General features: G+C 48.6%; 3 protein-coding genes and 1 pseudogene across 4 annotated transcripts; 2 read left to right on the forward strand and 2 right to left on the reverse strand.

Moving 5' to 3' along the window:
- Positions 1-3,044: 3,044 nt before the first annotated feature.
- On the reverse strand, positions 3,045-9,699 carry RND1 (Rho family GTPase 1). The gene is made up of 5 exons (XM_059080650.2): positions 9,475-9,699; positions 8,612-8,699; positions 5,882-5,991; positions 4,874-5,008; positions 3,045-4,155 (listed from the first exon to the last, which is right to left on the reverse strand). Exons 1-5 carry the CDS (start codon positions 9,592-9,594, stop codon positions 3,910-3,912), a joined length of 699 nt encoding a protein of 232 aa, XP_058936633.1. The 5' UTR covers positions 9,595-9,699; the 3' UTR covers positions 3,045-3,909.
- Positions 9,700-28,150: 18,451 nt separating this feature from the next.
- On the forward strand, positions 28,151-33,296 carry LOC136792341 (uncharacterized; annotated as a pseudogene).
- A 1,928-nt stretch (positions 33,297-35,224) lies between these two features.
- CCDC65 (coiled-coil domain containing 65) lies at positions 35,225-43,646 on the forward strand. 2 transcript variants are annotated; one of them, XM_059080616.2, is made up of 8 exons: positions 35,225-35,539; positions 36,096-36,263; positions 39,919-40,088; positions 40,491-40,629; positions 41,812-42,009; positions 42,210-42,428; positions 42,798-42,950; positions 43,048-43,646. In XM_059080616.2, the coding sequence occupies exons 1-8, from the start codon at positions 35,408-35,410 to the stop codon at positions 43,363-43,365; spliced, it is 1,497 nt and encodes a 498-aa protein (XP_058936599.1). In that variant the 5' UTR covers positions 35,225-35,407; the 3' UTR covers positions 43,366-43,646. The 2 variants fall into 2 exon arrangements, with proteins under 2 accessions (XP_058936599.1, XP_066865306.1); XM_067009205.1 differs by lacking the exon at positions 42,210-42,428.
- A 394-nt stretch (positions 43,647-44,040) lies between these two features.
- Positions 44,041-47,596, reverse strand: FKBP11 (FKBP prolyl isomerase 11). The gene is made up of 6 exons (XM_059080652.2): positions 47,352-47,596; positions 47,101-47,166; positions 46,642-46,729; positions 46,312-46,345; positions 45,899-45,969; positions 44,041-44,277 (listed from the first exon to the last, which is right to left on the reverse strand). The coding sequence occupies exons 1-6, from the start codon at positions 47,484-47,486 to the stop codon at positions 44,060-44,062; spliced, it is 612 nt and encodes a 203-aa protein (XP_058936635.1). The 5' UTR covers positions 47,487-47,596; the 3' UTR covers positions 44,041-44,059.
- Between the last annotated feature and the right edge of the window lie 4,705 nt (positions 47,597-52,301).

The raw sequence follows: 52,301 nt of genomic DNA on the forward strand, positions 1-52,301 counted from the left end.
TTCTAGGACGGTTTAGATAGATACCAGGAAGTAACTAATGCCTCTTTCCTTCCCTTTTTCCCATCACCAGCTTTTTGGTTTCAATCCCACATAGCTTTAGTTCTGGTTTTTCTCTCTGAATGTGTTCAGTTCTACTGAAGCAGAGCCTGGGATAGGCCGAAATAATCCTAAAGCTCTGAGCCTCAGGCATAAAGGCCCAAAGTAACCCTGGGATAGGCACATTTCTGCTGTTAGAACTCTGCAGCCTTTGAGCTGCCCACTTGGACCTCACAGAGAGAATGGAAAAGTTGTCTGAGGTCTGTTGGGTGTAATTCACCCAGTGAACACGGGAGGGCTATCCACTCACAGAATGGAGCTAACAATCAGACCAAAGGTGTAGAGCTGCAGTTGCTATTTACTAAGTATTGATACCTCCTAGTACCCAACTCTGTGCTGGACACTTAACTTACATTACTTTTTTTTTTTTAAATAAATTTATTTATTTCTATTTTTGGCCGCGTTGAGTCTTCGTTGCTGCACGCGGGCTTCTCTCTAGTTGTGGCGAGTGGGGGCTACTCTTCGTTGCGGTGCGCGGGCTTCTTATTGTGGTGGCTTCTCTGGTTGTGGAGCCTGGGCTCTAGGCACGCGAGCTTCAGTAGTTGTGGCATGCGGGCTCAGTAGTTGCGGCTCATGGGCTGTAGGCACGTGGGCTTCAGTAGTTCTGGCGCACGGGCTTAGCTGCATGTGGGATCTTCCTGGACCAGGGCTCGAACCCGTGTCCCCTGCATTGGCAGGTGGATTCTCAACCACTGCCCCACCTGGGAAGCCCTAACTTTACTTGTTCTTCTAATAGTATAAGATGGGCATTATCTCCATTTTACTGATAAGGAGACTGTGGCCCAGAAAGATTCTAAGTCCACATAGTTAAAAGAATGGAGCCAGTATTCAACTCCAAGTTCATTTAATTTCAGAGTAGATACTCTTTCCCCATTTCCAGGCTACCATTCTCAATCATCTTTGAAGGTCAGTAAATTGAGACCCAGAAAGTTGATGAAGCTCGTCCAAGTTCAGAGTGGCAGAGTTCCCCTAGTACAGGTGCACACTTCTCTCACGGCACATGTAAGACATTGAGCTTAAAGGATACTTGCATGGTTTGTCCTACCCTGCTAGTTCTTTCACAAATATGCATCTTTGGAGATGGAGACAGAGGGACTACATTCTAGTAAGGACCATAGGGAGAGAGTCTCCTATTTAGGTACCACATGGCTAGCAGTAAGGGGCCCATGGAATTACAGTTAACATTGAGACTGGGTTTGAATCCTGACTCTACCACTTAACCAGAGTATGATCTTGTACAAGTTATTTGGAATCTCTGGCTTTTCTATTTCTTCTTTTATAAAAGAAGGATAATAATACCATTTGCCACACAGGATAGGATAGCAGAGCAGTTAAAAGTGCATGTTCTGTAGAGGACAAACTAGTGGTTGCCAGTGGGGAGAGGGAAGGGGCAATATACGGGTAGGGGGAAAAAAGAGTTATTATGGGATTATATGAAATCATGTGTGTGAAACTTTTGAAAATTGTAAAGCACTATAGAATTTGAAGACTCATTCAATTTTTAAAAAGTGAAAAAAAAAATTAAATGGTTAAACTTTTTTAAAAAGTGCATGTTCTGGAGCCAGGTTGCCTGGATTTGTATCCAGGTTCTATCACTTTCTAGCTGTGTGACCTCAGACACATTAATCTCTCTGAACCTCAGTGTCCTTGTCTGTAGAATGACGTCAGTAGTACCCTGTAGCGTTATCACGGGAATAAGTAACATATAAAGAACTTATGAGCAGCCCTGCCCATAGTAAACATTTAACAAATGTTAGCTATTTTCATTTATGAGGTTAAATGTGATAATGTAGAGGGGATCGGGAGTTTGGGATTGGGAGTTTAGGACGAGAATATGAAAAAGAATATATATATATATGTATAGGTATAACTAAATTACTTTGCTGTACAGTAGAAATTAACACATTGTAAATGAACTATACTTCAATAAAATTTTTTAAAAATACTAAATTGAAAAAAATGTGATAATGTAGATAAAGCACTCAGTACAATGCTGAGCACATAGTAAGTACCCAGTACACAGTAACTATTTCCAGTACACTATGAAAGTTGGAAAAAAGAGCTTTAAGCAGCTGAAGAGAAGGGATGTTAAGGCCCCTGAGCTGCCATCAACAGGCCATGGACTTGGAAGTTCCAGAAAGCAGAAGGCATCACCTCGCCTTGAACTCAGAGGAGACCAGAGCCCCTGGAACCTCCCAGCCTTGGCTTCAGTCTGTCTACCTTCTGCAGGGGTTGGGATCTCAGCAGCTTGGATCTCCTTCTGATGATTCCACCGAACCTTGTCTCTCTCCTCTAGACTCTCCAGGGCAATGGTTCTCAACCACGAGGGATTTTGCACTGAGGGACATTTAGCAATATCTGGAGACTTTTTTTTTTTTTTTTCGGTACGTGGGCCTCTCACTGTTGTGGCCTCTCCCGTTGCAGAGCACAGGATCCAGACGCGCAGGCTCAGCGGCCATGGCTCACAGGCCCAGCCGCTCCGCGGCATGTGGGATCTTCCCAGACCGGGGCACGAACCCGTGTCCCCTGTATCGGCAGGCGGACTCTCAACCACTGTACCACCAGGGAAGCCCCTGGAGACGTTTTTGGTTGTGACAACTTAGGGGTGTGACTGACACCTAGCAGGTAGAGGCCAGGGATGCTGTTAAACATCCTCCAGTGCACAAGACAGCCTCCACAACAAAGCATTATCTAGTCCAAAATGTCATTTCTTCTGAGGTTGAGCAACCCTGCTCTAGGGCTAAGGAGATCTTCATTGGCTTAGCAGGACTTGGGTGGGGAAGGGGGTGAGGCAGGGGGTGGGGAAGAGGGAGGAGATCCTTGTTGGAGGTGCCAGAGAACAGTGGAGGCAGCCACTCTGCAACCCACAGAAAGGACCTCAAGACAGCTTTTCCTCATTATCGAAGACCAAAGGAAATAGAGAAAGGAACTAAGATTACGGAGCCAACTTCTTTATATGTGCTATATTGTTCAGTAATAAATAGGTTTTCTTCTTTAAACACAGAACATATAACAGACTGAAACACTCCCCCCTCCCCCCGGTTCCAAAGACAAGAATCTATAAAACAAATACCAGCTATACTGCCCTAAAGGCAGAAAAAGTCTGGTGACCCCCACCCAGCCCTGCATCCTGCAGCACCACCACCCCCATGCTGCAAGAGGAGGGGGTCTGGGGCTTCTCCCTTGGACCCTGGGGACTTAGGTGAGAAGCATGTGAATGTATGATGTCACCTCTCCATGAGGCATGGGCTATGCAAAGATGAGGTTTCCTTCTCATTGGCTCTGACCAGCTCCTGCTCTTCTGACTTCAGTTACCAGTTACGAAGCACCTGGGCTCAGCTCCCAGAGGAGCTGCCTCTTGGCTTCCCCACTCTCCATTCCTCTGTGGCCTCCTCGGAGGGGAAGGGAGGGGCTCAGGGACCCCTCCCATCCCCTGGCCTGCATGGAAACGCTGTGTGGAAGAGGCATGATGCTGAAGGTGAGGCTCCTGTAGGCCCCCAACCAAAGCCATGAGGCCAGCATGCCACCCCAAAGCCCCACACCTTTCCTGCCTCTGGAGCGGAGGGCACTGGGGCAGCCGGCCCCTCCACCACCTAGTGCCTGGCTTGGGGTGTGATGGTTCTTTCGCAGTGTCAGGTCCTCAAGCCGGGCCTGGCTCTTTCGTTGTCCCATTCCTGTCTCCTTCCAAGCCCTCACCGTGGCCGTCTGAAAAACTCACGTCCAGTGTCCTAAATTGTCTCCTCCTCCCTCTCCCCATGCCTCTGCAACCCAAGGGAGGAAGTGGGAGGTTGTCTCCCTTCTCCAACCCCAACTTCACATAATGGAACAGCTTTTGGCCTTTTCCTTCTTGAAGGTGGAAGAGATGAGTTCGGAACGACTGGGGAGGTGGAGCAGTCGCTTGGAGAGGCTTCGGACAGGGCTCTTCGGGGGCACTGGGCTGGGCTTGTTCAGACACACCACGGACGCCATCCGGAAGATGCTGTGGATACTCTTCTCTGAGGTGAAAGCCGAGCCTTCCAGGTAGATTTCTGCACCCAGCTGTTTGGCTATTGCACAGCCCTGCGGGAGGAGTGAGGTCATCAATGCAGTGATGCAAAATGGCTCTGAAACACTGCCTTCTAAGGTTAGTGGTCCTCCCCAGGGCTGCTCCGATGGACCCAACTGCCAGTCTCCCACCACCGCCCTCTGCTGATTATTTTCCGAAGGTGAAGCCTGACTGCACCTAAAGTCAGCTGGTACACTTTTTAAACCATACTGATGCCAGAACAAGTAAATCAGAATTTCTGGGGGTATGCCGAGGTGTTAGGATTTTTAAGAGCTCCCCAGATGATTGTAATGTGAAACACTGGTTGAAAAGAAATGATCCTTATGCTCCCATGTGCCTAAGAAGTTATCCAGGGACTTAATTAACAATGCAAGTCCCATACTTTTCTCCCAGAGTGACTCTACGGATAAGGAGTCAGGAATTCTAACAAGCACCTCTAGTGATTCTAATGCAGGTGGTCCTCAAAAAACAAACCAGCTAAGAAACACTGGCACGCACAGGAATGGCTCACCTGCCAAACTATAGCATGAATCTGGGTAAACTGGTACCCAGCACCTCTATCCAGGTAACTAGTTTCCTGATTATAGATGGCCCCACAGAATACCAATTCTCTCCTGCCATAGTGAGTGAGTGTGAGCAGGGCCCATATTTCAAGCCCTCTCCTGTAGCCTTCCCCAACTCACCCCCCAACACACACGAGAGCTCGCACACACACCACACACACACACGCACCTGCTCGTAAGAGATGGGTGCCTGCTTCTGGTGGGACAGCTCCATCAGAGTGCTCAGGTCTGTTCGCAGGTCTGTCTTACAGCCAATAAGCAAGACACGGGTGCTGGGACAATAATCGAGGATTTCCGTCCTCCACTGAAGAGCCGTGCAAGAAGATGGGAAGGAGCAAGGAAGGAGAGTCAGTGGCTGACGGACACCCGGAGCGACCCAGTTGTCAACATCACACACACCATCCAGGATATCACCAGCTCAGCCCTCCCTCTGAGTCACAGCACCACCACTGCACTAATTACATCATCTTCCTGCCCATGAGGGCTTTGGGGCCACAGGAATGCTGATCCAAGAGTCTGTCCCCAAATTCAACAGCCCAGCCACCAGAGAGAGCACAGAGGCAGATCTCCCACTCTCTGCCAAGCATATGGGGCATGGGTCTGCCCCCTCAACCCAAAGGGCTTCACAAGTCCAGAAAGCCAGGAAGAAGCCAACCAGTGTCTTTCCAAGGGAAGGAGATAATCCCAGATTCTTCTGGGAAACTAGGCTAGTTCCACAAGCTTTCCTGGGACTCCTCAGTATGGCAGACCTTGCTACTCGGACCAAGGCATTTCCTACCAGCAGTTCAGCTCAGGCCTGCCTGGCTTGCCCAGTCCAGAAGGCCTGGGATCAAGGTCTATAAAAGCTGCCACCAAAACGCCCCTTCCCCGACCCTCAAACCGTATCACCAAATGCTTCTCTACTCTCAATCCCTCACTTCCTGAGTCTCAATACTTCCCTCCCTTGCTGGGCCTCTGACAGAGCAGTGCAGGATAGGGGCAAAGGCAGGATGCAGAGGGGACTGGACATCTGGGATCTACTCCCGGAGCTGTAGCTAATGTGGCCTCAGGCAAATCTCTTCCTTCCCTGGCCTCAGTTTCTTTCTGTTACACAAGAGGGGATTAGATGACAAGGTCCCCAAGATTCCTTCTTGTTTTCAGGCTGAGCTAGAGATAGCAGAGTTTAACCCAGCCTTACCTTCTTGAGTGCACTGTCCACTGTCTCTGGACGGCTGATATCAAAGCATAGTAATACTGCATCTGAGTCGCTATAGCAGAGTGGACGGACATTGTCATAGTAGGGAGATCCTGGTAGAGAGGAGAGACAGCTGATGGTGAGCCATGGCATTCTCCCTCCCTACAGGCCTAAACCCAAAGAGCCCTGGGAATACCATGCTTGGGCCCTTAGGTGAGATGGCCCCACCCATCTCCCAGGGGAATGTGCTCCAGTGCAAAGCTTGGGACCTGACCGCCTGCCAGAAGGCGGTACAAGAATATCATCTTCCTTAGTCCTAAAAGAGGGAAAGGGGGCAAAATAAAAGGGAGGTGGAGTATAATTTGGCCCTGTCGGATCTCCTACAGTGGGCTTAATTGAAGGTCCACCAGTTTTCTGAGTCCCAGGGGAAGCTGCTCCTACCCCTACAGAGAGACCAGGCCTTGTTTAAGGTCTCTTTTCTAGAGTCTGCCTGCTGCTCAACCTCTGCTCTAGGGTCTCCCCAGTGAAGGAACAAATCTGCCTGTTACATAACTGGCTGCCCTGCTTCTTTGCCGTGGGGTCAGAACTCTAGGAGGCTGGCAGGGGAGGGAGAGCATCGAGAATTCAGTGTCCCACTCCTCCTCCCACCCAAATCAGCTTACGCTGTAAAGGGCAAAAGGAAAGCTGTAGCCCCTATCCCAAGATCTCAGGGAGGCGTTCTCAGAGACAGCAGTACCAATAGCTGGGATTTAGAGGCTCGAATAAGGGTCCTTCACTGGGAGGGGAGTAGGCAATGCAGGCTCAGGTGGTCCAATACGGGAGAATGCTAGGGGTTGAGCCTGTCCCCCTCCACCCTGGGGAAGGAAGAGTAGCAGATTTGGAACCCAGACAATCCGTGCTCAGAATAGCAAGCAGCCCCTCTCCCTGAACCGCAATCGCCATGGAAACTGGGGGGAATCCAAGCTGAGGCGGGGGGGTTAGTTGTTAAAAAAAAAAGGAGTAAAGGGGAGTTGGGATGGCTGCTTGCTCCTTCAGCAATTGGTCCCCATCCCTCTCTGAGGTGGGGTCTTATCACAGCATCACTGAGCAAAGGGAGCACTGCAGCACTGGGGGAGGGGGAGGGGAGGAGGCCTCCATTCTGGCTCCAAGCGATCCCCCTCCCCTAAGACCAGCAAGTGAATAATGGGAACAGGTTCAACCCTGGCCCCAGTGCTGGGAAGCCCCATCCCACACACCCCTGCCTCTCCTTCTTCCTTGTGGGCACCTCATTTGAAAGAGGGAGTTTGAGGACGACTGATCGCCTGCATCCTTTCAGAACTCGGGGGGCGGGGGACGGGTGGGGGGGATGCGACACAGGGAATAGAGACCACCTTGCTGACTTTCCATTATCTGGACTGGGATTCAAGGGCTGTATTCTGACTGTGGGAGGAGGAGGAGGGGCTCTTTGGGGTGGTGGTAGTGAAAAGAGATGAGCTGCAGTAAGATTCTAGGGAGATTGAGAGGTGGGCAGAGTACAGCAGACGAAAAACCATACATCATGCAGCCAAGCTGCATTCCAGTCCAATCTAGCCAGCACAGCACAGTCCAGGATAACCAGAATTCTGCCTCCCAGCCCCTGGAACTGCAACGGAGGAAAGCATATACCAGGTTGAGGAATTTGTTTTGTTTTGGGGAGTGGGGAGCAAAAGGAAGTCTCATTTTCTGTTTCCCCACCCCTACCTCCAATCTTTCGAGACCTCAAAATTGGATGATGGGAATAACAGCTCTTTGGAGGAGTAGGATGGCATATTTATATGTAACAGGAAACCCCTAGTGATTTATAGTTCCTCTTTAAACTCAGCCTGAATATGCATTTTTGGGAGAGAAGTGGATTTTATTTACTTTCTCCTATTCCTGGCTTTTAGTCCTTAATTATGACTCTGAGCTCAGTCTATTAAAAAAGGGCTGGGCTAAAGAGGTAATGAAGGGGTCAGAATCAAAGCAAAGGATAGACTAGCTCTGAAGGTTTAGGGATGAGAGGCTTGAAACATACTGCTTTCTACGATCCAGAAAGACAGAGCGTCTTCTACCTCAGCCCAGTCAGAGCCAATACCCCCCCCCAACTATGTACAACATGACCATGCCCCATATTAAACCCCCACCGTCCAAAACACTGACGATGCATTGCTTCATCCCTCAGCCGCAGAGGTATGACAGTGGGGCTGAGCTGCGGCAGGCAGGCAGGCAGCAGTGGCCCGAGATAGAATGCAGGAGAGAAAACTGAGTCAGGAGCAATATTCCCCCCAAAGCAGGTTTGTCCCCTTGCCTCACCCACGACGGCCTCCAGCAGCACTGCCTCCTGCCTCTTCTTTGGCTTTGCTCTGGGGCAGTAAAGGCTGTGTGTGCATGTGCTGGGTGGCAGGGAGTGGAAATGGAGAAGCCCTAACTGCCTCCTCCAGTAGTCTTCTGGGGTCCATCCACCTCACCATCTCAGCCCTCTGAAGGATGGAGCCAGACCCACAGAAATGAGTACCTTCTGGGGTTTATCCACTCTGCACCCCTGGACCAGCGAACTGAGTTGGCCAAACCCTCCCCGCAACCTCAACCAAAGAATCTTCAGGTCCCCTTCTTCCAGTTTCCTGGCAAAGCACCAAACTCCTTCTCCCCGTCAAAGAGGGAAACAATTTCTAAAAGACAGCAGCTGCAGCAGACCAGTAGGGGTGGGAAGGGGGGACTTGGGGCCAGCAGTCTTACCTGAGGTGTCCCAGAGACTGAGCTCCACTCTCTGTTCCTCTGTCTCCAAGCAAGCTGTGTAATTCTCAAACACAGTGGGCACATACGTCTGTGAAAAGAGAGGAAGTATTCACACGCTGGGCGCCCCTACCCTTGTAACCCTCCAGTTAGTGCTGGATACACAAGAAGGCACTCATCCTAGTGAGACACTAAAGTGTCAGGAGATAAGGAGAGGAGGGGAGACCTGGGGCAGGAGGGACCACATGGGACAGGAGGGAGGGAAGTGTAGAGAGACAGGCACTTTGCTCCATCGGAGTAAGAAATGTGAATGACTGCCTGCCAGGGACAAGCCCCCCATATCCTAGATGGTCAGGGAGACACACAAACACAAGGATTCCTCTTGTCGCCAGATTTGTCTGTCTTCCAATTTCACAGCCACAAGCCAGTTCTAGCGCTTTATCTTTTCCCCGCAAGCCGCTCGGACCAGCAGGGCAGCAGAAAGGAGCAGTAGAAGCCTGCCTGGGGGACAAGCGCATAGAACCTCTGAGGATGGGTGAAGGGACGGACATGTATTATGTCAAGAAGAAACCCCAGACTCTCAAATGCCTCCAGTTCCCTCTCCCAAGAGCAGACTCCAGGATGAAGGGAGGTAGGAGGGGATTTGATGGGGGGACCTATGGGTGAAGAGGTGAGGAGGAGCCTGCGGGGCGGCAGAAGTGGAACAGGTCTCAGGGGAAGCTAAGGCAGGGCGGTCCTCCAGCCAGAAAGCGGCTGATGGGGAGGGGTTGGGCGGGGTGAGACAGCTCCCCTGGGCGGGTGGGAATCTACCCCCAGCAGGCATGCGGGCAAAGAGGAAAGCTGGCGAGCGGTCGGGCGCAACTCACCTCGGGATAACAGTCTTTCGCCAACACCTGTAACATAGCTGTCTTCCCACACTGCACATCCCCCACCAGAACGAGCTTACATCTGGCCACGATTGGCTGGGGGGCCCGTCTCTCCTTCATGGCTGCAGCCTCCGCGGGACCTGGACTAGGATTCAGAGAAGAGAACGTTGCGCCAGGTGCGTCTCAGCACACGACCCAGCCGGATTCCCTGTCTCTCTCCAGCTGAAAGAGAGGCCGGCACAGCCTCCTTATATCACCCTGGCTGAGCCAATCACAAGAGGGGGCGGACTCTGTCACAGCCAATCCCTGAGGTGGGATCCCCTCCAGCAGCCAATGGCAGGAGGCTCTGAGTCAGAGCCCTCTTTTTCCCTTCCCTTTCTCTTAAAGCTGCACCGTTGCTTCCTCTGAAAGGGGATTCCCACGTTGTTTTGCATTTGTATTAGGATTGGGGGTAGGAGGGGGAATGAAGCAAAATTTAATGGTCTTGTGTGGCCACCAATTAGTGTCAAAAACAAACTAGCTAAGAATGTGGATAGTGAGGTCAAGCTGGAGTTGTCCCAGGAGAACAGGACTTGCCTAAATTGTAGACAGGTGGCACCCCTTGGGGAAGGGGTGGTCCCAGAAATTTCTGACCCCTTTGTTCTATATAATCCCCACCCAAATCAGTTCCCACAGAAGGTCCTGCTGGACCCCTTTATCAGCTCCTGCTGGACCCCTTTCAACTCCCATCTCTTTCTCAGAAATCACCTTCACCCAAAAATAAATAAGTTAAAAAACTTTCTTGCATCATCTGGAAAAAACCCACAGAGCTCCTGACCCACAGATGGGCAGAGAAAGGAATGAGGGAGTCTGGCAAGTGGGGATGGGAGCAAGGAGTACAAAACAAACAAAGTCGCTGTCTGTTCGGCCAAACAACCTCTCACTCCAGGCCTTGCAGGAGCTGCTTTAGGAGTGTTTGTTCTGCTGCTTGGGTTCAGCTTCCCGGATGAATCAGGCACAGGTCCAGTTTCAGGTTGACACCTACTGACACTGACATACTGCGTGTGTCACCTGGTTAAAGTCCAGAATGGAAGACTGGGACTTGGCCTTTGGCTTTAGGAAGCTGGAGGGCAAAAGATGAGGTTGAGATGAGCTACGTAACTGCCTGCCAGCCGTCAGCCCTCAGGGCCCTTCATCTTACTGCCTCTCTGCTAGACAGACCCATGGGATGTATGTCCACAGCCTGAATAACCCACTGATTATTCAGGAACCAAGACAGCCCAGATGAGGCCTCCTGGGGATAAGGCATTGAAGTGAGACTGATCTTGGACAAAAATGAGAGCACTCCAGACTTCTTCTCTAGGTCCCTTCATCTCGTCAAACCCAGTGCCTCTGGAGCACGGCCGGGGTCCTGTTCCATCTGAGCTTTACTCTAATTCACCATCATTGCTGCCCCACCCAGGGGTATTTTCCCTGTTACGAAGAAGGATGTTTAAAAGTCTTCCCTGGGGACTTCCCTGGTGGCACAGTAGTTAAGAATCTGCCTGCCAATGCAGGGGACATGGGTTCGAGCTCTGATCCGGGAAGATCCCACATGCCGTGGAGCAACTAAGCCTTGTGCCACAACTTCTGAGCCTGTGCTCTAGGGCCCACGTGCTGCAACTACGGAGCCTGCATGCTACAACTACTGAAGCCCACGCGCCTAGAGCCCATGCTCCGCAACAAGAGAAGCCGCCTCAATGAGAAGCCTGCACACCTTGGAAGAGTAGCCCCCGCTAGCCGCAACTAGAGAAAGCCCACACGTAGCAACCAAGAACCAACGTGGCCATAAATTACTTAATTAATTTAAAAATCTTCCCTGGACCCAAAGGGACAGATCTCTAAGGGTAAGATTGCAATGCCCGCGATAGACAGGAGAATCGAGAGTATTTTGAGAATGTAGCCTAGCCAGTGTGCCTCCCATCAAAGCCTATGGCGTCCAAGTCCAAGTTGCTTGGCTAAGGGCTCTGAGGCTAAGTCCTGCACTGTCCTCTGCCCATCTCCTAAGGCTCCCCTTCCAGGGATCAGGAATCACCTCAGGGAACCTCCAGGGTAGAAGGACAGTTATCCAGGTGCTACCATTGGCTGGTTACCCTCCTTTGCCAGGCAGGCTCTCTGCAAGTTTTTTCCCCCTACCATTCCCCAGGCCTCATCCTCAGCCCTCAGGTAATGTTCTGCCAGTAGAATTTGTCCTCTCCTTGCCCTTTTCCAGCAGCCTGACAGCTTCTCTGACTTGCCCATAAATATGGTCTGGGAGCATTCCAGGAACAGCTGTAAGATCACAGTCTGCCTCAGCCTGGAGTCCCCTCCCTCAGCCTTTTTCCTGGTGTCTCCCTCCCTCAGTCTCATCTGGACTCAGTTCTGGAGGCATCAGTGGGGTTCCCATACAGCCTCTTAACCCTTAACTGGTTTCCCTCCAATGGCAGCCCCAAAAGCTTTAGCCCTCTCTCTCCCCCATGTTCTCTACCAGCCTGTGCCTACACATACCCCCGCCCAAGCCACTTCAAATAAACATTCAAATAAGTAAAAACTGTTCTTGCTCTGCAAACAGCTTCCGCTGGCTTCTAATAAGATTGCCATTCATAAGTTCCACTGAGATAGATATTCTGGGAGCTGGTGCTAACACTGCTTCTTCCCTGAGTGGCTGCATTTCAGGGGAGAGCAGCAGAAAGCCTGAGCTGTGCCACGGAGCAGCCGCATCACGGCTGATTCTCAAGATGTGTCTCCAAAGGTATTTTGTGGGTCACAAGTTTATGAGGTGTGTGTGTGTGTGTGTGTGTGTGTGTGTGTGTGTGTGTTCAGAAGGCAGCATGGCAACATGAAAAAAGGATGGAGCCAAAATTCAGGTGGTCTGGGTGTTGGACCAGCTCTGCCCTTAACAAGGTGTGTGTGTTTGGGAGTCTCTTCTCTCTGGGCCCCTGTTTCCTTGAAAGTAATGTGAGGGCTTTGGGCTAAAGAAGGGTTTTTTAGCCATTTTTTTTTTTGCAGTTAGATTCCCTCCCCCAAGTTTGTTCAAACCTCTTCCAAGTGTCTTTATTTGAAAATCCAAAGCCAGAGTAATACATTTATAAGACTGTTCTTTCCCACCAAGACCAGAAAAATTTAAAACAAGGTTATACTTGAAAATGTTACCCTAAGGTGAAAGAAACTAGTCACAAAAGGCCACATGGTTTCATTTGTATGAAATGTCCAGAACAAATCCAAAGAAACAGAAAGTAGATGAGTGGTTGCCTGGGGCTCTAGGGGCTGTGGGAATGGAGAGTACTGCTAATGGGTACAGGGTTTCTTTTGGGGGTGATGAAACTTCTAAATTTGATTGTAGTGATGGTTGTACAACTCTGTGAATATACTAAAAACCACTGAATTGTACAGTTTAAGTTGGTGGATTGTATGGTATGTGAATTATATCTTGATAAAGCTGTTACTTTTTTTTTTTTTTTTTTTTCGGTATGCGGGCCTCTCACTGCTGTGGCCTCTCCCGTCGCAGAGCACAGGCTCCGGACGCGCAGGCCTAGCGGCCATGGCTCACAGGCCTAGCTGCTCTGCGGCATGTGGGATCTTCCCGGACCGGGGCACGAACCCGTGTCTCCTGCATCGGCAGGCGGATTCTCAACCACTGCGCCACCAGGGAAGCCCAAAGCTGTTACTTTTTAAAAAATAAGTTTATAATTCCAAATCTTTATGGAATCTCCTTAACTTGTTGTTTTTTAATTCATTCATTTATTTATTTATTTTTGGCTGCATTGGGTCTTCATTGCTGCACGTGGGCTTTCTCTAGTTGCGACTAAAGGGTGCTACTCTTCATTGCAGCACACAGGCTCTAGAGCACAGGCTCAGTAGTTGTGGCTCATGGGCTTAGCTGCTCTGCGGCATGTGGGATCTTCCCGGACCAGGGCTTGAACCCATGTCCCCCGCATTGGCAGACAGATTCTTAACCACTGTGCCACCAGGGAAGCCCTCCTTTAACATTTTTCTTAAACTTGTGTGGAAATGTTCAAACATTTAAAAAGGTAGAAAGAATAATACAATGAACCCGTAGGTAACCAACACCCAGCTTCAATAATCATCCACACAATCTTGCTTCGTCTATCCCCCCACCCACTTCTCCCCACTACACCTCCTTACTGGATGATTTAATTTTTTATTTACTTTTTTAAATGATTTTTTGTGGGGGGCCACACTGTGTGGCATGTGGAATCATAGTTCCTGGATCAGGGATCGAACCCACACCCCCTACGCATGCCCCCTGCACTGGAAGCACGGAGTCTTAACCACTGGACCACCAGGGAAGTCCTGGACGATTTTAAAACAAATTTTGGACATCATATCATTTAATCCATAGAGATTTCAGTACTCATCTGTAAAAGAAAAGGATTCTTCGTTAACATAATCAAAATACCATTATCACAACTGAAAATAAATAACTCCTTAATATCACCAAATATCCAGTCAGTGCTAAAATTTCCCCAATTTTGTCACACATTTGTTTAGTTAAATCGGAATCTAAACAAGGTCCACTCGTTGAATTTCATTGATATGGCTCTTAAGTGTCTTTTATTTCATAGGTTCCATCTCCTTTTTTTTCCTCTCAATTTATCTGATGAAGAAACCAGGTTGCTTATTCTATAGTGTTTTCCACATTCTGGATTTTGCTGATTCCATCTCCATGGTGTTCTTAACATATATTCATAGTAAACTCCTTTACAAATTAAACCTTATGCAGTATTCCAAAACGTGAAAGAAGATGAAAAACAAAACTGCAGTGGTTGAATCAGAATTAGGGACTTGCAGTGGGGCTCACTCAGCCTTCTCCCCACTCCTGGCGTACCTCTAAGGAACAAACTCCAGGGAACACAGTTTAAAAACCACTAGCCTGGGGCTTCCCTGGTGGCGCAGTGGTTGAGAGCCTGCCTGCCGATGCAGGGGACACGGGTTCGTGCCCCGGTCCGGGAAGATCCCACATGCTGCGGAGCAGCTGGGCCCGTGAGCCATGGCCTCTGTGCCTGTGCGTCCAGAGCCTGTGCTCCGCAACGGGAGAGGCCACAGCAGTGAGAGGCCCGCATACCACAAAAGAAAAAACAAAAAAAACCACTAGCCTGGATAATGTGTGTGTGTGTGTGTGTGTGTGTGTGTGTGTGTGTGTGTGTGTGTGTGTGTGTGTGTGTGTATACCACACATTCAAAGCTCAGGGCTGCCCTATCTTTTTTTGGTTCTGATTACTGTGATAAGGTCCTTATCTGGGACAGTGACATAATATACCAAGGTGTTCAGTGTGGTAGCAAATTCAAATCCACTCTGACTCTTACCAGATCGTACACAAGCCCAGTACTTTCTCTGCCCTAGGGATCCTTACAAAGAACTCCCAGGCACCCTGCCACCCAGCCAGGGGTCTAGCAGGGCAAGTCCCATTCTCCCCTCCTTAATATGACTCAGGTGCTCTGCTTCTCTGTCCTAAACCATAACTTCTCATGATCTCAGGGATCCCTGGCTCCTGGCCATGGGAACACCTGACCCTTTGGGCTTTTTAGCTGGAGCAGCCACTACAGTGCTAACCAAGTTTTAAAGACCCAGTCCCTGTCTTCACAGAGTTTACAGCAATGATGGGGAGATAAAGCAAAAGCCTGGTGGGTAACTGAAACCAAGTGCAGTAAGAGTGCTGAGGAGGGAGGGGTCAGATCTGGTTAGGTGATCCTGGAAGGCTTATCCAAGAGGGTGGTTTCACCTGGGCCTCAATTTTATTTATTTGTTTCTTTGTTTGTTTGTTTTGGCTGCATGTGGGATCTTTAGCTGTGGCATACATGTGGGGTCTAGTTCCCTGACCAGGGATCAAACTCGGGCCGCCTGCATTGGGAGCACAGAGTCTTAGCCACTGGACCACCAGGAAAGTCCCTGGACCTCAATTTTGATACAAGATTGGTGAGGGCAGAGGATAGATGCAGGAAAATGCTAAGTGTGCCCAAAGACTGAATAATCAATGCAACCAGCTAGAGCAGATGATTTAGGGGGGTGGGGCAGTTTGCCTGAGAACATAATTAGGAAAGGAAATCTGGTACTAAAATATCATTAAATACACTTAAAATCTGAAATATAGGAGTCTGTAGTTTTAAAAAATACATACAAGTATACCTGTATGATTTTCTTTTTAAAAAATTAATTTATTTTATTTTATTTATTTATTTTTGGCTGTGTTGGGTCTTCGTTGCTGTGCGCGGGCCCTCTCTAGTTGTGGCGAGCAGGGGCTACTCTTCATTGCAGTGCACGGGCTTCTCATTGCGGTGGCCTCTCCCGTTGCAGAGCACGGGCTCTAGGTGCGTGGGCTTCAGTAGTCGTGGCATTCGGACTCAGTAGTTGTGGCTCGCAGGCTCTAGAGCACGGCTCAGAAGTTGCAGCACACGGGCTTAGTTGCTCTGTGGCATGTGGGATCCTCCCACACCAGGGCTCCAACCCGTGTGTCCTGCACTGGCAGGTGGATTCCCAACCACTGTACCACCAGGGAAGTCCCTGTATGTTGTTCTTGATTGTCAACGCCCTCCAGCCAAAGACCACCAGCAGACACTTGTAGCTGAACAAAATTGGGTTTGTGGACTCATTTCAATAAGGAGAACAACTCACACCATGGCGGAACTATGAGGCATCCAGGAAAAGGGCTTAGGATTTGGACTTATATTTTCTGATTTGGGGAGAGGTCAGGGAAGCGAGATTGCTCTGGGTTTGAGGCTGTCAGGAAGCTGGAGGATTCTACAGTTGGGTACCTTAAATAAGAATGAAGCAGGGGGACTTCCCTGGTGACTCAGTGGTTAAGAATCCGCCTGCCAATGCAAGGGACACCGGTTCGAGCCCTGGTCCAGGAAGATCCCACATGCCGAAGAGCAACTAAGCCTGTGTGCCACAACTACTGAGCCTGCACTCTAGAGCCCGCGAGCCACAACTACTGAGTCTGCTCAGCACAACTACTGAAGCCCGCGCGCCTAGAGCCCATGCTCTGCAACAAGAGAAGATACCGCAATGAGAAGCCCACACACTGCAACGAAGACCCAACACAGCTAAAAAAAAAAAAAAAAAAAAAAAAAAGAATGAAGCAGGGCTAACACTGTGATTGGTAAAGGAGCAGCAGCCACTCGTATTAGCTAGGATAGGAGGGTGTTTGTTCTTTTTTAAAATATTTATTTATTTATTTGTTTGTTTTTGGCTGCATTGGGTCTTCATTGCTGTACGCGGGCTTTCTCTAGTTGCAGTGAGCGGGGGCTACACTTCGTTGCGGTGCACAGGCTTTTCGCGGTGGCTTCTCTCATTGTGAGCGCAGGCTCTAGGCACACGGGCTTCAGTAGTCGTGGTACATGGGCTCAGTAGTTGTGGCTCATGGGCTCTAGAGCGCAGGCTCAGTAGTTGTGGTGCATGGGCTTAGTTGCTCCACAGCATGTGGGATCTTCCCGGACAAGGGCTCGAACCTGTGTCCCCCCCATTGGCAGGCAGATTCTTAACCACTGCGCCACCAGGGAAGTCCCTGTTTGTTCATTTTTGTGGCTTGGACAATGTTCTTGTTTTTGCCTGTGTTTGGATGTGACTATGAAGAGGTCTTATTCTTGATCTGTCATGGGCATTGGGTAACCTCGTTTGATGTTGGTATTCTGTGAAAGTGTTACATTCTATAGGAGAAAGCCAAAGTCTAGCTATGAAGGCCAGGCCTATTCCTGGGGCTTTTCTCTTTCTTGTGCTCTTGTGCTCCTCTTTCTGGGAGCTGGGTGGTGTTATATGAATCTGGTGAGAGATCAGAAGGAGGAACAAAAGGAAGGAGAATTTTCTAGGAAAACTTCCTGGAGGAAGTAGCATTGAGCTATGATGTAAAGCAAGAATAAGATGCTGAGAGGTGGGCCACGGTATAGGCAATGTTCTAGTGGAATGGGATGGCATGGAAGCAAGAAATGGAGGAAGACGACCAGTGAATGCATGTGTGTGTGTGTGTGTGTGTGTGTGTGTGTGTGTGTGTGTGTGTGTAAAGGCTTATATAGGAGGAGAAACAGAAAAAAAAAAGCTACCTGAACTAGACTAAGAATTAGGAGGAAAAAGACGGCTGAGGATGGGGCAGGAGGGGAAACGGGGAGGCGGTAAAGACAGTGGTCCTGAAGAAGCCTTGTTCTATCTGGTTTGGGCTGAGTTGGGGGGTGGGAGTGGGGAACAGAGGAGCAGAATGTGGCCAAAGTGAGTGCAGCTGCCATACATGGAATAGGCACTCGGAGCACAGGACAGTGGCGAGACCACAGCACGTAGGGCTTCCTGCCTTCTCTTGCCACCACCAGGGCTTGGCCAGGACCAAGGTGGCCGCTTGCTGAGTGAGTGGTAGGGAGCCTTCATGCTACGGGGAGTTCTATGGGGGGAGAGGACCTTAGGAACATGGGAGTCAGCTGGGAAATGATGTGAACCCTGAGCCAGACATACTCCCTTTCCAGTTTCCCATGTCCAGCCACTTCCTCACCCTCCAGTGAGGCAAATCCCTCCCCCTCCTCTACTCTCTCAGCTTCTTCTGCCCCGCCTTCATTACAGCCTCCCTTGGGACCTTTGCTTTGGGGTTTTTGTTTTTTCCTTTTTTTTTTTTGGCTGCATTAGGTCTTTTTTGCTGCACGCGGGCTTTCTCTAGTTGTGGAGAGCGGGGGGCTACTCTTCCTTGAGGTGCGTGGGCTTCTCATTACGGTGACTTCTCTTGTTGCAGAGCACAGGCTCTAGGCATGTGGGCTTCAGTAGTTGTGGCACACGGGCGCTAGAGCACGCGGGCCTCAGCAGTTGCAGCGTGTGGGCTCAGCAGTTGTGGCACACGGACTTAGTTGCTCCGCGGCATGTGGGATCTTCCCGGACGAAGGCTCGAACCTGTGTCCCCCTGCACTGGTAGGCAGATTCTTAACCACTGAGCCACCAGGAAAGTCCCTCCCTGGGGATCTTTGTGTGTCCACTCTCCCAGGCTCCTCCAGGAGGTCCTTGATCAGGCAAAGATGGACAGAAGTATAACTTTCCTCTGCCTGCCCTCAAATTTCTTGCCTGCAAAAGCAAGGCAAACCTGTTTTGGTGGGAAAAAGACTGTAAGTACAGAGACTCAGTTTCTCTATTTCTAAAGCAAGATTAAAAACAAAACCAAGAAACTACACAGGTCATGTCCATCCTCTGCTTAAGTCTTCCTATGGGGTCAGGTTCACTTTGAATAAAGTCCAGTTTCTTTTAGAGCCATACATGACCTGCCTTGCCCCCACCAGCATTTTCCCCCTCTCCTACTATGCTCCAGCCGTGCTGAACTTTTGCTTCCTCCAATCATGGCTCTCAAACTTTTCTGTCCCAAGTCATAGTCAGAAATACATGTTACATCACAGCCCAAAACATATGCACACTCACAATTTATGTACATATACATTTACATATAAATACATATTTACAGCACACACACACACATTCATGCTGAAATTAAAGTCCCCCAAAACATTCACCTTTACCAGGTACAATGTACTCTACTTGTACTTGGGGCCTTTTCGCTGCATTCTCTCTGCCTGGGGTGCCCTACTCTTTGATTATCCCCACTGGTACCATTTTCTCCCTTAGTTCTTGGGTTTAGTGTCATCTGCCCAGAGAGGTCAACTCGACTGAAGTAGCCACTTGACCATTCCCTTTCATGTTCTCTGGCTCTTGTCACTATGATATTTTTCTGGCTTATGTTTTTATCTATTTCTTTGTTGATTGTCTTCGTCCTCCACTCTGATAAAGTGGACTTGGTGGGGTCTTTTCGCTACTGTTTCCTGCCGCTACTTTTTCCTCCAGTGTCTAGAATGGTGCCTGGAGCACGGCAGTGCTCGGTGAATGTTAATAGAACGAAGAAATGACCCTGATCCAGACTCTCTCTCTCTTTGGGCCCCAGCATCCTCATCTACAAAATGCGAGGCTGGACTTGCTCTCTGGATGCCTTCCGGCTTACCTACAGTCCAGCCTTCCAGGGCACACCAGAGGATGTGCTCCAGATAACCAGAGACTGGCAGTGGGTGGGATGGAGAGGGTCAGGCAGTCACCTGTTAGCCCACAGTCCTGTTTTTTGAGGACAGATACTGAAGAAGGACAGAAACTTGCTTCTAGGTAAGTGAAGGCCAAAGGTATACACGCAGGCACAGAGCAAATAACGGAAAGGCAGACCCGGAGCCAGCCAGACATAACGAGAACAAGCATGTTGGTACTTCCTGTGTACTGTGCCCTGTCTGCATTGTCTCACTCAATCCTCAGTCCTCTGAGGGTCCAAGAGGTGGTACAGGACTTCATTAGCACCAGATTCAAGACCTGACTCAACGCTTTCAGAGGCAGCACAGCTGGAGAGCCCAGGCTCAAGCCACGTGGCCCAGGTTTGAATCCTGTTCCCAGAGAACTGGGTGAATTACTCAGTCTTTCACTGAGATTTCTCATGTCTCCAATAATTGCGTTACTTCACATTCTTTCCAGCACTTCCTGGGGATTGGGAATCTTAAGCAAACTAGGAGTCTCCACGGGGCTTGCCATCCCATCTGACCCCCTGGGGTTCCTGGCCTCTGGCTACAGCATGCCAGTTGAAAGCCTTGACTCTGTTCAGTGGGCTGAGGTCTGTGTCCAAGACCTCAAGCATTTACTATCTTGTGACCTTTAGGCAACCTCTGTGAGCCTTGGTTTCCTTGGCAGGGATTTTGGATTTCCTGAGCCAGGGTTTCATCCACAGCTACGAGCTTACCAGTCTTAGTCTCTCCACCCCAACACTTCCTCTTCCCTGAGGGAGAGAAAACAGAATTTGACCCAGAGAGCCCTGAAATCCGTTATTATGAAGAGCCGTGCCTTCCTCCTTCCGGTTTTCTCCAGACTGAATAATCCAAATCCTTTCCTCTTTGCTTCACAAATCTAATTCTCAGCCCTTCCCACACCTCTCCTCTGCCGCCTCTCGACATCACCTGTGTCTTCAGACACTGGCGGCACCAAGTCCAGCTCCAGGACTCTGACTGGCATGTGGACAGAGTTGAACGAAAGAGGGCTGAGAAATAGCCCCGCGTCCTGGAGGACCCTCAGGTTCATTGAATGACAGCTCCATTATCAAGGCCTTTGCCACCTACAAGGCACTGTGCTCAGTACTTCCCTTGCATTATTTCACTTAAACTTCTCTACAACTCTGTTAGGTAAATGCTGTTTTATTGATGACAAAGCCTAAACCTAATTGGTGGGGTGCAGGTTCCTAGGTTCATCTGGCTCCCCAGCTCCTCCTTTGAATCAGGGCGCTGTCACAGTGGGACAAGCCAAGAACTGCAGAAATAGAACTGCAGAAATAGAGCTGCCTCTTCTGAAGAGAGGGGAAAAAAACGCCAGAGTGGGAGAAGTTTCCAGGAGGGAAACAAGGCAAAAGTATAGAAAGGATGAAAGACCCAGAGACACATACAGTTCAGAATCATGTTACAATAGACATTTATCTGTGCTGAGGGGATGGGAGAGGCAGCGATGAAAGATGGGTGGGATGTCTGGGAAGTTTCAACCGAAGGTAAGAATGGATGGGGTGGGGCAGGGTTGAAGAATGGTCATGGAAAGAAGTGCCCCAACCCCCATGCCTGTGAAGAACCGAAAGATCAGGAAGGTGCTAGTGTGTGAACTGTGTTTATTTTTTCCGAAGTCTAAAAATACAGTGAAAAGGAAACACACACACACAGGCTAACCTAACCAGAAACGGGAAAAACTGGTCATGGCAACAGCTGAGAAATCGGAGTCAGGAATTTCAGGAACTGGGATAACTTGGTGACCTGAGCTTGGAAATTCCACCTCATGACGAAGCTCTTGAAAGCTGCCAGCTTCCTATCAGAGTCTGGAGCACTTTCCAGCAGCCTGGGGCGGGGCAGAGAAGGAAAGAGGAAGGAGGAGGTGAATGCCTCCTACTGAGAGGGCAGACCTGTCACTTTGAGGAGCTGTGGGTGTGGAATGAATAAGGGGTGGGGTCCTCCAATGAGCCCCCTCTCATAGTAATAATAACTATGACAAGAATAACCCCTTACCAAGTGCTCACCAGATATCAACAATCTTGTGGAGGAAGTAAGAATTATGATCCCTACTTTACAGATGAGGACTCAGAGGCACAGAGAGGTTAAGTAATTTGCCTAAGGTCTCACAGCTAGCAAACGGCAGATCTAGGGAGTTTGAAATCACAGATCCCTTTTGTGGATCTGAGGAAAGCTAAGTACCCAGCACCCAGGAAAAAAGCTTATAATGAACTTGTATACAACACTTTATATTCAAATTCAGGGGCTTCGAAGAGCAGTTGGGTAGTAGGGCCAGTGTTGAATGAGCTCCCACTCCACCCCATCCCATCTCCAATCCACTAGTCCGGTAAACAAAGCCAGGGGAGGGGGCGGCTTATAGCTACTGCCTGCCCCCCACAACCCCTGCTCTTCTGGGACCTGGGGTTTGCCCTGGCTGTTTTGAGAGGTCTCCCCAGCCTGCTACGGTGTGAGGTGAGGAGAGGGCTGGCAGGGCCCGGGGTGGGGGTTGGGAATGCTATAATGGGCTCTGTGGAGAAGCCAGAATTGTGCTATATTGGAGGACAATGCTCTTCCCTCACCCCCTCAGGGTATCCTTTTCGGGTAGAGATTTGGAACTGCCCAGACTAGAAGAGATGAAGGCCTCCTCCCTTAATTAAATGCCCAGAGGTTGCTATGGGAACCAGAGCTTCCAAATCCTGGTCAGACAATGGGGAGAGGAGCTGCCTCCAGCCTAGACAAGTGAAGCTTCAGGGACCTTGTCGGGGACAGGAATGGGGGCCAGAGGGTGAGAAAAAGGGGGTGCCAGCCAAGGAGCTCAGCCTCCCCTCTCCGTGGAACTGTGGGAGGGGGGCCTCTCCGAACCGAGGGGTCTGCCCGAGATGGAGGAAGTGGGGGGGTGGGGTGGGGCATGGCTCCCGGAGAGGGGAAGGGAATGGGGGCAGCTAGCTGGAGCCAGGCACTGCCCAGAACTGAACACCTCCTTTGTCCCCAGAGGAGAAGGCCAGCCAAGTTGGTAAACAAAGGGAAGAGGCCAGAGGGCAGACAGCTAAGCGATAAGGCCGGGGACTGTGAAGAGCTGAGTAACGGAGCCTGAGAGACAGAGGGGAAGTTCCCGAGTCCCACTGACAAGCAGAACGTTGGTATATATTGTCATCTGGACATACACAGTCACTAGAGCCACACGGGACCCGCGCAGACACACACCTCTACAGGAACAGTGTGCACTGAAGCACCTGTCTTTGGGGACACTCAGACCCCCGATGCCTTTTTCCCCCCAGCTCCCCTCTGGAGCCCTTTCTTCACCCCCGGCCTTTGAAGCATCTCTATAGGGAAGGCAGTGGACAGCCCTCTGTAGTCAGCCGGGCCTCCGGCATGCAGGGCAGCAGCATATGGGGGTCAGGGTCTTCAGCGGTCGTGGATATTGTTACCACACTTGGAGGGAAAAGATCCCCATTTTGAAAACAGTACAATACCTACCATTAATCGGCACTTACGTGTCAGGCAACTCTGCAATGACTGTGTCTTCCTTTCGTAGAGAAAGGAACCTGAGGGGAAGTTAAGTAAAGCAGGCCTCACAGCAGTCAGGAAGCGGCAAAGCTGGGACTTGAACCCGGGTTTGTCTGGCTCTAAAGCCCGTGTGCTTTCCCACTTGCCCCGCCTTTGCTTGAAAAATCTCTTGGAAACTTTTCTGAACAAGCCCACTCTGTTCTCGTCCCTTCACTCTCCCACTCGATGTTACCTAAATACTTCTCTAGAAGCAATTCCCAATTTGTAAGCTGGTTATCTAAAGGGTCTATATATAACTTGGTTGTTTGGAACCCAAACATATTTTTTCCCAGAGAAAAGGTATTAAGTGGGTCCAGAAAGGCCACTTGACCTAGAATGCAGCAGACAAGTACATCTGGTTCAGGACTAGCCCGGGGCCCCAACCATCGTTAAATATTATTGTTTCCTGGAGAAACACAGCCCCAGTTCACTGGAGAGAAAGAAACAGCTTTCTGTTCTCACTTTGTCCTCCCTCTCCATCATCCTGCTGTACCTGTATCCCAGTTGATGGAGTGGCTGAGGCTGGGGGGCTGACAATTCACAAATCAGGCTACATTCTGAGTGCTGACCAAAGTGGGTGTTTCTTGAGAAAACGGCCCAGGGTGGAGAGGGTTAAGAAACCAAGCCTTGCAAAGCTGAAAGAACTGTTTGAGTGGCACAGAGAAGGCTTGAGGGTGGAGGGGCGAGCAGGATGGCTTCTACAACTGCTTAAAGGGCTGTCCTGATTGCATATAGCTCCAGAGGGCCAAACTGGGACCAAATTGTAACAAGGAGTCAGATTTTCTTTTAAAAAGGAAGAACTTTCTAACTATTAAATCTCTTCAAAAAGGGAATGGGCGTCTTGGTGAAGTAGTGCGTTCTCTGACACTAGGAATATTCAAGGAGAAAGTAGACGACTGCCTACTCGGCACATGGTAGAGGGAAGGAAGCGTTGGACCAGTAGATCTCTGAAAGGCCTCTAAATTCGTATACTCGTTTAGCAAAATGTTATGGAGTGTCTATATATGCCTAGCACTATGCTAGGAGCAAGATTTATAGTGAGAATAGGGTGGGGCCCTTGCCCTCAGGGAGCTTGCGGTCTAATAGGAGAGTCAAGCATTAAGCACAACTGGATCTATAACCTATAATATAGGTTATAAGGGGAAATAATCGGTTACTACTATGAGAGAATAACAGAAGGGATCTAATTCAGAGATGGGGTCCAAGAGGGCCTCCCTGAAGAACCCACAGTGAGGCTGAGATCTGAAGGATGAGTGAGGATCAGCCTGGGAAAAGGGGAGGGGTCGTTCCGACAGAGGGCAAAGCAAATGGCCTGGGGCAGGAAAGAACAGTGTGACTAAAACACTGTGAGTGAGGAGACAATGGCAAGAGACGACATTGATAAGGGAGGAAGTGGCTGGCACACTTTACCTGGTCCCCTGACCTTCTCACTTACCTAGTTGCCCTTCTCCAGTCCTGGAGCCTTGGCCTTAGTCTAGCAGCTCCCCAAAGCTGCAAGTGCCCAGCATTTCCCCTGGCTCCTCCCACTGCCCCGGGACCCCCACAGAGCAGGCCTCCTAGCACTTTATCAGTGTCCAAGGAGGTGGAAGGGTAGCATTCTCACCTGTCTTATGTGGGAGGCCCAGGTTCAATTCTTAGCTCTTGCCAACTGTCTTCCTTTCAAGAAGGTTGCATAGCTCAGTGGTGAAGAGCACAGACTGCAGGCAGCCTGCCTGGGTTCTGATGGTGGCTCTGTCACTTGCTGTTTGATCTTGCCAAGGCACTTACCTGCTCTGTCCCTCATTTTCCCCATGTGTAAAATGACACTGACGATCATGCCTATTTCCTAGGAGTGTTAGGAATTAAAATTTGTTAAGCGTTTAGAACAGTGCCTGGCCTGTAGTAAGTACTAGATGAGTGTTTGTTAAATAAAATAAGTCACTGGCAATAAATCATTGCAACATCTGCTTCCCTGTCTCATCCCGTGCTCTTCCACTTCCACCCCTAAGTCTACAGCAGGGATCCAGGGGCCAAGTCTACTGCTCTCTCTCCTCACCTGCTTTTCTAGCCAAGGCTGCTTCTGGCCACAACTCTGGTAACAAAAACCGAGGCAGAGCTCAGCTCACTCCAGCCCAGCCGTCCTCACCCCCAGAATAAAAGTTGTCCTAACGGTAAGCTGCCGTCAAACCAAGCTGCACTCGTGATTGCTCCCTCAGCATTCCTCCTCCAGCTGTTTTCAGAGGCTGAGGGTATTCTGGATACACCGAATGTATCCCTGAGCCTCATGTCCTGGGCCCTAGGCCTGATCCCCAAGACTGAGCATAAAGCTACTCCCACGTGCGCTCCCACACTGCCCTAGGCTCACTCTCAGGGTTGAACTTACACTTCTACAGCATAACCACCGGCTTTCCTGCCGGTGTCCTTGAGGGCGCCAGCTGTCTCCCTGTTTTCTGTTTTCTGTTGCATCCCAGGGTCTACATATGGCACTTATCCTCTAGCCCCATTTCTCATGAGTTCTCCGCTTGGCATCTCTGAGCCAGCCGCACAGGCCTGCTGTCGGCTTCTCAGGTTTGCTGTTCTCTCTCCTCAGGGCCTTTCCATGTGCTTTTCTCCCTGCCTAACGTGTTCTTCCTCAGGCCTTTGCTTGACCGGCTCCTGCCCCTTGTTCAGGTCTCAGCTTACCTGTCACTTTCTCCAGGAAGCTTTCCGTCAGGGCCCTGGTCTAGGTCCTGCTGGGTCTCTCAGCACGTGCATTTCCCCATTGTATTTTAAGCATTTCCTTACTTATCTGTGTCGACGAAAATAATCAATAAACAATCTATAATAGGAATAAAGTTTTACTTGAGCCAAACTGAGGACTAGAGTCAGGAAAACAGCCTCTCAGGTAGCTCTGAGGAACTGTTCTAGAAAAGCATAGTTTTCAGCACAGAACAAAAGAACATCAAACAAGTCAGGGATACATTCCTTGAAGATTTCAACAAAAAAAAAACCCAGATCAGCACATACACAGTGAGTCAGTATGGCCTTGGCACGTGGGAAGGGAGTCTTTATCATCGAAGGAGTACCAGCATTGGCTTTCTGGGAAGGGAGGTATTTCATCTTTATTTTTAACATGGACATTCTTTACTTCTGGTCAATGTGCCCTCTTCCTTAATAATTAAAGCAGATGTACAATGTATGTTTGACAGGCCATAAACACACTGTTCTAGTCAGCGTCAGATTCAAGTTAACTCATGTATAAGCCAGAATGACCTCCCCATACCTCAACATGTGAAAATGTCTTTTGTCATCTGTGTCTCCCACTAGCCTGTCAAGCTCAGGCAGGGTGGGGATCATGTTTACCTAATTTGTATTGTACCCTTAGTGCCCAGTGCAGGGCTCATAATAAGCCAGGAGTTTAAGCCCTGGGGCCCATGGATGAGCTCCCAGGAGTTCATGAGGCTCCCAAAATCATATAACAGTTTTTGTAGATTTGTAGTGGATTCTTTCCGGGAGAGAGTCTGTATTTTTTATCATAACCTCAAAGTATATATAATGCCATCCCCTCACCCCGCAGAAGGTTAAGAACCACTGTGTAGGCATTCCGTAAAGGCTTGTTTTTGATTGGATGCATTCATCTGTGAATCTAATCGTTGATACTCAGTAAACAGTTATTGAATGGATGATTAAGCCTCCTCTTCAGGGTTAGAGTGCTTTTAATGTTTGCAACCGATCAAGAAAAACCTCAGAAGAAACCTTTGCCAGTAAAAGTTAAAGTGCCCTTGCTTCAGGCCCTGACTCGGTGGCCCTAAATACCCCCTCTCCCTACCCAGGCGCACAGCCTAAGACTAAAGCTTCAGAGGCTCACATCCCCTGCCAGAACTCATCTCCTGTCCTGAAATCCACCTACTGCGCCTTTGCAGCCTGTCAGCTGAAAATAATCCTGGTGAGAACAGGGGTGGCAGGAGCAGAGTCCTACAAAAGGTTTGACTGAGGGAGACTCTGCCCCCTGCTGGCTGCCCTGCTCCCCTTCAGCCGCCCGGCCGCGGCTCCAAAGAATGAGGTCAGAGCAGGGAAGAGGAGAGAGAGGTGAGGCAGAGGGGCCACGGGAGGGGGCGGGCCCCCAACCGGGCAGTCTCTCCCATCAGGATTAGGCTCTGTCTTCAAACAAGTCAGGGGCGGTAGCTTCTGCTTTAAAACGCCCACCGCTTCCCCTCGCAGGGCTCCTACAGTCTACTCCCAAATTAGGAGCTTGGGGAGGGCAGGGGCTGCCGTGGGGGTGGAAGTCCTTCTGGAGCTCAAAGGGAGGTCCAGTCACTGAGACTTGGCTTTCTCATCGATCTCTTTTCCTGGAGCCTGGCTACTGCCGACACCTTGGGATCCGGAGCCAATTCTCTGCATCGCCTACACTTGGCCTGTGGTGTACGAACCTCCCCACATCACCATGGAAACAGGAGCCTCTGCATCCATCCCCGAACTGATTTGTGAAGCTAAGAGAAGAATCTGAATTTCAGGGTGGGGTGCATAGGAAGGGCAAAGAGAAAACGTTCACAGAAATTGTGGGGAGAGGGAGAGAGACATCAGGGTGGTGGAGGGATTGCTTTATAAGGGTTACTGGAATAACGTGTACCCTGTGAAGAGGAGCAGCTTCCTTGACAGACCATAAAGGCAGTCCTCTCGTGGGCTACTGGTCAGCTCAAACTAATCAACCCCTCCGCAGGCTGTCCTTTGTAGCTGTATAATCTTGAGTGAGTTCCTTAATCCCTCTAAGCATCACTTTTCTCATCTGTAAAATAAAAATAATAGCGGCGCTTACTTCACAGGGTTATTGTAAGAATCCAATGAGGTAATGCATGCACAGCACTTAATATAGTGCTTAGCACACAGTGAGTGCTCAAAAATGTATTGTTGCACATGCTTATGTTTCTATATATTTATATATTTTTTAAACATCTTTATTGGAGTATAACTGCTTAACAATGGTGTGTTAGTTTCTGCTTTATAACAAAGTGAATCAGCTTTACATATACATATATCCCCATATCTTCTCCCTCTTGCATGTCCCTCCCACCCTCCCTATTCTATATTTTTTAAAATATTTACTTTTTTATTTATTATTTGGTTGCACCGGGTCTTAGTTGCGGTACATGGGCTCCTTAGGTGCAGCAGGTGGGCTCCTTAGTTGTGGCATGTGAACTCTTAATTGCGACATGCATGTGGGATCTAGTTCCCCGACCAGGGATCAAACCCGGGCCCCTTGCATTGGGAGCACGGAGTCTTATCCACTACACCACCAGGGAAGTCCCTCTATAGTTATTACTTGTGTCTCCTTAGCTAAATTGCCAGCCCTTCAATAATACTTGAATACTTCACAATTTAAAGTGCTTTTGCACACATTTCTCTCATTTGTCCCACCCAATCCTGAAAAATAGAGAGGAGATTACTCTTTCCACTTGTAAGGCAAAGATACAGATTCAGATTTTAAGCTTGTTCAAAAGCTCAGCTCTAACCTGGTACTAAAACTCAGGGTTCTATAGAGCCTGGGTTCGTTGCCCTGTTCACTCATATCCTTTCTGTGTCCCAGCACAGTGACACAGATGGTCAGTGCCTCACTGTTTGCTGACACTGATCCTGGAGCAGGAGTCTCCGGGAAAAGCTAGTCCTGAAGTGTGGGCCTTGGGTTTGACCATGAAGGAAGCATAAAACTCTTGATTGAATCTACAATTAAAAACATTGCCACAAAAGGAGAGTGACTGCTAAAGGTTTGGGGTTTCTTTTTGGAGTGTTGAAAGTGTTCTAAAATTTTTTTCTTAATTTATTTATTTATTTTTGCCTGTGTTGGGTCTTCGCTGCTGCACGTGGGCTTTCTCTAGTTGCAGCGAGCAGGGGCTTCTCTTCGTCACCATGCACGGGCTTCTTACTGTGGTGGCTTCTCTTGTTGCAGAGCACGGGCTCTTAGGCCTGAGGGATTCAGTAGTTGTGGCTCGTGGGCTCTAGAGCACAGGCTCAGTAGTTGTGTCCCCGTGTCCCCTGCATTAAAACGTAAAGAAAGTGGGCTTCCCTGGTGGCAGAGTGGTTGAGAGTCCGCCTGCCGATGCAGGGGACACGGGTTCGTGCCCCGGTCCGGGAAGATCCCACATGCTTCAGAGCGGCTGGGCCCGTGAGCCATGGCTGCTGAGCATGTGTGTCCGGAGCTTGTGCTCTGCAACAGGAGAGGCCACAACAGTGAGAGGCCCGCGTACCACAAAAAAAAAAAAAAAAAAAAAAGTAAAGAAAGTGGAAAGGTAAACCACTGAACTGGAAAGTATAAATGCAAAGGAGTAATAAGATCCCAGGGTTGCAAGGGCCAAGTAGCAGCACTCAACACACCAAAGGCCAGGTGAGAGTGGCTACCTCAATGGATAGCAGATTCAAAGCAGAAATCAGAATATGGGGACTGCTCTGGTGGCACAGTGGTTAGGAATCCGCCTGCCAATGCAGGAGACACGGGTTTGAGCCCTGGTCCGGGAAGATCCCATATGACGCGGAGCAACTAAACCTGTGCACCACAACTACTGAGCCCACAGGCCACAACTACTGAAGCCCATGCGCCTAGAGCCCACGCTCCACAACAAGAGAAGCCACCACAATGAGAAGCCTGCGCACCACAATGAAGAGTAGCCCCCGCTCGCCTCAAGTAGAGAAAGCCCGTGCGTAGCAACAAAGACCCAAAGCAGCCATAAATAAATAAGTGAATAAATAAAATAAAACAAAATAAAAAAAGAAATCAGAACATGTGACTCACAAAGACCTGTAACAGTGATTGATGTTGGTCATGGTGTTCCTAGAAGTGACCTAAAGAGGAAGCCTGCTAGATTCTTACTTGATCTGTATAAGCAGAAAAGTTCTAAGTCAAGGGAACAAAATTCTAACCAGAATCATAAAAACAGAGTCTTAACCCCTCAGTCAATTCCCAGACTTGAGCCACTTTACATACCCAGAGCCCTTCTTCTTGAGGAAGGACCCCAGTACACTGCCAGGACACTGTTAATCTTTATCCTAGCCTTCCCCAGAAGGCCTTTTACCAGGGCTACTGTGCATTGGGGAAAAGGAAATAATCAGACTTTTCAGGAACACTGTCTCTGAACTGACACTAATTCCAGGAGACCCAAAATGTCACCGTGGTCCACCAGTCAGAGTAGGGGCTTCCGGAGATCATAAGATGCTCAATCGGGTCTATCCCACAGTGGGCTAGTGAGTCCCTGAACCCATCCTAGGGGCATTTTTCCAGTTCTGCAATGCATTATTGAAATATACTCAGCAGCTGCCAGAACACCGAAATTAGTTCCCTGACTTGTGGAGTGAGGGCTATTATGGTGGAAAAGGCCAAGTGGAAGCTACTAGAACTGCCTCTACCTAGGGAGATAGTAAAGCAAAAGCAGTGCCACATTCCTGAAGGGATTACACAGATTACTACCACCCTTAAGTTCTTGAAAGATGCAGCAGTGGTGATTTCCACCACATCACCATTCAACTCACCTATTTGGCCTGTGCAGAAGACAGATGGATCTTGCAGGATGAGAGTGGATTATTGTAAGCTTAACCAGATGGTGACTCCAATTGCCAGATGTGGTTTCATTGCTTGACCAAATTAACACACCCCTTGGCACCTGTATGCAGCAATTGATCTGGCAAGTGCCTTTTTCTCCATCCTTGCCAATAAGGACCACCAGAAGCAGTTTGCTTTTAGCTGGCAAGGCCAGCAATACACCTTCACGGTTCTACCTCAGGGCTATATCACCTCTGCAGCCCTGTGTCATCATTTAGTTCACAGGGATCTCGATCACCTTTTGTTGAAAAAGCCAGTCTCAGGCTCACAATATTTCATCCCCCACTCTGCAACATAAAAATGGACCTTGGGGTTGGAACACTTTCTTATTGAGAGGTAAAGTGCCTACACAGCCTGAGCACATTGTGTGGGAATCTCTCTCTCTCTCTTTCATGCTCAATGTGTACTCCTTTGTTCTACTTAAGCAAATACATCAGTGGTCCTCAGGCATGCCCCCGGCTATTTCATATTCTATGAGGGAGGGGGAGGGATCCTTTTACTTGGCACCAGAGGGGGTGCATGTAGGCCAATTGCCCAGCATCTGCTTCCAGGAGGGACCCACTGGCCTTCAGGGACCAACACCCACTATTGAAGTTGATCTTGCTCTGTCTCTTCTCTGTGTGAGTAAAGCACTGTTCCATCCAGTGCTTGGCTACATTGTTTTCCTTGGCAACTCTGATACCAAGATGCAGTGGGCAGAGGTGTTTACACTTCTATTCCTGGTGGCGAGACAGCACTGTGATGATCTTAACTCTTCCTCTACGTAGAGGGCGTCCTCCCCTGACACTGGTCATCAATATATAATGTTCTGCTTGACACCCTTCTGATCCACAAGATGTCAAACTTGCCCATCACATTGATGACATTATGTAGATTGGACCTAGTGAGCAAGAAGTAGCAACTACTGCAGACATTGGTTTTTATTGGTGAAACATATGTGTGTCAGAGGGTGGGAAATAAATCTGGCTAAAGTTCGAGGCCTTTCCAGCTCAGTGAAATTTCAAGGATCCAATGGTGTGGGGCACATCAAGATATCCCTTCTAAAGTGAAGGATCAGTTGTGGCATCTGGCCCCTTCTACAACCAAAAGAGAGGCACAACACCTTATCGGGCCTCTTTGGATTTTGGAGGCAGAATATTCCTCATTTGGGTGTGTTACTCTGGCCCATTCACCAAGTGACCTGAAAAGCTGCCAACTTTGAGCGGGGCCAGAACAAAAGAAGGCTCTGCAACAGGTCAAGCTGCTGTGCGAGCTGCTCTGCCGCGGGAGCCACACGATCCAGTAGATCCAGTGGTGCTTGAAGTGGCAGTGGCATACAGGGATGCTGTTTGGAGCCTTTGGGAGCGCCTATAGGTGAATCGCTGCACAGGCCCTAAGGACTTTGGAACAAAGTCCTGCAGGCCTCCACAGACAACTACTCCTCTTTTGAGAAACAGCTCTTGGCATGCTACTGGGTCTTAGCAGAAACTGAATGCTCCGAATGGACCACCAAATTACTATGTGACCTGAGCTGCCCATCAAGCCATAAAGTTGGGTGTGCAAAGCTGCACTCCATCATCAAATTTTAGTGGTATATAAGAGATCAGGCCTGACTAGACCCTGAAGGCACAAGTAAGTTACATGAAGAAATGGTTCAAATTCTCATGGCCTCCCACAAACTTCTCTTTCAGCCTGCACCCATGGCCTCAGGGGAAGTTCCCTATGATCAGCTTAACGGAAAAAGAGAAGACTCAGGCCTGGTTTGCAGTTGGTTCTGCACAATACACAGGCACCACCCACAAGGGAACAGCTGCAATACTACTGACCCTTTTGGGGACATCCTGAAGGACATTGTGAAGGGGAATGGTCCCAGGGGGCAGAACATCGAGCAGTGCACCTGGTTGTTCACTTTGAAAGCAGAAATGACCAGACATGTGATTATATTGATATATTAGCTCCTGGGCTGTGGCCAATGGCTTGGCTGAATTGTCAGGGACTTGGAAGGAACATGATTGGAAAATTTGTGACACGGAAATTTGGGGAAGAGGTATATGATAAAACTCTCTGAATGGGCAAAAAACGTGAAGATATTTGTGTTCCGAGAAAAAGCTCACAAAGAGTGACCTCAGCAGAGGAGGATCTTAATAATCAAGTGGATAGGATGACCTGTTACGTGAATACCGTCAATCTTTTCTCCCAGCCAACCTTGTCATTGCACAATTGGCCCATGAACAAAGCAGCCATTTTGGCCAGAACAGAGCTTACGCATGGACTCAGCTACATGAGCATTCACTCACCAAGGCCAACCTGGCTAAGGTAATCACTGAGGGCTCAATCTGGCAGCAGCAGAGACTGACACTGGGCCCCCTGCATGGTACCATCCCCCTGGGTGAACAAGTTGATTATACTGGACCACTTCCATCCTGGAAAGGGCAGTGTTTTGTTCTTAATGGAATAGATATTTACTCTGGATACACATTTGCCTTCTCTGCATGCAAGTCTTCTGCCCAAATTACCATCTGTGGATTTACGAATGCCTTATCCACCATCGTGGTATTCCACAGAGCATGGCTTCTGATCATGGAAATTAGTTCTCAGCAAATGAAGTGTGGCAATGGGCCCATGCTCATGGAATTCACTGGTCTTACCATGTTTTCTGCCATCCTGAAGCAGCTGGCTTGCTAGAATGATGGAATGGCCTTTTGAAGAGTTGGTTACAGTACTAGCAATAGTGGCAATCCAGGCAGGACTACTAATGGCCCAGACCTTTCAGGAATGAAAGTTTGGGTCACCCCACCAGGTAAAGAACCATGACCAGCTGAGGTGCTTGCTGAAGGCAAAAAGAATGCAGAATGAATAGTAGAAGAAGGTAGTTACAAATTTCCAGTACAGCAAGATGACCAGTTACAGAAATGTAATTTCTGTAATTACAGGACTGTAATAGTTATATTTCCTTCTTGTCTTGTTATGAATATGTTTGTGTGTGTATAAAAATAAAATCTTTGTTTTTCCCCTCTCTTATTCCTTATCATGTAACATAAAATGTATTGACTTTATTTTATAATATTTAAGTACTATGACCTGGTTCTTGTCTTTATTTGGAGATTAGGTATGGTTTAAGAAGACGTGTATTGATGAGTGGTGGACTTGTGATGGTAAATTTTATGTGCCAGCTTGACTGAGCCACAGCGTGTCCAGATATTTGGTCAAACATTATTCTGGGTACATCTGTGAGGGTATCTCTTGATGAGATTAGCATTTTAATCAGTAGACTGAGTAAAGCAGATTGCTCTCCCTTATGTGGGTGGGTCTTATCCAATCAGCTGAAGGCCTGAACAGAATACAAGGGCTGAGTAAGATGGAACTCCTCCTGCCTGACTGCTTGAGTTGGGACATTGGTCTTTTCTGGCCTTTGGACTCAGACTGAAACATCAGATGGATGGAAATATATATTTTATGTTGTAAATATTTATATTTGATATTTATATTTTAAATATTATATATTAAAAATATTGGTTCTCTTTCTCTGGAGGACTCTGATACAGGCATTATATCTCACATTTAAAACAACTTTATTGGGCTTCCCTGGTGGCGCAGTGGTTGAGAATCCGCCTGCCGATGCAGGAGACACGGGTTCGTGCCCTGGTCCGGGAAGATCCCACATGCCGCGGAGCAACTAAGCCCGTGAGCCATGGCCGCTGAGCCTGTGCGTCCGGAGCCTGTGCTCCGCAACGGGAGAGGCCACAACAGTGAGAGGCCCGCATACCGCAAAAAAAAAAAACTTTATTGAGGCACATTTTTCATATCATAATTTGCCCTTTTCAAGTATATAATGCAATGATTTTTTTAACCCAAATTCATCAAGTTGTCCAAAATAAATCAGTTTCAGAACATTTTCTTCAACCCAATATGATCTCTCATGTGCATTTAATGTTAATCTCCCCCCTCCCTCCAAGCAATTTGTAGTTTACTTTGCATCTTTATAGCTTTGCCTTTTCTGGGTAGTTCACATAAATGGAAACTTAACAATATGTGGCCTCTTGTATCTGGCTTCTTTGAGCATGTTTCTGTGGTTTATCCACATTGTAGCATGCATGCATAGTCTGTTCCTTTTTTATTGCTGAATAGTATTCCACTGTGTGGAAAGAGCATATTTTGTCTACCATTCACTTGTTTGGGGACATTTCGGTTGTTTCCAGTTGGGCTATTTATGAGTAATGCTGCTAAGAACATTCCTGTGCAAGTCTTTATGTGGATACACTCTCATTTCTCTTAGATTGATGTCTGAAAGTGAAATTGCTGGTTCACACTGTAAATTTATGTGTTACATTTTAAGAAATTGCCAAACTGTTTTCCAAAGTGGCTGTACCATTTTGCATTCCCACCACCAGTGTATGAGGGTTCCTGTTTCTCCATATATCTCCAAAATTTGTTATTACTTGTATTTTAAAATATGGCCATTATGTGAAAAATAATCCAAAAAAGATTTTTAAATGGTCATTGAGGAAGCTAGGGATTTTGAGAAGTAAAAGACCCTCTCTCAAAAACTGACTGCGGTCCTCCAGCGGGCAGAGGGCGCTCCGAGCCAAGACCTCTTCTCCTAGACGTTACAGTCCCATCTTAGCGAGATCCCCGTTGCTAGGAGACGGAGATGCGTCTTTTGGTTTGGGAACCTTGCCTCACCGCGATCCCAGGCTATCTCTTGCCTGAGGTCTGATATCTAGGGTCCAACTACCCTCCAGGGGCAGTTCCAGAAGTCACCTTTCTGGGGACATTTTCTTCCTACCCCCTCTAGCGCTGGCCCTGGCAGGCGGAGGATCCTCGCCCAGATCCAGCTATGTCTAAGAAAGGGAAGAAGGCCAAGATGCCCCTGTCCGATGAGGAGCAGCTGCTTCTGTTTCAGCAGAAGTTGCTGGCAGAGGAGGAGATGGCCAAGAAGAAAGAGAGGCTCCTGAACCAGTTCTTGAAGGTGATGGATTTTTGCATTAACTCTCTGCCCAACCCCACACACCCCCTGCACTGGTCCTGTTGCCTTGACCCTGTCATTGTGGTAGCCTCATTTTCATGCTAGCCTCCGCTCCCCTGGAAATCTTAAGACCCAGATATACTTAGATTTCAGGCAATATTGTCTGGGGGAAGGGGCAGTCCTCTGTGAAGCATGGAGGGAGGAAGGTGGTGTAGAGCTTGAGAATCACTCCGGAGCCCCAGAACTGGGACAGTAGGTGCTATCAGCTGGCTAAGCTGTCTTAATTGTGATAGTCTCCCTCGAGATGGGTCATTACAAACTATATCCTGCTCTGATGCTTCCACCCAGAAGGAAATTCACCCTAGCCCTCCCTAAAATGCCATTGGGCTGCTCCTGTCTTACTTCAGACCCTCCCAAAACAAGAACAGGAACTCCTGAATGTTAGCCATCAAGAGCTTTGGTCTCTCAGGAAAGAAAAAGGGTGATCTTGTTTGTTGTACTGTATCAGGGCTTTAAACCCTGACCTCTCGGAGGGGGTGGTTATTTATTCCTCACACAGGACAAGCTGGCCAAGGAGGAGCACAACAGTGCTTTGAACCTTAATAAGATTAACACACAGTGGAGGACGGTCCTTCGGGAAGTCAAGACCAGAGAGCTTCATAAGGACATTGAGATCCTCAGCCAAACATTTGAACGAGTGGTGGACTGCAAGGACAGTGTCATCAAGGCAAGCTCTCTTCCCAAAGAAACACTTGAATATGACTGTCTTGATCTCTTAATAGAATGGGCCTAGTGAAGTAATTAATCTTAAAGCCCTCCCAAGACACCTGAAGTGAAAACTAGAGTACTGAGCCGCCATCCTTCTCCCTCTGTTAGAGGAGCTATTCTCCTTGGTCATCTACTGCCTCAAACCAGTACTATATTAGAGTTGTAAGGCACAGTAGACATCACCCAATAACTTGAACTTAGTCCTATACCTTCATTTCAATGTGAGAAGACTCAGTTCCAGAGGCAGGAAGCAGTTTGCTCAAGGTCACACAGCTAGTCAGTGAGAGAGCTGTGACTACACACGGATTTCTTTTTTTAAAAAAAATTTTATATATATATATATATATATTTGCGGTACGCAGGCCTTTCACCGCTGTGGCCTTTCCCGTTGCGGAGCACAGGCTCCGGACGTGCAGGCTCAGCGGCCATGGCTCACGGGCCCAGCCGCTCCGCGGCATGTGGGATCTTCCCGGACCGGGGCACGAACCCGTGTCCCCTGCATCGGCAGGCGGATTCTCAACCACTGCGCCACCAGGGAAGCCCTACACACGGATTTCTTGATCCCCACTCCAGTGCTTTATTCAACCAAATTCTGTTTGGCCTCTTTGATTCAACTTCAGTGGCCCTGGATGAGGTTGAGAAGATCTCCATCGGTAAGAGCAGTTCTGTATCTCTAAGCAATTCAATCAGCCAACCTTATGTTTTTGGGAGGTTCTTGAGTTGAGTATATACCATCTTTTCTTCGAAGGGATTTTTTTCTCTTGAGTTCCAAATCCCTTATTCAGGATCCCTCAATATCTGTTCCTGGCTGTGTCACTGTCTGCACTACCGAGCTCACGAGCTCCTCCTTCTCTAGCCAGCTCCATTTCCCATCCTCCACCATCTCATCTTCCTCACACTGTCTATTTGGGTCGCTGGTACCATTCACCAGATCACCCAACCCAGGAGTCTGGGAATCATCCCAGCGTTTGCTTCCATTCCTAACTTCTGTTACTAAGTCTTGTATAAATCTTCTGCTTAAATATTTTTCAAAGTCACACCCTGCTCTTCTTCCCCACTGTCCTGCTGTAGTTGAGACGGGCATTATCTATTGCAATAGTCTCTTTTTTATTTTTTAATTTAATTTAATTTATTTATTTTCGGCTGTGTTGGGTCTTCATTGCTGTGTGTGGGCTTTCTCTAGTTGCGGCGAGCGGGGACTACTCTTTGTTGCAGAGCACAGACTCTGGGCGCGAGGGCTTCGGTAGTTGTAGCGCGAGGGCTTCGGTAGTTGTAGCACACAGGCTCAGTAGTTGTGGCTCACAGGCTCTAGAGCGCAGGCTCAGTAGGTGTGGCGCACAGGCTTAGTTGCTCCGCGGCACGTGGGATCTTCCCATACCAGGTCTCAAACCCGTGTCCTCTGCACTGGCAGGTGTATTCCTAACCACTGCGCCACCAGGGAAGTCCTCACCAGGATTATCTTTCTAAAGCAAATATCTGATCCTGTTACCCCACTGCGTAAATCTCCTTAGTGGCTCCCCTCTTCTACAGAAAAAATCGAAACTCCTTGGAAGGAACATCAGACATCAAAGCCCTTCACGATCTGGCCTCTACCTGTACCTTTCACATAGCCAGCCTTCTTTCCTGTGCCTTTGCACATGCCATTCCGTATCTCCCCAGTTATCCTGGCAAACTCTCACTCTCACTCAAGAGTGATACAAATGACATCTCTCCTATGAAGCCCTCTTCAGTGCTTAGTCGGATGTAGGCACTAAGTCCTTTATATCCCATTGTCACTGAGAAATCATCAACCTCAGCATTTTCCATGCTGTAGTTTCTTTTCAGAATTTACAAAATTGGAATTTAATCTGAACTTTATACCTGTTTGGTTTTTGTTTTTTCAGAATTCATTGTAATATTCTACTTATATAACTTTTCCTACTGCAAGACCTCAAGCTCCTTTGGGAGCAGTGAGAATGTCTTTTCATCTCTGAATCCTCGGCATCCAGCACGGTGCTGGTACATAGCAGGTTTAGTAAACATTTCTTGAGTGAGTGGATAGTCTTTCATTATCAGCACCTGTTTCAGATCTTTTTCATACTAAACATATAAGGTAAAAGCTAGCAATGTGGTAGTTTACAGTGAGTGGATCATGTGGGCATTTGGTAAATGTTTTTTTGCTTTATTCACTTTAAATTGTTTTACTTTTTTGAATAGGTAGTTCACTCACAATATTCAAAATTTAAAAGATAGAAACGTTATATAGAGAAAAGTTCCCTCCCACTGGTGCCTTTCAGCCACCCAATGCCCCTCCCAATAATTTTAGTTTCATGAGTAAACCTTTTTTTTTTTTTTTACACAAACGGTAGTATTACATAGTGTTCTGCCCCTTGCCTTTTTCACTTAATAATATAACCTGGGGATTATTCAACATTAGCCCATAAAGAGCTTCTCTCTCTTTTTTTTAAACAGCTGCATAGTACACTGTATTGTAGGGTTTTTTTTTTTTTTTTTTTTGTGGTACGCGGGCCTCTCACTGTTGTGGCCTCTCCCGTTGCGGAGCGCAGGCTCCGGACGCGCAGGCTCAGCGGCCATGGCTCACGGGCCCAGCCGCTCCGCGGCATGTGGGATCTTCCCGTACCGGGGCACGAACCCGTATCCCCTGCATCGGCAGGCGGATTCTCAACCACTGCGCCACCAGGGAAGCCCTGTATTGTAGTTTAACATGCTACTTTGTCCTTGGTATTTCCTGTGTCTTGGTAATTCGATCTAGAAGCTGGCCGGTGTTGTGTTCTTCTATTAGGAGGCACATTTGTGATGTTAGCAGCTGTTGATTATCCATTAATTCATTGGAGGTTGCAAAATGCTGATTTTCTAATAGTATTCTTTTTTCATTTATTAGTTTGGATACTTCTATAAAGAGATACTATCATTTACCATTCAGTTACCCAGAGGTATACTTTATATAAGAAATGCTTATATACACTATAGTTTATATAAGAAATGCTCTTTCTCTTCCCTTTATAAACCAGTTTAAAAAAAAAAAGGATCGGTTGTCTGGCATCCTCTAATGGTAACTGATTTTTTTTTAAGTATCCTGATAAACTCATAATCAAACATACATGATATGTTTTGATCCATTGCAGTTCTTATCCATATTGATGCTCACACGGTCCCTTTTTTTTCTGGTGGACATGTTCTCGTTTTTTATTGCTGCATCACAAACCACCCTAAATTAGCGACTTAACGACGACAATTTATTTCACTCTCTCTCGTGGTTCTGCAGGTTGACTTAGCTTACCAGGGAGGTTCTTGCCTGACATCTCTCATCTGGTTTTCAGTCAGATGTCATTTGGGGCTGCAGTCCTCTGAAGGCTTGACTGAGCTGGATGTGTAAGATGACTGGCAGTTGATTCTGACTATCTGCTGGGAGCTCAGCTGGGCTGTTGACTGGAATGAATGCTTCCACATGGCCCCTTCACCAGCACTGGCTTCTCACATTCAAAAGTGGCAAAGCCAGAGCCCCCAGAGCCCATAGGGACTAGGGAAAATAGGAACTAGCTAGCCGAATACATTTTTATTTTCTCCCATAGATGCCATTCAGCCAAAATGGTAACTCTGTGTTTCCCACCCAGTCGTTAGCGAGGGACCTGTCAGAAGCTGAAGAGCAGTACGCCCACGCGCTGCGCAGCCACTTGCACAACATCGACCGGCTCTTGGCCCTGCAGAGATGCCGGCTCAGCCTCCTAGAGGAAAGTTACAATGTGGAGCTGGAGGCCCTAACCAAGGAGTTTGAGACAGAAAGGTATGGGGACCTAAGCGGAGATGTGGGGGGGTTGAGCCCAGAGGACTATGAGCCCAGAGCCTGTGTCAAGATTCTGGCTGTAAGCAGCCATCCAATTTCAACTATCAAAATCCTACCCATCTACCTATCTGGGGGACAGGGATGGGAAGGAGACTTTTCACTGCAACCTTTTGTACTTTTTGATTTTTGTATCATATGAATGTATTACCTATTCAAAAATCAAAATAATCTTATTCATTCTTTCTGGCCCTGAAAAGAATAGAACCCGCCTTCCCTCTGTTCTTCTTCAGTACCTAAGAGTTTGTACCATTCATATAGTTTTATTACCTACTGCTTTGCATTGTCATTATTGATCCCTATGCTTTATGCTTCAGAGCAGGGACAGTATCTTATCTCCTATAGGAAGACAATTATTGACCAACATGAAAAAGAGATTCACTACCTACAAGATGTCTTCATGGCCATGGAGCAGAACTGCATAGATTCTGAGTACGAAAGCAAGCTGGAGTTCCAGAGCACGTGGGACGATCTCAAAAACAAGGTACAGAGAAGGGCAGGAACTGGGAGAAAGTGAGAGAAAATCACTCAAGGCTAGTAGAGCTAGAAGAGATCCCTTTAACCAATATAGCCAATAAAATGCCTGTTGCCGCTGTAGGTACCCCTACTGCTTTTTGTAATTTTGTGAAAATTAGTGGGGAGGGAGAACCATTCTGAAATGTCAAGGAAGTGCATTTTAGAGCTAACGCACACCAAGAAGATCGTCTGGCTTCACCCCTGTGATTTGTAGATGAAGAACTTAAGGCCCAAAAAAGTGAAGTGACCTGCCAAAGTCATGCTGCTGGTCTGTGGTAGAGCCAGGGGGAGATTCCGGTTCTCCTGTCCCTTGGCCCCAAGAGCTTCTACCACCCTGAAGGCTGCAGACTTAGCCAGCCTGCAGACCTGGGTTTGGGGGGTGGGGCCCTTTACTTCTTCTTCTTTTTTTTTTTTTTTGGCTGCGTTGGGTCTTCGTTGCTGTGCGCAGGCTTTCTCTAGTTGCAGTGAGTGGGGCCTACTCTTCGTTGTGGTGCGTGGGCTTCTCATCACGTTAGCTTCTCTTGTTGCGGAGCATGGGCTCTAAGCACGTGGGCTTCAGTAGTTGTGGCACACGGGCTCAGTAGTTGTGGCTTGTGGGCTCTAGAGCGCAGGCTCAGTAGTTGTGGCGCACGGGTGTAGTTGCTCCGCGGCATGTGGGATCCTCCCAGACCAGGGCTCGAACCCATGTCCCCTGCGTTGGCAGGTGGAGTCTTAACCACTGCGCCAGCAGGGAAGCCCCTGCTTTGTTTTTATTTTGCCTCATGTTTCATTAAAAATTTTTATAAGCTATCTACTTTAAAAATTGGAAGATTTCACATAAAAATCCAAATTTTCAGTTTCCCTTGAAAAATGTAAAGATCTGGTAACACTGGGCCACATTCCAAATGGAGACATTCATGTGAAGCTGAGCAGCTGTGCTCCCACCCCCCCAAACACACACCAATGGAGCATTTCCTCTCTGGTTCACCACAGGCCCCATCTAGCCCACAGTGCTTATTTATATCATCTGCCTGGTTTGTAGGCATTTTCACTGGCAACCTCTGTACCATGCTATGCTACAAACAGTTCAAGAGGGGGAGGTTGCTGGTGGAAGTGAAAGGGTGCTAATAGGGTAATTCCAAGCACTGGCTCTTTTGGGGCCACCTCCCAGAATTTAGAAGAGAAGCACTTTCTAAGACTGCAACTGGAGCATACAGTAGAAGATCTGTGGAGAAGGTTCCAGGATGCACTCAAGAATTACACTGATGCCACAGAGGATCGAAAGATCGCCTTTGAGACTCTAATGGTAAAGGATGAGAAGAGCTCCAAAGAGATTGAAGCACAGATGAAAAAAATACAGAGACTACAGGTTAGTGCAGCCCACCTGAAAGACTCACTGCTTTAACTGTTCCATTATCCAGTTCTTCCTTCCCCAGTTTCTATTGGGCCTCATCACTGGTTGGGGAAAGATGGTATGCTCTGGTATCAGTCCCCAGACAGTCCTTTTACCTGCTCACTGAAGACCCTCACCTAGTCAAGTGTTTCCTCTAGCCTACCCTGTTCCTCTAGGAGTCCATAATTATTTTAAAAGGCAAGATCATGGTGCACGGCCGCGAGAGCGAAGAACAGAACCAGGAGATTCGTGATGACAAGGAGTTGGTCCTTGTACAACTGCGAAAACTTAAGGCCCAAAGGACTCAGGCCCGGGGAATATCACAGGAGAACTTAGTCAAACTCACCATGGAAAGTAATGCCACCCTCAAGGCCCTGAGGAAGATTGTCGACAAGGTAAGAAAGGGGAGAGGGCAGCCAGAACAAAACCAAGGAACACGGCTCCCTGCGAAGCGAAAGGGGCTGGGGAGACATAGAAGGCTTCCCCCTGCTTCCTGCCTGAGTGCACACTTGGAATGCCTATTGTATCCCATGTTCCCTCTCCTCTCACATTTTAAGTGAAATTAGTTCATAATGAATGAATCTTAGAAGAATATAAAATACTTGGAATAGTGCTTGGCACATAGCTCTCTCTGTTGGATGTATTTATTACTTTTGTCTCCCATTTGGATAAGTAGCTCCCCTGGATGAAGCAGGGGAACCAAATCCACTATTTCCCCTCCCCATCCCCTTTCCTAATAAAAGGTCTCTTCTTGCTTCCAATAGGGTGAAAAGGTCCTTAAACTTGCTGAAATATGTAGGAAATTTGAAACAGAGGAAGAAAAAGTGCTGCCTTTCTATTCGTCGGTTTTGACTCCCGAGGAGCAGGAAGAGATAGAGAAAATTGACCCGGAGGAGTTTAATGAGGAGCTTGGAAAGGTAAGGTTCCTAGGGCCCGGAGGCCATAGCCCAAGGCTGGGGCTGCACTCGCTAACGGGTGCTACCACACCCCTTCTCCCTTTCATTCAATTCCCAGGTGATAATGGACTACATAGGGATGGAGAATTTCTGGAAAAGGTACAACAAAGTGAAACTGGAGCAACTGAGCCTTCAACACAGACGTGCCCAGTTGTTAGAAATCAATGAGAAGCTGCGGGAGATGCTCAAGCAGTACTTGGATGGCATCTCAGTGAGTGATGAAGTGCTGAGCCAGCTCAGCCCAAGCTTCATCGTCAGTCATCGCAGCAACTTACCCCAGCCCCCGTCCATGCCTACAGCCCAACCAGGTGACAAAAAACCTCCAGCCACTTACAACATCATTGAAGCAGCCCATGTGATCTCCCACATCCTGTGATACAAGAAAATCTCCTTTCAACCCCCAGAGAATGTTTTGAGAGACCTGAGGACTTTGCTATTAAAAATCTCCATGGATGGGCTTCCCTGGTGGCGCAGTGGTTGACAGTCCGCCTGCCGATGCAGGGGACACGGGTTGGTGCCCCGGTCCGGGAAGATCCCACAAGCCACGGAGCAGCTGGGCCCGTGAGCCGTGGCCGCTGAGCCTGCGCGTCCGGAGCCTGTGCTCTGCAACGCGAGAGGCCACGACGGTGAGAGGCCCGCGTACCGCAAAAAAAAAAAAAAAAAAAAAAAAAATCTCCATGGAGTTTATGAGCTCCTTATATCCTTGCCGTGTTGGATAGAACACTCTACTTGGAGGACACTAGGAATACAGCGGCCCTAGCGGGTAAAGAGAATAGCTAGGCAACTACCCAGAGGCTTACTTCTCAGTGACGGATTGCTCCTCAGCGTCAGGACACCATGGGAGCCAAAACACATACCTTCGGGACCCAGAGATCCTATGGTCCTCGGGGTAAGTTAGGACAGAAAGAGGAGGGCCGGGAGAAGAGAGCCAAAGCCTCCAACCACCCCCATGCCAGGCAAGACCCAACTAAGAATGCCCTTTCTCCCCAGCCCTTTACCTTATTCCCACTTACAAAGGTAGCAGCAGAGAGTATCGGGTGAAAAATGCAAGGATTTTTAAAAATTATTGTTTATTTCTTTTTGCTCTTGTTTCGCTTCTCTTCCTTGAGCTTCTTTTTGGAGACTTTAGGTCTGCTGGCCTTTCTGTATAGGTGATACCCAATGACGCCCAGGAGGGTTGGCACCATAGCCATGCCTACCAGAGGCAAAATGCCCTTCACCAGCCTTTGCCAGTAGTTGGCTCGGATCAGTGCAACGAGCTCCACGTCAAAATGCAGCTCTGCATCCGCTGGAGGCAGAGAGGAGGTGAAGGTTAGAATCCCTTTGCATGTTACCCGGGACTCAAATCTGAATGAAAGCGGGGAGGGCAGACCACAACCACAGCACCAACTGTAAAGCTGGCAAGATTTAAATGTGGGGCTGAGTTCTCTTACAAAGGCAGAAGCAGAGGAGCGTTGTGAGCTATCTGGTGATAGTCACGTTTACCTCAAATATACAAGTGTGGCTTGTATTCAATGACAGGTCTTTGCCAGGACAGGAAAACTTTCTGTGAAAAGTACTTGTAAAGTCCATTTGTAAGTTAGAGACCTCTGTACTAACTGTATTCCATTTCTAAACAGCCATATGGAGAGAATCTTTGCAGGGCTGAAATTAATTGGATTTAAACTAGACTTTTTAAAATTTCACCAACCAATGAGCACACCTCAATGTGATTGTTAAAAAAAAAAAAATAGGTGTTTCAACATAAGGGGTAGAGAGGAAGAGGAAGTGGTTTAAGAAGTAAGGAGTGGAGGAACGGACAGGAATGAGTTGGGGGAGAAATGCAAACAAGCAGCACTGGAAATGAGGAGGTAACAGAACTTTGGGTAAAAGAATCTCTCTTTAGTCCCCTGACTCTCTCTGTGGGTCTCTGTCTAACCTGGAACTCGGATAAGAACTTTTATCCCAATACTCTGAAGGATAAGTCATTTTCGCTAATAGAACATTTCTTATAACCAAAAGCAAGAGATATGCATCTTGGGAAATCTGTCCAGTCTCAGGCCTTCAAAAATAGGTATCAGCAGTGACCTGTGAGGGCTTTTAAAGTTAGGGGGTAGGCTTAGCTTTTTTTTTTTTTTTTAATTATTTATTTTTAATTTTTATTTATTTAATTTATCTTGGTTGCACCAGGTCTTAGTTGCAGCATGCATGTGGGATCTAGTTCCCTGACCAGGGATCAAACCCAAGTCCCCTGCATTGGAGGGAGGATTCTTAACCACTGCACCACCAGGGAAGTCCCAGGCTTGGATTTTAAAAGTTGTTTTTTGTTTTATGTTGTTTTGAATTACTTGACTGTGATCATTTTTACTATCTCTTTCCTGGTGGAGGCTGAAAGGAACGGTGGAGATGTGGTGAGAAGGCATGCCAGCTGCACAACCAACAGTTTGGAATTGTAGGAAAAGGGCAGGAAAGAAGTCCAGAGTTCTCAGAGAGGTGACACAGGCAGCAGACTCATGTGGCTCAAGCGGGTGTCTCCTCCCTAAAAAGTTGCTGTCTGCCAGAGGACAAGCCAGTGGCTTTAACAGGTTATATGTACCTAGTCCCTGCTAGTGATCTGAGGAGGAAAAAAGGTGGCCCTGCAGAAGGAAGCCTCAGCCACTCCTGTACCTTTCAGCAAACTGGGTTTAGACATTCTCAAGCTCCAGACAAAGTGCATAGCTCCTTGTATGTGGCTCTTAAAGACTGGGGTTTTGTTTGTTTGTTTGTTTGTTTTTGCTGCACAGTACAGCATGTGGGATCTTAGTTCCCAAATCATGGATCCAACCTGCGCCCCCTGCATTGGAAGCATAGAGCCTTAACCACTGGACTGCCAGGGAAGTCCCCGGGACTGGGTGTTTTGATAGCCACAGAGAGAGGCCTAGTCAGATTACCTGGGATAGATGGCGGAAATCCCCGTTTTCCATAGGCCAAGTGAGAAGGAATGATTACCCTTCGCTTCTCTCTGAGGGAAGGAATGTGAGTCATAAGCCAGAGGTGGGAACAGGTGGGCCAGCCACCTCAGTCCATCTGAAGCCCCACCAACAAAACCCTCTAGATATTCACACTCAAAACATGAACTTGCCCACCTGAGCATTGACCAGCCAAGGTGTCCATCCCCCCACATGTCTCAACTCCACCAACAAAATCCACAGCCAGAAAGCCTGAGGCTTCATCCAAAGCCTCAGTGCCCAATGACCTTGACCTGCCCAGTGTGAAGCCAAGGCCCGTTCTCCTGCTCCTCTAGGAGCAGGGATAGCAGAGCCATGCAGAGGGGATACCCAAGCCCACCTGCCCAGATACTCACCCCACACACATGTCTAGAAGGCTCTGCTCCAGACCTTGAGGAAGAAGACACAACTGAATAGGAAACTAACTACATTCCCCAAATCCCAGGAGAGGAGGATCAAAGGCTCCCCTTGGACCCTCAGTTGAGCTCCCCACTGCTGGAATCTCTGGCTTCCAATGTGGTATAGGGCAAGAGGAGTATTACAAGCGGGGTTTGAACCTCAGGAGGTGGCTGGTAGAGCCCTGGGGTCTTATTCCAGGGGGCATTTCCACTGTAGCTTAGGAGTTGAAGAAGCTAAGCAAGGGCTTAGGCTGGGAAGAAGTGGAATGGGAGGTACGGCTCACATACCTGGTATCACCTGCTTTTGGCCAAGTTCTATAACCAGAGGATCTCTGGTCAGAGAAGTGTCAAAGATGCGTCCGTCTACCAAGCTGCCCTGGGTGGGGGGGAAGAGCTTCTAGAGCACACACCTAGTACCTCTCCCTCCCAGCAGGGCGCGCACACACCTGGGCCTCGGTCGGCAAGCCCTCGCGACTGCTGCCTAGCATTCCCCTGGGGCAGAAAGGGCTGGCGCTTCGCGGAGATCCCTCCACCCTTCACTTCTCAGGGCCCGGGAGGAACTGGCGGAGAAGCAGGGAGGTAAAAAGGGTAGGGAAGAGGAGCGTCCCTCCCCCGGCCACGTGCTGGAGGACCCCCAGAACCGAGTGAGTCGCGAACCGCTTGCCACGTGTCCAAGCTAAAGCTGACGTGTTGCTGCAGGGCGCCGCCTCCCCCCCAGGCCCCGCCCCGGCCCCCCAGGCCCCTCACCGAGTAGTGTATGTGAAGCGTGTCTCCAAAGGCAGCAGGCTCAGCACACGGTTCCGGGGGCTCCACCTATGATCGCGCTACAGGAGTCACGGAGGCTCCTCCAAAGATCCCGTTTTTGCTCTTAGACTCAGCACCCCCAGTTCAGTCCCCGCACTGCCTCTCCTCCCCGCTCCCAGGTTCCTTGCGACCCCGGCATTCTCCTCACGAGGCCCGACCTCCACAGAGCCCGCCCGGGACTATGTCCTCCTCACCAGGGTCTCTACTTGGAGGGTCCGGACGGGACTTTCGGTTTCGAACCCAGCCTCAGCCCGGCACACCGCCCCACGCAGCAGCAGCAGCAGCAGCAGCAGCAGACGAGGCGGGGGAAGTGAGGGGCGCAGGGTCATGGCTGGATGGGGGCAGGGCACGGGACACCCAGGACAGGCCGTTGGGTGGCAGCGGCTAGGACCGCAGTTCCTTCGGCGCCCAGGCCAAACTGGACGGGACGGGGCGGGTCGCGACGCGCGCCAGCTCCTCCTCCCGCAGCCCTTCCTCCACCTTGTCCCCACCTCCTGGAGGGAGGAGGCCGCGGGGGCTCTCCCTGCCCTCTGAGATTCTGACCTGTCCGTTAGCCGTTCGGTCCCATAGCGAGGGGCTGGTCACTTAATGGCACCCATTTACGATTACCGGTTGTGTTCCAGACACTTGTCTGTAATCCTCAAAACCACCCTGAAAGGTAGGCATAATTGTTTCCATTTTACAGATGAGGATCTGGGTGTTCAGGTTAAGTAAGTTGCTCAAGGTAGTATGATGTCTGACACATTTGATGCTTGATAAATGTTTATAAATTGAATCAAATCCCCTTCATGCTCATGGCATCAGATGAACCTGCGTTGTGTGTTTTCAACTCTGTGTGCAGTTCATGCTCTTCCTTCACCTGTCAAGCTCCTTCCAGGCCAAGCTTGAAGATCACCTCCTCTGTTAAGTCCTGATCCCCTTAGCTAGAAGTGACTTCTCTTATTTCTGAACTTCAGGCACACTTGGGGACGTCAATGTATCTTCCCTTGTGGTTATTTGTGTATTCCCGCTCCTCCCTCCCCCTCTCCTATAAAGAGCTAGCTCACTGATGGCAAGGACAAGGTATCTGGAGTCCCTTAGGTGCTAACTGCACAATACCCTCCATATAACAGATTCCAGACAAATGTGTTTTATTTTGAGTAAATATTATATACTACGCAGTACTGAGAAACCATTAAAAAGGAAAAACCTAACTATACTAATATAGAAAACCTCTAAGACAAACATATATAACTAAGTTTTTTTTAAAAAAGGTAGAATAATAGATGTGATGAGCCCCTTTAGATTTTAACCCCTCCCCAAATGTGTGTAGATACATATATTTAGAAAAGGAACTAGAGGATGCACACCAAATAGCTGAGGGTGGTAACCTTTGGGGACAGAGAGAGCAGAGGGGAACAAGTCCTACATGCTGCTCTGAACACAGAAGTGTTGTCTGGATCTTTTGCAATAAAAATTATTTTGGTTACAAAGATAAATTCTGAAATTAAAATATTGCATGAATGAACAGCAATCCAAGGCAATGTGTGGGAGGTGTTGAGGGAGTTGTGCTAGCGGAGCTAAAGGAGCCAGGCCAGCAGAAAAACGTCCTTGTGACTAGAGAGGCCATGGCAGCTTTGCATACCTTAAAGGAAAGAAGTGTTTCTAAACAAGGGAGAAAGGGTATAAAGGCCGAGGGCCAGATATTTGGGGAAAATGAACCGACCAGTCTGGCTAAAGTAAGGGATTTAGCCAGAAGACCAGACAGAGGTTAACTGGAGAGAGAAGGAAGAGCTTGTTGTAGAGAGCCGTGAATGGCAGTTGAGAACCCACTGAAAGTTTCTGAGCAAAGGGGCGACCACACACACTGCACTGAGGCATCGGCTGACCGGAATGGCGCCACTGAGGTGGACGGAGACTGTCTTGTCCAGCTCTGAGGCTTTGTTTGGTAGGTCATCTGAATGGAAAGGGGCGAGAGAGGATGGTAGCAGAAAAGGGAAAGACTAAGACAACGTCACCCACAGAGGGCAGCACGAGCCCTCTTGGACCCGGAAGGGCCCATGGAGGAAGGAGCTTTCTCCTTGGATCAAGTCAGGAGGAACCTGAAGGACAGAGAAAAGTGAGATGGTCCTGGGAAAGGTAGGGGAGCTGGCCCAACCCTGACTCAAGGCACAAGTTAATCAGAGGGCCACTCCTGGAGAGGTTTCCACCTTCAAAGGTATCTGTCAGCAAGTAGGAGAAACTACAGACCCCTGGCTTCCAAGACTCATGGGGTACCCATCATGTCCAGCTTGGCCAAGGGCAATGACGTTTTTATTCATTCATCAAGATTGAGTGACTATCATGTGCCAGATAGTAAGCAAGGCACTGCTTTTTTTGTTTGTTTGTTTTTGTGGTACGCGGGCCTCTCACTGCTGTGGCCTCTCCCGTTGCGGAGCACAGGCTCCGGACGCGCAGGCTCAGCGCCCACGGCTCACGGGGCCCAGCCGCTCCGCGGCATGTGGGATCTTCCCGGACCGGGGCACGAACCCGTGTCCCCTGCATTGGCAGGCGGACTCTCAACCACTGCGCCACCAGGGAAGCCCAAGGCACTGCTTTTTAAATGGTTTTAATATGTTTGACAGATTGTTAATAAATAAAAAGCGTGTGAGTCAGCATATACAAATCTGGGTTCAGAATTGAATGGCATATTTTCAGGAGCATGCATATACCCTGGCTGACTAGATGTTTTCTTTTTAGGTATGGTTATACACTCATAACCAGGAATGAAGCATTACCTCCCTCCCCCACTCTGCTCTTTGGCTGTTCTAGCCAGGGATGTATCATCCCATCAATGCAAGATCTGGCATAGGCAAGAACAGATTCTCCATCTCCTATTTATTACCTAAAGGCAGTATTCCTATATTCAGAACTCAGAAAAAAAGCTAGCATCCAAATCCCAGTGATTCATTGCCCCAAGCTAAGCCCTCCAACCCTTAAAAGGCCTTGTACTCGAGTCTGTCTTAGGACAACTCTCAACAAGGTGTGGGAGGGAGTGCCAGGTGGCCAGGTTCATTCTCAAACCTCCTGCCTGGCCCAGACTCACTGTCCAGACCTCCTCAGAGACAGCTCTCAATGCACCTGCTTTGGAGGAAGGGTCAGGGCAGGAAGGGTGCATGGGCAGAACTGGTCAGCTCTGGGCACAGAGAGCCAGAGTTCTGGCTTGCGAGGCACCCTCTCTACTCCACCACATTCAGCTCAGAAGCCAGCTTTGCTCCTAAGCTAGAGCCCAGATACTCTCTTCTGCAGCTCATGGCCATAGTGACACAAAAAAGGAGACACTTACCTTCAAGGTTTGATGGTGAACAGTCCTGGCCCAGGTTCCTCACTTCCAGACCTCCAACCACTGCCTTCCGCAGCATTGCACCCTTTACCACACTCAAGGCTCAGATTTCCTCAGGCCTAACCCTTTCTTCCCTTTGCTCAGGAACTCAGGGTCATCCTTACCCATCCCAGTAAGCAGGGCCAGGAAACCTAATTTGAATGAAAAACCTGCAGAGGAAAAAAGGCACCTGGATCCTATGACTCCCCAGTGAGCAGCCTGATACTCTATCCTCCAGTTACCAGGCTAGAAAGTAGAAAACTGGACTTTGACCCTTCTACCTCCACACTCTTCTGAACTGCGAAAGAGACTATTCTTGGTAGTATAACTGCCTGCACAAAGACACCACTCCCTGCTGCAAGCAGAAAGGGGGTATCCCCCCTACACACTTACTCCCTGACTCTCACTCCCCCACGTGGTACTCTACGCTTATCCCAAGGATTCCAGAGTATCCCAGAGATAGAGTCCCTGGTCTCTCCCTCATTACTGTGGTTTGACTCCATTCTTAGCACATGTCTGGAAACACAGAAGGTACAAGATAAATACCTGTCAGTTTTCTGCTTTGACCAGTCTAGGTACTTGAAACTGGAAATGAGGCGGTGACTCCCCAAAGCCTTCAGACCTTATACCTCTAGTCTGAAAGTCATACATACCTACACTCATTCTCCCTGTCACTGCCTCCATCCCACCTGGACCAATCCAAGTACTTCCAATGGCTTTCTCCAGGCTCATTTTAGAAGCTCCCTTGCCCAGATTATCCTGAAGTGGATCCTAGGCCCAGATCCTCTGCCAAGCCACAAATGAAGAGCTATTCGTGTTCTGGGAAGACAAGGTCGCTGTTTGTCCTAAGAGCTGGATGCTAAACATTTACCTTCCAGGTTAAGTCTCCCTTTCATCTCCCCATGTCCCCCCCCCAACCCCAAAAGATGGAAGGTTTAAGCAAAAGCCACAAGAGAGCTCCCTCCACCTCCTTCCTGGCATCCTAGACCACCTACTGAGGAATAGAGGGACTAGGTCATCCTCTTCCCAAGTTGTCAGGGGTCAAAAGACCCCCACTGGCCTGCCATCCAGCTAAAGTCCTCTCCATTATCATTATCTTATGTGAGGTTGTAGCTCTAGAAGTTACCTATTTATTACTATACAAATAACATGTTTGGGAAAGTGCTCCTAACTTATCAGTCACCTTAGTCACCAAGCAGGACTTTTGAGGAGCCTTGAAGCAGGAAAGCATCATCTGATTTTGAGGGGTAAGTGGGTAGGGTTCAAAGCTTAAGGGGTTAATAAAGTGATATCTGGTTGGAGCAGTTTAAGGGTTTCATAAGGGCAGAAGCACTGGTCCTTGAGGGTGATGACATTTTAATAGCAAGAGAGGGGCTGAAAAGGAGAATTACCAGGGGAGGCAGAAGGGAGGTAACTGAATACAAACGATATAGTGCACACTGGTACTTGGGGCTCTCAGACCTATTATATGCCTAAATCCTGTCCCTTTCCCATATCATCGGGTTGGGAAGACCTCTGTCCTCAAAGCTTAAGAAAGTGCTAAGAGTCGGGAAGGCCTGCCGGGCTCATCCAGACCTCACCCCCCCCCACCCCAAGAAAGGGTAGCACCACCCCTTTCTTTGCCTGAGTAATAGCAGGAGAGGAACACAGTAGTGGTGGGAGTGGGATGGGAGGATAGAGGCTTGTCTTTTGCCTCGAAACATTATCTCTGGATGAGGCTTGGCTTCCTGACAATGGGGAACCACACACCTAAAGCAGAGGTGACGTGGGGCCATAGGCTGTAAGGAGGATCAAGTTCATTATA

The sequence above is a fragment of the Kogia breviceps genome, chromosome 12 (assembly GCF_026419965.1).
Source record: "Kogia breviceps isolate mKogBre1 chromosome 12, mKogBre1 haplotype 1, whole genome shotgun sequence".
In the NCBI taxonomy this organism is placed as follows: Eukaryota; Metazoa; Chordata; class Mammalia; order Artiodactyla; family Physeteridae; genus Kogia; species Kogia breviceps.

Bases quoted from the DNA above. Each gene is read 5' to 3' on its own strand.
- RND1 (XM_059080650.2), bottom strand. From the start codon at position 9,594: ATGAAGGAGAGACGGGCCCCCCAGCCAATCGTGGCCAGATGTAAGCTC. The intron at 5,992-8,611 runs GTAAGACTGCTG...CCTCTCTACCAG, and splicing joins CAGTCTCTGGGACACCTCAG to GATCTCCCTACTATGACAAT. The intron at 4,156-4,873 runs GTGCGTGTGTGT...CTCCTCCCGCAG, and splicing joins CACCCATCTCTTACGAGCAG to GGCTGTGCAATAGCCAAACA.
- CCDC65 (XM_059080616.2), top strand. From the start codon at position 35,408: ATGTCTAAGAAAGGGAAGAAGGCCAAGATGCCCCTGTCCGATGAGGAG. The intron at 35,540-36,095 runs GTGATGGATTTT...TTCCTCACACAG, and splicing joins TCCTGAACCAGTTCTTGAAG to GACAAGCTGGCCAAGGAGGA. The intron at 40,089-40,490 runs GTATGGGGACCT...TATCTCCTATAG, and splicing joins AAGGAGTTTGAGACAGAAAG to GAAGACAATTATTGACCAAC.
- FKBP11 (XM_059080652.2), bottom strand. From the start codon at position 47,486: ATGACCCTGCGCCCCTCACTTCCCCCGCCTCGTCTGCTGCTGCTGCTG. The intron at 46,346-46,641 runs GTATGTGAGCCG...TTCTTCCTCAAG, and splicing joins CCAAAAGCAGGTGATACCAG to GTCTGGAGCAGAGCCTTCTA. The intron at 44,278-45,898 runs GTAATCTGACTA...CTCTGCCTCCAG, and splicing joins ATTTCCGCCATCTATCCCAG to CGGATGCAGAGCTGCATTTT.